Source organism: Callospermophilus lateralis, chromosome 11 (genome assembly GCF_048772815.1).
Source record: "Callospermophilus lateralis isolate mCalLat2 chromosome 11, mCalLat2.hap1, whole genome shotgun sequence".
Taxonomy (NCBI): domain Eukaryota; kingdom Metazoa; phylum Chordata; class Mammalia; order Rodentia; family Sciuridae; genus Callospermophilus; species Callospermophilus lateralis.
In genome coordinates this window covers 92,170,025-92,242,113 of record NC_135315.1, presented here as the reverse complement: position 1 = coordinate 92,242,113, position 72,089 = coordinate 92,170,025, and the positions used below count along the sequence as shown (strand labels likewise).

Here is a 72,089-nt window from a genome sequence, read left to right as displayed (position 1 = left end):
AAATACTCACAAGTGTTAGCTATTTCTTATTTACATAGCAATTCCATGTGGAAGAACATTTCTTCTGATCTTTGCTCTAGATCTGAGAGCAGATGATCTAGCTGGAATAGCACAGTTTACACTGGATTGTGTGTAGTGATTTCTTTCTTATCCTTGTTAGTCTTCAGATTTTATGAATGTACTTGATGTGTTCTCATATTACACTATGAAATTGGATATGTTAATTATTCACTTAGAAATCTTTCTTTTAATGCAATTGCTCAATTTACAACTATCATGGTTTTATCTTTGATTCAAAAACATGCACCCTTTTTCATCTAACCTGGGAGCTATAGATGATATGGTATTATTTTAGTATTCGATCTTCTTTTATGTTTATTATTTCTTCACTCATTGATATAGATTCTCTAGCCATTTGTTTACTAGAGAATGATAACCTCTAGAACTGGAAATTCAGTCATTAATTCAATAAAATATTTCTTCAACAAAGATCTGTTTATTCCTTGTGCATACTACAAAATGAACCGTTCCCACACCTTTCAGGATGCTTATTGTGTAGTCAGCAAGACAGAGCCAAAAGCACATGATTATGATTAGAGATGTGCACCAATGTCATAGGTTGGAAAAAAGAAGGGCTGAGGGAGTTCAATAAATCTAGCCAGATTTAGGACTCACTGAGTATGTAGAAGTTGACCATGCAGAGAGAGAGAACATCATAGATCATTCTGAAACACCTTAAATAGGCACCTTTCTATGTAATCTATGATCTTAATTACAGTCAGCTTCCTTCATCATAGAGCACAATGTTTGACATTCTACCTTGAATTAAACAAGAAATTCAGACTTGCAATCACTGCCTCCATATTAAATTATTCGAAGCATAATGATTACATTAAACCTTACTGTGTAGTCTCAGGCAAAAAGATTTTTGGTAAGGAATGTAGCATCAGCCCTACCATTTCAACTGAAAGATCTAGATGATGACAGGTTATAAAACTGACTCACCCCAAAGTAACAACAAGTTTAATATCAACTTGGAAAAAAATAATCTTAACATCAAAAAGACTTTGAAAGTTGTAAAGCAATCGTCTTTTGACTGTCAAAAAAAGGGTAGTAAAGAGGTAAGAGATAAAAGAGGTAACATTCTTGGGGGTTTTGGGGGGTGGGGTAGGTTGGGTTCTTTTTTTGTCTTTTTTGGAACTAGGCGTCGAATCCAGGATTTTGCAAATGCAAGGCAGACACTTTGCCACTGAGCTACATCCCAACCCAACATTCTTAATATATAAAGAAAAATTTTAATTGTAATAACCAAAGCAGAATACATGAGAGGAACAGACAACATGAGCGAGTGTGCGTGTGCGCGCGCGCACACACACACACACACACACACACACATACACACACACACACACACTCACACACACATTTAAAAATACCCGTTAAACATATAAAAAGATACTCAACTTTATTTTTAATGAAAAACATAAATTAAAGCTACTGTTGGTGAGTCTTAGGGGAAATAGGTACTTATTAATCACTGGTGGGAATAGGGGAATAGAAAAATGGTACAGTTCCTTTGGACGGAAATTGAGCATTCTCTAACAATATATAAGTACATATTTTTTCCTTAGCAATCCCATTCCTGAGAATTTACTCTGAAGATGCACCCGCAAAATACAGGAAAAAGAGGGGGAAACACTTGCATATATACCAGATTCTCTGTTGAGGTGTTTTTTATAATGATAAAAAGTTAGAAATAATGTAACTGCTATATGAAGATTGACTGAATAAACTATGATACATAGGATGCTGTAGAAAATAATTCAGAAAATCTCCATGAACTAATGAGTGATTTTTCAAAATATATTATTAGCAGAATTTATCAAGGTAGTTCACATTAGCAGATTAAGGGGAAAGATTTCATAATGTTGTCAACAATGCAGAAAAAGTGCTCAGTTAAGTTTGAAATACAGTTTGATTTTAAACAATTCTTGGCAAAGAACAGAAAAACATCCTGAACTTGATAAAACATGGCTACATGACATTTACACCCCAAAATCATTTAATGATAAATTTGAACAAAACAAGAGTGTCTATTACTTTTTTTCATCAGAATTGTTTTGGAAGCCCTAGCTACTGCACTAGGATAAGAAAAATGAAATATAAAAGGGGGTATGCTCTTTATTTGCATATTTATGAATATATAGAGAATATGCAAAAAAACCTATTCCTAACTCATTAATAAGATAATGCGGTTTCTGGATATAAAATTTGTACAGACAAATCAATTCTATCTCAAACAAGTAATAGTTGCTTAGAAAATGAACTATTATAATATTTATAGTAGTATTAAATAATATCAAGGACCTTATTATAAATTCAACAAAAGAAATATAAGAATTTTATGTAGAAAAGAAACCTTTGTTGAAAGAAAGAAAAGAATATAAAAAGGAAAAGGAAACTGGAGTAATCTTGAAATTAGGGAAAAAGATGGAAGAGTGCCTTAATAATTGTTATGGTTGGTGAGATGTTGAATTGTACGTTCTCTTTTACTTTTTTCATTTCTCTTGATTGAATTGTTTATGAGAATGCATTTTATAAAAACAGTGAAGTTATTATTCTTTTTTTCATTTGTTCGTAATAGTTATTCTTGACATTAGATTCATTTGGACTAATTATAAATGCATGGAATATAATTTGCTCCAATTCAGTCCCTTCACCTTCCCCATCCTCCCTCCCACTGTTCCCTTTGATCCACTTTACTGATCTATTTATTTACATTTTTTAAAATTAGCATCTTATAGATATTCAAAATGATGAGTTTCAATATAGTATATTCACATATGTGCATTGGAAAGTTAGTTTGGGTTCATTCCACAGTTTTTCCCTACCCACTCCCCATTCCCTTCTTTTTCTTTTATTGATTTTATTTTTTTAAATACATGACAATGGAGTGTATTACAATTCTTATTACACATATAGAGCACAATTTTTTATATCTTTGTATAAAGCATATTCACGCCAATTCACGTTATACATATACTTGTTTTTTTTTTGCATTACAATTCTTATTACACATATATACCACAATTTTTCATATCTCTGTTTCTATATAAAGTAGGTTGACAGCCAATTTGTGTCTTCAGACATGTACTTTGGATAATGATGTCCATCACATTCATTCCACATTCATTAGGAGGCTAATCCCCTGCCTCCTCCCTTTCCCTCACTCCCCTCTTCCCTATCTAGAATCCATCTATTCATCCCATGTTCCTCCTCCCTACCCTATTATGAGTCAGCCTTCTTATATCAGAGAAAACATTTGGCATTTGTTTTTTGGGGATTGGCTAACTTCACTTAGCATTATCTTCTCCAATGCCATCCATTTACCTGCAAATGCCATGATTTTATTCTCTTTTTAAAAAGTTCATTGTGTATATATGCCACATTTTAAAAAATCCATTCATCCACTGAAGTAGGTTGGCTCCACAGTTTAGCTATTGTGAATTGTGCTGCTATAAACATTGATGTGGCTGTGTCCCTGTAGTATGTTGTTTTTAAGTTCTTTGAGTATAGTCCAAGGAGAGCAATAGCTCAGTCAAATGGTGGTTCCATTCCCAGATTTCCATAGAATCTCCATACTGCTTTCCAGATTGGCTACACCAATTTGCAGTCCCACCAGCAATGTATGAGTATGCCTTTTTCCCCTCATCCTTGCCAACACTTATTGTTGTTTGTCTTCATAATAGCTGCCATTCTGATTAGAGTTGTATCTTAGTTTTGATTTGCATTTATCTGATTGCTAGAGATGTTGAAAATTTTTTCATATGTGTGTTGATTGATTGTATATCCTCTTCTGAGAAGTGTTTGTTCAAGTCCTTGGCCCATTTTTGATTGGGTTACTTGTTTTTTCAGTGCTTAGCTTTCTGAGTTCTTTATATACCCTAGAGATTAGTGCTCTATCTGATGGGTGAGGGGTAAAGATTTTCTCCCAGGATGTAGGCTCTCTGTTCACCTCACAGATTGTTTCTTTTGCTGAGAAAAAACTTTTTAGTTTGAATCCATCCCATTTATTGATTCCTGGTTTTAATTCTTGTGCCATAGGAGTATTATTAAGGAAGTTGGGGCCTAACCCATATGATGAAGATTAGGGCCTACCTTTTTCTTCTGTTAGACAAAGAGTCTCTGGCTTAATTCCTAGGTCCTTGATCCATTTTAAGTTAAGTTTTGTGCATGGTGAGAGTTATGAGTTTAATTTCATTTTGTTGCATATGGATTTCTAGTTTTCCCAGCACCATTTGTTGAAAACGCTATCTTTTCTCCAGTGCATGTTTTTGGCACCTTTGTCTAAAATAAGATGATTGTAATTTTGTGGGTTAGTCTCTGTGTCCTCTATTCTGTACCATTGGTCTACCAGTCTGTTTTAGTGCCAATACCATGCTGTTTTTGTTACTATTTCTATGTAGTATAGTTTAAGGTCTCATATAGCGATACTCCCTGCTTCACTCTTCTTGCTAAGGATTTCTATAGCTATTCTTGGTCTCTTATTTTTTTAGATGAATTTCATGGTTGCTTTTTCTATTTTTATGAGGAATGCCATTGAGATTTTGATTGGAATTGCATTAAATCTATATAGTGCTTTTGGTAGTATGGTCATTTTGATAATATTAATTCTGCCTATCCCAAGAGCAAGGTAGATCTTTCCAGAAAGAGTAAATGAATTCAGCAAAGAAGCAGGATATAAATCAACACCCATAAATGAAAGGCATTTCTGTATATCAGTGACAAAGCCTCTGAGAAGGAAATGAGGAAAACTGCCCCATTTACAGTAACCTAAAAAAAAATAAGATACTTGAGAATCAACGAAAGAAATCAAAGATCTATACAATGAAAACTACAGAACTCTAAACAGAGAAATCAAAGAAGATCTTAGAAGATGGAAAGATCTACACATTCCCTTTTTAAAAGGAGAAAGGGAGGAGGAGGGAGGGAGAGGGGGAAGGTGGGCAGGGTCAGATCAGAATATGATAGCCCAAAGGGTGGGGTTTTGGCCTGCTGAGAACTTCTAACTGAAGGAGATTGGAATCCTGAAAGCAACCTCAGCAGCAAAGCCTCTGCCCTCCTCCTGCCCTCCTGTCCTTCACCCTTCTCTCCCAAAGCCTTCTCTCATAAAACCTAGAAAGCTCTCTCTCTCTCTCTCTCTCTCTCTCTCTCTCTCTCTCTCTCTCTCTCTCTCTCTCCCTCTCTCTCCCCTACCCTCCCTGCTATTCCCTTCCTGTCCCCTTACCCTCCCTTCCCACCTCCCTTAAAAACCCTCATTCCAGACAGGACCTGCCTTAGGTCCAGAAGGAAAGAAGGCTATACAAAGAGGCCAAGAAGAATCTGACCAGACAGGGCTTGCTAGGACCCTGGCAGCCTTTTACCATTAGCTCACACCCCCTTTCTAGTCATTTCTACATGGCCATTCATTCTTCATGGAACATAAACATAGAAACAGGAGTTTTCCCTGAATCTGTAGGTCTTTATTTCTGAAGGCTTTTAGGTCAAATAAAGTTCTATTAAATAAATGTTATGATTTTTAAAATGTAAAGATATATACTAGTTCATAAATTAGAAGAAGCAATTTATAAAGATAGACTCTTTCTGAAACTCATCTGAATTTTTATTGCAGTTCCTGGACCTTTTATACAGCTATAGAATTAAGATACTGTATTAGTGATAAGAGGATAAACAGTCCGGTAAGACAGAAAACTCAGATAGTGATTGCCACATGATTTATGATTGAGGTGGGACTGCAGATCAGTGGTGGAAAATGTCAGTCTTTTTAATGAGTAGTGCTGAGACAATTGAGTATTTATGTGAAATTGAATGAAATTAAAGCTCCTACTCTGCACCATAGACAATAATTCTGTGTGACATATAGAATTAAGTGTGAATGGCAAAACAATAAAATGCTTTCAAGATAATACCTTTATGATTTTGGAGTGGGGTAAGTTTTCTTAAATATAACATAGAAAGCACTGATTGTGAAGGAAGATATTAAGAAATTTGATATTACTAGTCATAAGTACTTATCATAATCAGAAGACACCATGGCAGACAAAAGTCATTCTTAACATTCAAAACTAATACTTGGTGTTAGAAGTTAGCAACGGTTGCTATCTTTTTAAAGAGTGAATTGAATAGGGTGTGGGGAAGGACACTCCCAGGAGGCTGATCATATCTTTCCTAGATCTGATGCTAGTTATACAGGTGTATTCACTTTGTGAAAGTTCAGCAAACTGTGCTAACAATTTGTACATTTTAAAATGTATATGCTCTACTTCAACAAAAAGTCTTTATAAAAGAAAACTACTAAGAAGCGATTTGTAAAACATTTGTCCAGCAAAATAATAGAGACCTCCTACAGCTCAATAAGATAGACATCTCAATAAAAAATCGAGCAAAATATTTTAACACACTTCAGAAAAGAGGAAATCATTTATTTGATTTATTCGAAAAGGTGCTCAACCTTATTAATCTTCAGAGGAATGCTAATTAAAATGATTGATCTCTTGATACCAAAATTGGCTAACATGAAGAATCTGAGAAAACAGTACCTAGTGAGTATGTGGAGCAATGGGAACACTACTGCACTTGGGCTAGGAATAAAAATTGGCACAACCACCTTGGGAAATGGATTGTCGTTACATAGTAGGTATGGAGGTAACATGCCAGGTGACTTAGTGATTTCTCTGTTTCAGAAATGGGTGCTTATGGGCACCAGAAAATGTTCAGAAGAGTATTTATAATAGCCTTGTTAACTATATCCAAACACTTGAATTAATTCAAATATCTATCAACACAAGAATTTGTACATAAACTGTAAAATATTTATACAGCCATGTACTACATAATAGAATGAACTTTTCTGCAGAAAAATTCATATATGATATACATACATGTGAATATGTATGTATATAAATATAAATGTATACATATTCACATTTTTTCATAAAATTTCAGAGGTGTTTCTTAGCTCTCTGAAGTTCATCCCAGATATCCAGGTACAAGCCCCTCTTCTAAAAGTACCCTCATTTGTCAATCAAAGAAGATGCATAAAAGGTATTATGTATATATTTAATGATATCAGCCTGAGCCCATTTAGGTTTGTTAATGCAACAGTGGATTGCAGCCTCCAGGCCTTCCCATTCTTGCATTTGTCTGTATTGTCTTCATATTTGTTTAAATTAGAAAGTAATACATTTTTAACAGCATTGTTGAGGTATAATTTGTATATCATAACATTTCCCTCTGTAAGAATAAAATTCATTGATTTTTAGCACCTCTATAGAGTTTTGCATCTGTCATCACTATACAAGTTCAGAACATTCCCATCACCTCCCAAAATTTCCTCAATCCACATTTGCCATCAATCAAATGTGTATTTTCAAATATAGTGTGTTAATTGCTTCATGTATTTCAAATAACTCATCATTAAAAGTAGCATAACACATTGATGAATAGAAACTTGAAAAACATCAACCAAAATCTTTTGTTAAATGTATTTTGAGGTTCTGTATACATACTTGATTAAAATCAGCTTATTTGCATCTGTTCTCTATTGGTAGTTTCAAAAAAAGGGAACATACTGAACAGTTGATTTCTTCCTTCATATGTGCTTGGTGGGTGAATGTTGTCATGTTGTTCTGGGTGGGTTTTTAGTTTTAAAAATTTTAGTTAGTTTTGGGGAAAATGTTCAGTTATACAAATGGCCCTTTTATATGGCAGTCTGTATAGTACTAATTTCTGAGAATAAATCATACAAAATAGAATGAAGAATAGAAGTTAGACTATAAAGTTAAATTAAAACATAAATATCAAATTGTAAACTATTCTTTATTAGGAGTAACTAAAGGAAAGAATGTATTGATCAACTCTGATATTAAATGTCTCAGACTTTAGAACAGAATAACAAGTATTTTAAAAGCTTTTCTTGTCTTTGTTCTACCACTTCATATTAAGATGCTGAGAATAATATAGAAGTACATATGGAATATAAATATTATGTGAGCATATTATACTATTATGTATAATTGGGCTTCCTCAAGTGATGTTTTTAACAAGCTTTTATTATACATACTATACACTATTATTATAGAAATTATTATTTCTGCTTAAAGGTGATTGTATGGTTGGGAAATGCAGATATATTATGTGTAAAATTAAATATTTTTCTAAAAAAGTATAAATCAGATGTTCATGAATTTTGGAAATAAAAATACATAATGCCTAGCTAGTTCTTAAGAGGTAGGCTATATCTTCTGTTTGTCAAAGTATTTACTCTGAATTATTGGTGGAGCTAACTTTTATTGAGGTTTCTCTGTTGCTAGGTACTTTATTACCAAGGTTTCCATCAGAACCGGGAATGACATTACTCAGTATCAGGATTGAGAAAATTGGTCTGAAAGACGCTGGACAGTGCATCGATCCCTATATTACAGTTAGTGTAAAGGGTAAATAACTGGAAAATTGCATTATGTTTTTTCTCATATGGGACAAAGTTTTTGACAGGGGATGGTCTTGTATATGTGACAACTTACTTTAATGCATTCTATAATGAGGCAAAATCCTAGAAGAGATCATAACAGAACATAGTTCTGAAAGACTTACAAAATATATTTCCTACTTGCTTTTGAGTTTGTATAGATTTTTGCTCTTCAGATTCCAGCTAATGTGCGGACTAAACATACACATTGTCCTTAACAGCAGCTACAGCCTTCAGGATGTAGATTAACCATAGCACTCCTCACCTTCCATGGGTGTGTAGTTTTCTACACAAAGCCCCATTTCCTGTTTTCCCATCTCTCCTGCTTCAGCCCCTCTACTTCCTGTGCTACTGAGGTATCTACATAGGTGAGTCCTACAGAGGCAGATGAAAATCAGGGGACAGGGAAGTAGGGTGCATCCATAACATCCATGCCCTGAAAGCAATCCCGTGGGATGATGACGTGATTAAGGAATAAATTATACCATTTTACAGAAATAACTATAGTTAGTACAAATGGCTTATTTTAATCTGTAGTTTTGCACCAAAGGAACAGATTGGTGCTGAAATTAAATGGAGGAACTTTTATCAATTGCAGAAATAAAGTCAGATCCATGGGTTCATTAGTGCTAATTAAAAGAAAAATATGACCACAAAGAAAAAGATTTATTTAAAGAACATAATCCACAGCACTAATACTGGTACAATTTTAAATTCTGATGTTACCAGTTATCAAATATATAGTGTACTGGAAAATATTTACATTGTTTGATAGACCATTTGTAAAACTGCATACTCATTCAGAAAGTATACTTAAAACACAAAAATATTTAATGATGTTGTAAATGTTAAGTTACCTTTGCATATGTTAAACTGAAATATTTTTATGTAAATATTTTTTAATTATTAAATGTACTAAATTGTTTTTGAGCATTTTGAGACACATAAATGAATAACACATAAACACTGAGGAGTTATTAAATGAGTCCATGTTGAATTTGATTAAACTGAGATTTTAAAACCCAGAAAATTAAAACTATATATAACGTACCATCTGGTTGTTGTAAATTCAGGGTATGTTGTAAACAGTATAACCAGAATTTAGATAATATATATGAAAAATTATTCATTAACAAAAGGGTTTTTGTTGGCTGTTCTCATCCATTTTGGGTTCTTAACAGGGAAATTATGATAAGGTTAGGTTTAAAGACTTTTCTAAATAAGCCATATACTTGATCAAAGTTAGAAATTGGTGGCAGAGCTCCATTGTGGCAAATTATATACTCCAGATTTTTTTTTTTTTTGCATAGAAAAATATAGTGGGCTATTCCCTAAGGAAAACATGTTTGTTCTTTTTACCACTTCACTATGAAGATCAAGTTTTGTCCACTTGGCCATGTAAAGGCTTCCTTGTCTCCTTCATGAGGTCTCCTATCCAGTCTATATTCATTTCTCTTCACATACCCCATGAACTTCAACAACTCTCACATACTTGGTCACACCAAATAATCTCTTAGCCTGAGAATCTCCTCTCAGCTCTTTCCATGCCTCTTTAGGAACTGTAACCTTTGCAGTTTCTAGATTTTCTGTCTGTATATGTGAATGCTCATAAGCAGAAACTTATTTGTTTCTCCAGATCTGAATGGCATAGATTTAACTCCTGTGCCAGATACTCCTGTGGCTTCAAGAAAAGAAGATACATATGTTTATTTTAATGTGGACATTGAGCTCCAGAAGCATATTGAAAAATTAACCAAAGGTTTGTAATTATCAGTTACTGACTTCTTAAGGACTTCTTAAGGACAGTACTTATCTGGGTTTGTGTTGATAGTGTACTTAACACAAGATCTTATGTCACATAGTTATGAATATTGACTTAAAGAAAGTCAAATCAACAATTTTTTAAAAAATATGAGAATTAGCAGTTGCATTATCTAGTTGTGTAATAATGTGGTTAAATATTATTTGACAGGGAAGTTTTTCTCATAATACAGAGTTAAGGAAGCAGGTTCTCTAATAATTACCTTAAGTCCTTTTAGGAACCTAATGATTACTTTCTAACAGTTAAAGAATTATTTTTTCTTTCAATAAGATGCATTGGGTAAAAAGGTACTATAACTGGCAGTTAGTTTGTAAGAATATGGAAAGGACAATCTGAGCATGGTGGTTTCAGGAGGGAGAGAAATAAAATATCAAAGGAACTCTTTTAAATTTCTATTCTATCTAATATAGGTGCTTATTGAAACCATTTCTATAGGTACTGCTGATACTTAAGTAACTTCTGTTTTTCTTGTGGTATTTAATATTTTATATTCTTTGGTAGTTTATGATTCTACCTGTGTACATAACTTACATTCTTGCTATACAATTTTGTTGTACTTTGTAGAATTAAATGATATGGAGAAATGTCACTCAGACCTTGGAGTGACAGCCACAGTGAGTTATCAACAGTTGTGTCATCAGACTGTTTGACACATGTTACTTTGTAAAATCATAGGCTTCTGGTGACACATAAGAAATATGTGGTCTCTGGCTTATGTGGTTTGTTTTAATTCCTTAGGTGCAGCTATCTTCTTTGAATTCAAACACTACAAGCCTAAAAAAAGGTTTACCAGCACCAAGTGTTTTGCTTTCATGGAGATGGATGAGATTAAACCTGGGACAATTGTAATAGAACTGTAAGTGATATACATATAGGATTCATACTGTTCTAATGGTTACTGGTTCATGTTTCTTCTTAGTCCCTCTTATCGAGAATGTAACATTGGAGTAAATCAATCATCAAAGTATTTTAAACAATCATCTTTCTATTGTGGTTACAGATACAAGAAACCCACTGACTTTAAAAGAAAGAAATTGCAGTTATTGACCAAGAAACCACTTTATCTTCATCTACATCAAACTTTGCACAAGGAATGATTCTGACATGAGTAGTGTGGAATTTCTGTGAATTTTACCACTCAGTAGAAACCATCATAGCTCTGGGTAGCATATTCATCCTTCAGGAGGCAGGAAGTGAGCCGTACCTATAGGCCAGTGAGTCCCTTGCAAAGCTGTACCACAGAACTAAAGTCCAGCACCTCATTGTTATGACTCCTTTGGATACAAGGTTTATTGTAGATTTTGAAACATGTTTTTACTTTTCCATTAATTGTGCAATTAATAGTCTTTTCCTAATTTACCACTGTTCCTACCCTGCTTCCTGGAACAATACTGCTGTGGTAGGTATGCTCATCTTCAAACTTTAAAATACAGCAATAAGAATGTGCTAGAGTTTACACATTTGCTCACTTTTGCTCCAATATGGTCTTTTGATTTGAATTAACTTCAAACTTTTGAATTGAAGTGGGTAGGATAGTACCAGATTGCTTTGAAAGGAAATTGGATCAGTTATGGTCTGTCTTATAGGCTGTTCCTTAGAGCTGGCCTAAATTCACCCTCATCTGATAGTTCTACTTAGAAATAGTGTGCCTTGACCAGATCAATATCTTATATGGGAGTGCCCCCAGATTGTAGCTGTGATTTTTTTCCAGATGACCAGATTGTTTTTCTGAAAGTGAGCATATTTTTAGTCATGTTGATTAGTTGTTCTACATCACATTGCTATTGTTTCTAGGGTTAACATTAATGATTCTAGGGTTAACATTAAAACCATCTCTCTCAGAATAATTACAAATTTTTGGGTGGGTTTAAATCATGTCATCTAAAAATAATTGAGTCAGATGCTAATGAGATCCTGCAGGAACAACTGCTGTTTTTCTGACAACTGATTGTGAAACCTTAAAACCTGCATACCTTGTCTTTATAAAGTGATGAGTATGCAAAATCTGAAAGATATTCTATTTTTTTTTTAATATAGGTAGATACAACTGCCATTTATTTCCTATTTAGATATATTGACATTCATATGAAAATATGCAGGTCATTAGCCTATTATAATTTCACCATTTACATTACTTTTAACTTAATGATGAGACATAAATAAAACTTTCATAGTACACAAGGTGGATATTTGATACACAGAACATAAAGATTTGTGAGGAGTTTTTTGTGGGTTACATGTAGCACCCATGTATTTTAATATTCACTATTTTAAATGAACAATGCATGAAGGGAATGCAGTACTTGGCCTATTTTTAAACTAGTGTAAACCCTAATCATACCATCTGTTTGCTTTTTAAAACAAATAACAGTAATTTTAGCCCTTGCACTTCAAGAGATCTAGTCTTTAATTTTTCAGTTGTCTGTTAGGTCAATTTTGTTTACTAGATGAATGTTAATAAAACTATATGAGCCTGAAAGAATTCTCAACCAAATTTAGTCTTTTCTTTCATCTGGATTGGGTTAATTTCACAAGTGCAAAAATAGTTCAGTCTACAGTAGTTCTAGGAAATGAAGAATTTGCCTTAATAAAATGTTCACTCAACTGAAACTCTGAGTAGTCAAAATTTCCAGACTGTAAACTTCTCAAGAGAAGGGCCTCATCTTCTCCATGTCATGTAAACTTTCCAAGGTGCTTGGCAGCACTCTGTACCCTGTGGAGTACTCAGTACCTTTTGTTTGATGTTACTGATGTTGAAGTTACTCCCTTAAAATCTACGATTAAAATGTAGCAAAACTGATACCTTGTTCTTTCTGTTTTTTCATTGACTATAAAACATGTATATCAAAGTGATAATTTTAAAAAAAACAAACCTTTTTTTTTTTGGTTGTAGATGGACATAGTACCTTTATATTTATATGTGGTGCTGAGGATCAAACCCAGTGCCTCACACGCAACCCCAGCCCCTCAAAGTGATAATTTATATGAAGAAACTTTTAGCATCCTTCACATAAGAATGCTTTTTTTAACCTCTATTTATTTATGCGATGCTGAGGATTAAACCCAGGGCCTTGCCTGCGCTAGGCAAGTACTCTACCTCTGAGCCACAACCCCAGCTGCCACCAAAGAATGGGGTTATGTGAAAAAAAAGAGGATGCTTTGTATGAATGTCTTTCATCAGCATTAAACAAACTTAAATTGAACATTGTCATCAGCTTAGCTTTAATTCAGACCTGAATGACCAAACCTCCCTCGCCAAAAAAGGTGGTTTTATCTTGAAGCAATTAACACAAAACAATCTGTATCTCACAAATTAGTTGTTTAAATTTACTTTCTAGTGTGGGAAGGGATGAGTCACTCGACAATAATTACAACTATAGCAGTAGTACTTTCAGGTTGAAACACTACTGCTTCACAAATGAAATTATTTTAGTAACTAAACTCAAACACAATTTGCTGGAGAGGACTTCTAAAACTTTTGAGATACAAAAGTATAATTGAATCAAGGGACAGTATTCTCTCACAACCGGTATATGGGCAGCTACCTTGGGCTTTGCTACAGAAGTGGTACAATCAGATGGATGTAAGGAGAGGCAACTATGGGTGGGTTCAAAACTGCTCAGATAAACTACGTAGAACACATTATAGCTTACTAATAGAATAAATACAAAAAAGGCTTTAGAGGGAAATCTACTGTTGCTTTGAATAAAAAAATAAATCTGCCTTCCCTTGAAAATCTATCTTCCTAGCTGACATCACCTTTATTTAAATGCTATTTTAAAATTAGAAGTTATAGTAACTTCAGCATTGCCTTGTGTCCTGTAGAGGTTGAAAGATACATTCAAAATTGGTGTTTGTGACTTAAATTTTATTTTACATGGTTAAAAATGGCATAAGCTATTATATGGTTTTCCTCTTACACACAGCTTCTGCTTCTGATATTAAATGGAGGCTATGTAGATTGAATTCTTCCTAACGGACTCAAATTCCTTTTGATTCTGAGTCATCTTCAGTAGTTTAGAGATTTTGTTTCACAGAGATTTTGTTTCACACTGAAGCTTTTGCCCCTATTTTGAGAATACTTAGGGGACACAAAAAGAACAATGATATGTTCTAGGTTTCAACAATCCTATTACTTTCTAGAATTTTAAAGAATGGAAGAATATGGTCTAGCAGTAAACAAAAGTACCAGGCTTTTATAATTTTATTTAAATCTTAAACCTCTTAAAATGTACTGTTAAAATTGCTGTAATTAAAATTACAGCTCTGGAGAGCTAGTTCTTAGAAACATTGTTTTAAAGACAGTAGTTACAGATTCAGGACTTGCTTTAATTGATTTTTAAATAAAATATATTTGAGTATCTGTAAAAAAAAGAATTTAATTCAGCCCATAGTTGCTGATTAAAGACATTATAAGCCTTAGAGTTTCATTCATTCTTTCTCAGAGGATTATACTTTTCTAATTTTTTTAATCATATCTCTTGAAAATCAGTGGCAAGGTATGGGAAAGAGAAGAGTGTGTGTGTACATTTTTTAAAAGAAATTTCCTTATTTTTTATAGACACAACATACCACCGTATATTTTACTGTTATAATGCAATAATGGCAAAAGCAGTAGAACTTCAGGTCAAACAACTCTTGCTACTAATGTAAACTCATTCTCAGAAAACCATTCTCACATGGACAGTGGTTAGAAAAAAGTACATGAATGTGCTACAAAAATAGAGCCACAAGACTTCTCACAAGTAAAAAAAATTCCTCTGTATAAGTCCACAGTTGAGCAGGGTCCAGCCTCCTTAACAGTGAGCAACAGGAAATATGCTGCCAAGTCACCATCTTCAGTTCTGAGAGTGAGTTTACATGCTTCCCCAATGGCACAAAGTCTCATGACGATCCAATGAATCAACAGACACTGGGGAATTTTAATGAACAATTTTTTATGAACTATTACAACAAAGAACTTCAGCAAGAAGGAAAATGAAGTTTATGATTTTTGAGTAAACATTTTTAGCGTAACAGTCTCTGCGACCAGATATTTAAAGAGAAAACTCAAGCTTATAAAACACCATTTCTCTGTTATCAACTGGAATACACTAAAAATAGGATACTGGAAATACATGTTCTTAAAGCATTTCCACAGGAAATGTCCATAATTATGACATCCTAAATCATTTAACAATTGTATATGCTACATTAACTAAAACAAAGGTATTCCTTATTGCACATTTTAAAGTTGGAAGGATACTCAAGTTTAAGTGGGGGATATTTAGGGGGAAAATATTTTGGCTCCAAATATATACTGCACCAAGGCAGCTTCATTCTAAAAACATAAACCATTTAAAATAAACTTTTATATTTTGAAGCCAATAATCCTTCAACACAATGAATAGTTCATAGTCCACTTTCTGACTAAGTGTCAGAGGTTAATTTTATGGGCCCTGTTTTAAGGCCTGTGAACAGCCCTCACTACTCTGAGAATCGGGTGTAGGTGGAGGTTCATCTTTAAAGCCTGAAGACATTAAGTCTTTTGCAGCAGGTGGTGGCCCATAGTCTTGGGGACCATGAGTTGGAGGTGGTAATGGGGCACCAGGAATGAAGTACTCTCTTAGATCAAATGAGCCTAAAGGTCTAAATGGTGCAGGTCCTGGAAAAAAACCACGAGGGTCAAAAGGAAAATCCCATTGTCCAGGTGGAACACCTGGTGCATATTCTCTGAAGCCTATTGGTGGATGCATACCAGGACCTGGAAAATAAAAAGGAAGTTATGTAAATACCCAGAAATTTCTGAACTTGGGTGATTTCAAGTATGTTAATATAGTCTTTAATTTCTCCCAAGCCTAGAACATCAACTGGTGAACATCCTGACTTGCCAGATGAGGCAAACTGAAATGGAAGAAGTTTAGGTTATAGCCTGGCCAACCAGCCATGAAGCAACATATTAAGGATTTAAACATGGCTCTACCTAGCTCCAGGCTTATCTCTTTTCTTTCCCTACTATATAATTGCAGAATTATTTCTATCTCACAAGAGCTCCATTTATATTTGGAAGTACTATATTACCATGACAAGATGATAGATTATGAAATAAGAACTTTACTACATCAAAGAAATTTTGATAAAAGGAAATCCCACTATTTATTACTGTATCCATTAAAAATTCATGAAATATTTCAGCATGGACTTTACACATGCCATCAGAATCAAGGTGCATGCCCTCCTGGAAAAGGCCTTCCACAGCCACCTAATTAAATCAGCAACATTTATTAGGTCACTGTTAAATCCTCCTCTTTAACACTTCCCTCTGACTTTTCTCAAGGTAAGGAGGGTTTGACTTTTCCTTTTCTATATTCTATAACCTACTGCTTATGCTTCCATTATGGGTGATTACAAACTTTATGCTATAGGATTTTCATATCTGTGACAAAATTTTAAGTTATGCATGTGTCTCATCCACCTTTCCATCTATTGAAATGCATATCATATCAACATATTTTCAACAAACATCTGCAGAAGTAATATTTCTGGCTTTTCTCTATATAGCCCCTAATCCTTCTCTATGAGATAGCTATTGCCTATCTCAGTATAAGATTATGTAGTGTCCCATATGTCCCAGAAAACTGGAGGAAAAGTTAAAATGTACTCAGCTGTATCCTTTCATTGTTAAGACCTGAGATAGCAACAAACTGTTTTAGCAAGCAATAGAAATGAAAGATGAATGTGATTTATAAGTCAATCACTACTGTTCAGATCATCATACCAAATTGTGGAGGAATTGGCCGAGGCCCAAAAGGCCCACCGAGCTGAAATGGCGGTCCATACCAAAAGGGAGGTGGTGGAGGCCGTCCCATCGGGGGTCCCATAGGGGGGCCCATGAAGGGTGCCCCTGAGAAAGGAGGGGGCCCTTTCATAGCCATATTAACCTGCAATTTAAGATTTGAAAGCAGTTAAAAGTTTTGGAATTCCTATGTATTAAGACAAAGTACCAACACCGATAAAAGCTAAAACCCAAAACAGGCACCTGTCCAGAGAACACCATCACTGCAACAAAACTCCACCCACCCCTCCTGTGTATTCCCACTGACAGCTTACAGAAGTTAGAAGGATTCCACAAGAGGGAGCAGTTTGTTACTGATTATATCTGCACAGGAAAGGGAAAGGCAAGAGGACTGGCAGAGGTTATTAACAGAGGTGATTTCTGACCAGTATGTCATGCTGTATTCACTACAACCTATTTCAAAGGGAGTCCCCCCCTCCCCATCACTTCCCTTTCATCACAATAGCTCATTACTTCCATATTAAGAATGAACAGAATAAAATGAAAAATCCATTCTCTACCCATGTAATAATAGCTACTATTCAGAGTATCTTCAGTAAGTCTTTCATATATTATTCAACCTCTGAGATCTTTAAGTAGACTGTCTTGTTTTAAATAAGAGGGAATAAAAGCAAATGGATTATCATCATTTGTTGAAGGCCACACTGCATATTAAAGGATCTCAATCCCAGGTTTGCCTCCAAGCCATGCTTTTTCCACCTCTACTCCTCTCTAACAACAGATCTTTGCTCTCTTTTAAATCTTCTACTACAAAGGGGTTTGGGGGTTTTATCTAAGCTGCCCTTAGATTGCTCCAGAGATGTATATTCCTGGAATATGTATGCACTGGAACTTGAGAAGTATTTTCCAACACAATGCTATATACACAAATTAGGAAGACAAGGCTTTAATATTTACTTTCATTTACTGTACACCATTTGAGATATTGATTTATCATTTCCTATGAGTAGTGGGTTTGAAACTAAACAATTAAAAATTTATTTTATTATAGAGCTGCAGAAGACCTACCAGATATAATAGCAACACAGTTACAAGAGAATGCACTTATGTGAACAAATGAGACCATTGCTTGGGACTGGCTCAAGAGGTCATTTCAGATTATCATTGTTGCACTGAAACAGTATTTCACTTTCATAAAATCTGATACCAATCTAATTCAAATAACTCAAAATAGGGTTTGCTCAAATGGAGGAATTCTTAAATAGCATTCTTCCAAACAAAAATAAAAATGATGAATTATATAATTTATAATGAATTTACTTTGCCTTAGAACATTCAACACAAAACACCATATAAAGTTAGAGTGATAACTTTTCACATTCTGTAGTTCATTATAGTTGCACACACTTAAGCCACATTTCCAAGTTAAGGAGAAAAGTAAGCTCAATATTGCATGCAGTTTAAAGCAAACAAGATCAGTGTCATGCTCTGAATATCCTTCCCAGAAATGCACAGAATAAAACCCAATTCAGTTCTCAACCTCTAAGTACTTACTCCAACTGGATGCTCAGTCAAAGAAGTAATGGTAGAAACTGAGGGGGTCTCAGGTTCTTGGGGAACAGTTTGCTTTTTAAAAAACAAATGGGATAGTACAAATAGAACACAAAGAAGGATAAAGCAAAGAGCAAATACTGTAGGAAAGTTACATGTTCCTGCACGACCACGTGATTCACAGTAACTACAGAACTTACCTTGCCCTCATCCGTCACCTTAGCTGGAGAAGAACTTCTGGAGCTGCTCTTCATGTGAGCTGGAACACATCCTGGGTCTGTTAGAGATCAAAGAATGGATTCAGACTTATTCTAACATGAAAAGAATAAAAATCCTGCATCCACAATTACAGATTCTTTGAAATTACTTGGTCTCTTTACCAGAGGCAATGGGTTTCCCAGATGCCTCAGAAGACCATTGAGTACGAGGTAAAGGCCCATCCATTGACCCTTGGGAAAGAAAGATCAGAGCCCTTGTATGTATTTTTCAGAAGAAATAAACCACTGGTGGACAGGTCAGGGTTCAACAATAACTAGAAAGCAACATTAAAAATGGGTTGCCCAGGGGTTGGGGTCGTAGCTCAGTTGTAGAGTGTTTGCCTAGTATGTGTGAGGCACTGGGTTTGATTCTCAGCACCACACCAACTACAATTAAAAATATTTTTAAAAAAAATGGGTTGCCCAATACGAAAATCACAATTTAAGAAGAGACTTAAGTAAAATAAAGAACTGCCTTGGGTTGATAGAACAGCAAATTAATATGTACTGGTCCTAAACTTTAAGCTATAGACTTGAAGTATGTGTAGGTTGGCTTTTCTTTAGTCTGTATAACCTGACTTCCAATCTTACCAAGACTACAGTCCTATTTAGAATTGGAAATAAGACTCAGTATTTCGTATTGGAAATATGTATGCTACATAAAGTTTAAGGCTACTTTTATAATATTTGGGAAATGAACACCATAGAGATTTAATTTAAAGATAAAGGTTTACACTTCACAGTGTAAAATTTAAAAGGAAAAAACAATACAGGGACCTCCAGGAAAAAAAAATGTTTTCTATTCTAGAACAGATTTTACAGAAAACATTCACTAAGATAAAGTAAGAAATTATCTTCTATATATTTTACAGGCCCAAATTCTATGTTTTCATTAGAATATTCAAAAGGGAAAAAAAAAACCAAAACCTTGAAGCAGTTTACTATAAAGCAACATGTGAATGCTCACCAAATCCATTTCTAGGCATATCTCTTTGATTAAGAGTAGCAGAAGGAGGTCTCCCAGCTGGCTCTGCTGACAGTGGAGGGGAACATTCTCCACCACTCGCGGGGGATGAACCAAAAGAGCCATTATGGTTCAGTGGACCTAAAGACAACAATGCCGTGTTACTACTTTAAGGCAGCCTTCTCCCTGATACCAACCCCCACACCTCCCGCTTTAGCAAATCATTCAGATTATTTCATAACCATTACACACAGAAATAAAAAGTAATTTACATACATTCTGCACCAAGAAATAAAATAGCTCCTTTTACAAAGTGCCCCCTACCTCTCCGAGGAGGATTTTGTAAATTTGGTCTCCCCGGCATTGGTTTTACAATCACAGGTTCATCTTGCCGCATTGCCATCTTTTGCGTCATTTCCAGTAGCCTTGAATATTGAGAAAGAATGGGCTGAATTATGAAACAGCAATCATAGATAATATCTAGCATAACCTTAAAAAACTATAAAACATACAGTAAGACACAAAAATCACATACTTCTGTCTCAAATTAGCAGATTCCCTTTTCTCTTCAGCTATAGCTCTTTCTGCAGAACAAGCTTTGAGCTATTAAAGAGAAAATATTCAAATTCAGTTGCGGTAGGCTATGCAAAAAATAAAGAAAAGGGGGAAAAAAATCTTACCCAATTATCATGAGCATTCTTCTCATGCATAGCAATCTGAAAAAGACAACACATTAAAAAAATGTTTTTAGGGACTCATTATAATAGCCTATAATTGTCTGTATTAGATATCAAAGAATCCTGCAACTACAGGACAGTATTAATTACTACCTGGTTTTTAAATGAGCGCTCAGTTTTCTGTAATTCTTCTTCCATCTCTTCAATTCTCCGCCTAAGAATTACAACAATTGAATAACATTTGAAACATTCTGATCATTTTCCCTTTATTCCATCACCTATACTTTTAAAGACTTTTATCATACATAAGAAAAGCATTTCTATAGTTATATGAATCCAGTGTGATCAAAACTAATACTACAGGCCAGGTGCAATGCCACATGCCAATAGTCCCAATGATTGAAAAGCTGAGGCAGGAGGATCTCAAGTTCGAGGTCAGTCTCAGCAATTAAGTGGGAACCTATGCAACTGAGACCCTGTCTCAAAGTAAAAAAAAGGTCTAAGGATGTAGCTTAGTAGTAAAGCACCAAAAATAAATAAATAAAATAAAAACCTAATACTAATAACTTCTTTATCATTTAATTGCTAGAGATTCTGAATTGATAAATTATAATTTCCTTAACTGTTCATCAGTGTGTTCTCAAGTAATTCTGCTAGAAATATCTTCCTCCTTAAAACTTTTTTTCTTTTTTTCAAATTATATCCATAGAAGATTTCCAAGGTCTATCAAATGCCACACTTTTGTGGGTCTTGATATAACACACAGCAAACTGATTTCTTAAAGAATTACTACAACATACAAAACCCCCAGAACTGTTTGCATTGACCAAGTTCCCTATGGTCTTGCCCATTGGGTACAAGTAAATTTTTGTTAACATTTTTCATTTGTTAAGTTGAAATTTATTTTTTCTCCTGTGTGAATTGAATGTGTTCATATCCTCTCGTTATTTATACTTCCATGCTATTTTCTTCTATCTACATAATGTAAAAAAAGATTAAAAAGAAAGCTAACACTAGTTCATTAGACATTGACACCCTCCTTTAGAAACTGAACTCACTTGTAATTTTTAACTTCCTGTAGAGCGGAAACCACCTTTTCATCTGCAGCTGACAGCTGCTGCTCTTTTTCTAGTCTCTCACATTCTTCTTGACTCAGTTTCCTAAAATAAAGCCAGTTATCAAATCAAAAGTTTCTCTTTGTGAATATCACTTCCCACAATTCTATAAAATGCTTAGGCACATAAAATAGGAATTCAAACCTGCAATTTCATAAATCAAACTCTGGCAAATCACTTACATTTTCTAACTTCTCCTCTTAATTCTCTACTTACCAGTAAATAAAATAAATGTGAAAACAACATGTGCCCCAAGGGCAAGTCTCCTGTGTGTAAGATAATAAAAACTCACTTTACTTCAATGTGGAAGATCAGAACTGATCAGCCTAACATAATTAAACATATTAGGATAAAGCAGGGGATAATTCTTTTCTCGTTTCTGCCATGGGTAGGACACTAAGTATATCTTTGTCATGGAGGAACTCTTTTCTCAATCCAAGACTGGTACCATAATAAAGATATAGTCAGTCAAAGAAAAAATCTTCTAGAATATGTCTTTTAGCTATGCAATTAACCACAGAACATTTTTCACACTTTAGATATCTATTTCAAAAGAATTGTAAATTAAGCAAAAAGACAAATCTGAGTTTTGATAATGTCTATCAACCAGAAAAAGAAGCCAAACTGACCCACTATCAGAGTATTATCTACTGACAAGTTTTAACTCTGATCATGAAACTCAAGATGTTCATCTACTGACACAAAGTAGTCAAATAATGATTTTTAAATCATTATTTTTTAATGATTTAAAAAATACTATTTTCTGCTATCCTTGTACTACTTTAGCCATAGTTCAATTCAAAAGATAATTAACTTGAAACTTAATTTTCCATAAATCAGAAGAACTACAGTAAAAAAGGATTCCTGATACCAAATAGAAAAAGGGGATTATATATTCTTATATAGCTTCTCATTTAATTCTTCAGCAAGTATCTTATGAGTGGCTATAATATACTAGTTACCTTGTAAGATGCTAAAGAATAAAAGAGCTCACTGTTTCAGGTATAAATGATGCCTAAAGGAATATAATAATTTTCCCCACTGGCTTAAGAAGGAATATGGAGAAAACTGAATCTTGAAGAAAAGAGAGAATTTTGTTTCCAATTATTAAAGAGTTAGTCTGAGAGCACTAAGAACAATCAAAACATCTTTATAAAAATATAAAATTGTGTTTGAAGGGATCCAAGCTAAAAATTAGTGAAGATATATGTATGTGGCCAAGATCCATTAGAAAAAGGAATCTCAGAATTACAAGTAAGGCTGGCACTTTAAGGTACTTTTCTCCTATTGAAGATAACACAAAGATATGAGTCTGAACCAAGCCTTCATTAAATTCCTGGGCTTAGAGGAAAAAAGAGGCTACCAATAAAGGGACCCTTAATAAAAGCCCTAGCCTTTGAGTTTAGATTAGAAAGTACTGCACACTTAAGTGATGAACAGGCAAAAAATCCAAAAGGAACAATACTGAAACATTGAAAAGACAACTCATTTTTGAATTATCTTAATTGCTGACTAAGTTTAAAGTGACAATCTTACTCAAGTAACGTCAACACTTTTCTATAAGAAGATAACTTCGTCTTAGTCCTCAAACTTCATCTATAATTATCACAACAATGTTGGCCGATCAAAACTGACCAGGCACTCCATAAGACAAAATTCTGTGAGAAAAAATCCCACAGAAAAGGAAACCACCTAATGGGGTTAACTGCACATGTTTTAAAATCACTGTGCTTTATATAGTCAAAAAAGTAAAGTCAAGATTATGAATTTCAGGGCTGGGAATATAGTTTAGTTGGTAGAGTGCTGCCTTGCATGCACAAGGCTCTGGGTTCAAACACCAGCACCACAAAAGAAGAAAAAAAAATTACGAATTTTGTCAAAGGATTAGAAACTATAAAACCAAGAAATAGTTGGGTGTGGTGACCTACCTACAGTCGAAGATACTCAGGAGGCAGAGGCAGAATTATGAGATTAAAGATAGCTTGGAAAGCAGTAAGACCCTAGTCCCTTTATGAGAAAGAGCAAGGAGTCTGGGGAGGTAGCTCAATAGTGGAGCACATGGCTCAAGGTCCTGGGTTTGAGCTGTAGTACTGAAATAGGACTGGAGTTGTGGCTCAGTGGTGAAGCATGGGCCCCACATGTGTGGGGCACTGGGATCAGTCCTCAACACCACATAAAATAAATAAAATATTGTGTCGGGCTGGGGATGTGGCTCAAGTGGTAGGGTGCTCGCCTGGCATACGTGCGGCCCGGGTTCAATCCTCAGCACCCCATGCAAAAAGATGTTGTGTCTGCCAAAAACTAAAAAATAAATATTAAAATTCTCTTTCTCTCTCTCTTAAAAAAATCCTATAAAAAATAAAATATTGTGTCCATCTACAACTAAAATAACATTTTAAACCCTGAATTTTTTAAAATCCTAAACTCAATGAATGATTTTAGCAGCAGATTTGGGAAGTAAAATAAATCCTAGCGCTTTTAATACAGGTCAGAAGAAAATATCCAGAAGAAGTAAATCCAGAATGTAGGAGGCAGGGGAAATCAAATTCTAATATGCATTATTATAATCAGAAGAGAGAATGAGGTAAAATCAACATTTAGAAAAAGACTCAAAAATTCAAGAAGTGTTTAATGGTCCCAAGCAACATAACTGCAAGAGGAAAAGTGGGTGGGGAAAACTACACCTAGGCACTTCCCAATACAACTGTTAAAAAAACAGAGAAAGGACTACAGAAACTAGGGGAGGGATAAGACCAAACAACAATGATAATGGACTCCTTAAAGAAAAAATTTAAAACAGATGGTAATTAATTGGATATTTTAAAATTGCTAAAACTAAGTAACAGTCAAAATTCAGTAGCCAAAAGAAAGATCCTTTAAAAATGGAAACTTTTTTAACTCTAATCATGAAGTTCATGTCAACCTAATACAGATTATAAAGGTAGCAATATTTAGTGGATAAAATACTATTCTCTGTTTATCCTTGTACTACCTTTGATACACTAATCAAATCTATCATTAAAGGACAATGTTCAAATAGAATGAAAATAATTTCAAATAAGAAACCAACAGTGTAGAATGCAGAACTACAGAAACTTTAAATATGTGTATAAATTGAATGAATGTCTTGTGGAGTTCACAGTATATGAAGTACTAACATACAATGCCACAACAGTTATCTGATTCAGGAGCTACTTAAAGCCCATAAAAAAAATAATAAACCTATTAAACTATGTCAGGTTTTTATTAAATCCAGAATATATACCATGGCCTTTAAATTATGAGAAGATGAATAAAATTATTATTATATCATTATAATTCCATTATAATTTATGATTACATCAAGCTTATACAGGGGATGAGGAAAATAATTAAAAATATTTAAACTATTAAAAAGATACAAGGAAGAAAAAAAGAACAGGTCATCAAATAGAAAGCAAATTCTTCATAAACCACAGGCACATATTCACATGGACAGACTTATATTTTAGAAAGTCCACTCAAGTGGCTATAGAGAAAACTACTAAGAATTTGAAATAAGTTATATACAAATATAAAAAATGGAGAATGAAGACAGATGATCTAGGTTAGAAACAGAAAAGATGACAGAGGCATGAACTAACATAGTACCTGGGGATGAGTAAAAAGAGTACAAACCACAGATGATGACTGAATAAATTTTGGAGGAGTTGAGAAAAATAGTGCTACAATTTAAATGCATTACAAAGAAAATTAATTGCCATTTAGGTCATTCAGATTACTAATAGGAACAGAGAAAACAAGTGTTCTTTTAAAAAAAAAGTGATAAAATAAGAAATGTTTCTTTGAAACAGGCCAGGAATTTAGAACTGGCCTGAACAAAAATTTGAGATTCTAAAAAGGTCGCTTGGAGATCACAGAATTTTAGAAAAGTTAATGGAAAGGTTTCAATATTTAATGCATTAATTAGGCAACAGAAGTCAAAATACCTAAAAATAGTTAGGTCTGTAAAAAGGACTGTCTTTGCTTTACAAGATATATATACCGAAGAGTAAAATCAGGTGCAAACAAATAAAATCTGACACAACCTATTTTTAGAGAATTCAAGTATTTTTGTGGATTAAAAACTTCAAATGAACTTTCAAAAAATAACTAGCTCCACACTAAGAAGATTAATACATAAATATATACACCAAACAAGTACTTCTGTAATCATAACTCCTAAGGTCCTTGCCACAGTTCCATTTTGTGTGAACATCTGAGATATTCAAGTCCAAAACTTGTACCATCAATAAGTAAATATTATTCCTTTTTGAAGTTTTTATTCTACTAAAACATGTCATTCCAAATCACTCAGTATTTTTAAAGGTCCAGAGTTAGAGATACAAGTTCAAAACATTAGAATTACATAACTGATCACAATGAAAGGTAATTAAAATAAATAGAGGGATCATAGAAAGGGTCTAGAACTTTGAGAGGTATTTCCACATCAGTGACTGTTAATACCATTTTACCACTTCCTGCCTTCATATGAATTTGACAATTGATTACGATGTCCTCACAGCCTTAGTTTATGGTTCCAACTACCTCAGGACTCTTACGACTGACGATGGAAAGAAAAATGCAACTTATAGGAAACAAAACACAAAGGAAAAAAGACAAATCTCTACTTATTACAACTAGAAGAAATTGTAAATAATCTTAAGAAAAGATAAAATTATCTATTAGTTCACACAGTGATAATAATAACAAACAATGAAAATCTTACTTTTGTAGTGCCATCTCATTTTTCTGGTAGAGTTCATTTAAAATCTCCACTTTCTGCCTTAGAGTTTTGCATTCCTCTTCCAGTCCAACTTTAGAAGACTGTAGTGAATTGCAGTCACCTTCTAATTTCTTTATTTGGTCTGTAAAGGATAAAACAGCTTATCTCTATATGTGTACAAGGACTTAAGAACTTGTTTGAGGGAGTAGTGCCAAGAAAAGTAAGAAGCATGAAAGCAAGAAGCCATTCTTTATCTTTCCAATAAAATTTTAAGTCTTTCCAACATGGCAATTTCTTCTCAAGAAGAACCCACCTTCTAGATTACATTTTGTGGACATCGAGGCTCTTAGCTTAAGTTGTAAGAGTTTTAGATCCTCTTCAACTACTGATATTGTAGTTTGTGTCTAAAAATTGCAGAAAAGAGAGGTATTCTTAAAAGTGAGGCACAGGAAGAATTGACAGGCACTATGGGACTCTCTTACAAAGAACTATACCCGAGAGATATCCATCATCTGCTTAATTTGATCTTTGATCTTCTCATTCCGATCACCTAAAAAACAAAAGACTTTAGCTTTTTCTTTCCTTACTTTTAACTCTATATTCTCCTAACTTCCCCCAAACTAAATAATGATTGTGTTCAAACACCAGAAGAAAAAAAATCAATTAAATAACTAAACTGATTGGACTAATGACTTTTAAGAGAATTGCAAGCTTAGATTTAAAAAAAAAAAGAGAGAGGTGAATTTCAGGCTGGGATTGTGGCTCAATGGTAGAGTGCTCACCTAGCATGTGTGAGGCACTGAGTTTGATCCTCAGCATAAAAATAAATAAAAGTACTGTGTCTGTCTTAAAAACAAAACAAAAAAAGGTGAATTTCTAGTTTGCACAACTAAAATGTTATCTATGCTATTCTTGTAAGATAAAAGCTTTTCTTCTCTCTCAGATCTATCTTCACTTGGGCAAGTAAGTGTCTTATTTAGAAAGATTCAATCCTCTATTTTCTCCCTGAATCTACTACCAGGTGTGGTTTGAAATACTTGCTATGTAAGCAATATCCAACTTGGGAAAAAACATCTGGAAATATTTTCCTCATCAGTAAACACTGTTACACTCCATCTCTCTAGCTTTCTGATAGTCTCTAGCCTCTGTTCTCACAGCCTTAGTTTATGGTTCCAACTACCTCTGTACAATGTTCAATACTCTAAGTATTGTATAGGATGTGACTATTGTAGCTGCAGTGTACTTACTAGTTTTCAATGGGATAGAAAAAGTCAGTGTTCTTCACACGCCTATTGCTACATTATACCCCAGCAACCCACCTCTGCCAATGCAATAGACATATCTATAGATCCAGTGATATGTGTCTACAACCCTGAAGCTTAAGAAGAAAATCAGCCAGCTGAAATGTGGCATCTGTATAAATACTTAATTAAAGACAGGAAAGCAAAAAAAAGGATTCAACCTCCCTGAGACTGATCTTACCTGCTACCTCTCCGTTGGTTAATTCAACTGACTCATCTTCTCTATTTTGATCCTCAGATTCAGATTCACACTGTAACCGATTCAACTGTGTGATATAATTAGTCAAAGCCTAGAAAAGAAGCAAAAGGTTGGAAGACTCTCGATTTTAATTCAGAAGATTTCAGGAGAATTCATGAGATGAAACATGTATTTGGAGTATAAACTTACATTAATAGTATCATCTTTGTGATTAAGAGCTACAAGTAAATCTTTCTGGAACTTCTCAAATGATTTGATTTGTTCACTGAGCTCAGCGTGTGATGCACTCGAGTCTTTGACTTCCTGCTGCAACTGAAAAGTCAAAACACATGAATTCCTATGGGTAAGGGAGGGGTTTCTGCACTGGATACATCAGGACTACAAGACTTAGACAAATAAATAGAGAACCATACTCCTCCGTGGCCTGCCTCAATCGAGGGGGTTGAGACCTTGGTTAAGGAAGAGGGCAGAGTGGCCCCAACTCTCACAGCTGCAGTAAGAACATCAGAGCTCTCAGGAAGTTGACCCTGTTTATTGCATTCCCCAGAAAATTGCTGCCAATTCAAATAATTTACCTCCAGCAGGAATGGCTGGGCACATATGACTCTCTCCTAAATTTAGACTCCTTATCATGTAATCTGCCCTTGGCCGGTGAATCAGTAACTACTCAAAAGAGGATCATAAAATACTTAATTTTCTGGTTTAAAAAGTTTCTTTGAGGCTATGCAAGTTAATAACTGATTGACATTTTAAGAAAATACACATGTACAAGATAAAAATCATGATGAATAAAGTTTACTACATTTGAACAACCATTTTAATTGACTTTGCACTGAAAAAATACACATTTTGTATACCTTTCACTGGACAGACTATCAGGAGGTACATCTTCAGGTTTTCTGTCCATTTCCTTTTCTTTCAATGTCTGTTCCTCAATTTCCCTTTGGTTTTCATTTTCATTCTGTTTAAGTTTGTGCAACGGCAGAGAGGACAAGACAGAAAGAAAACCTGTCATCTTAAAAACAGCATATCATTCTTCTGTACTGGTATGATGTGAACCAGAAAGTGCTTGAAATAATATTTAACTACAATTTATCAAGAGATCTGCAGTATCAAGAAAAGAATAAAACATTCAAGTGTAGAGATCAAAAATGTTTTAATGGCTTCAAACTAATATACTCTATATAGTGTAGCAATAAGGGTTGTCAATAAAGGTTGCTCCTTGGTAGAACAACAGTTTCTCCTACAGCAATACCAGATTAAAATTATCTTAAACAGAAAGCAAGACATTTTGACTCCACCTACCTTACATCTAAGTGATCACCAATATGTTAAGCTCAGTAACTATAAAAATACGTCACCTACCAACAATAAAGACAAACAAATCCTACTGCATTGTTGATCTACTGTTCCTAAATGCACCAAAGTCAATACTACCTGTGTTTGTGTACTGCTGCTGCGCATCTCACAACACAGCTTCTCTCTTCCAGCTAAAGACAGCTTCTTTAGTGCTTCCAACTCCTCTAAAAGCACCCTTTCTCTTTCTGAAACCAGGTTTTCGTTATTTAATGAGGATCTCTAAATAAAAAAAGAAGTCATGGAAGAATATTGATTGCGATAGAGGTAAAAAGCAGAAACATCAAGCAGATTTCTTTTAACCCCTTGGGACCAAGAGACCTTGGTTCTACCTTATGATTCATATTTCATTATTAGGGATTAAAAGGCACATATGAAGTTCAATGCAAAATTTGCAACTTTAGAAAAAAAGTTATTTAAACTTAAATATTCAGGAATTTGTATAGTTCGAGTAATATTTTCTCTGTCAATTTTTGCATTGAAATTTTAGAAGAATAAATTCACAAAATGCAATGAAGAAAAGCAAAACTGATTTTTCAAATGATATATTTTATTCTCAAATATCAATTTCCCTATTATTTTATATTTAAAAAATACACGTTTTAGTTTTCAAAATTAAATTCAATAAATTTGTTTTCATAAGAATTTTCATGTAAATATTTCTTGCTTTTCTGCAATAATTTTGTGAGTATATTTTATATAGCAGTTGATAAGAATATAGCTCCCAAATACCATGAGATATTTAAATTTAGAAAAGAATGTAATATAAATTTGAATTTCTCTAATCAACAAGAGATGTGTCCTTGGAGAGAGTTCTAGAAACAGATTACTTCAGAAGATTTCCATTCATGATTAAAAAGATGGATTAAAGATAGATAAAGATAAACCTTGGAGATGGTAATTGGTAGACTCACAGAACTATAAATGAACATTGAAAAAGTGAATGACAGCAACTGTATATTCAAGTACCTCAGTATAATATTTCCAAAACTCTCAAAGTGCTTTAGCTTTGTATGGTCAATAGAATTTTTAAATTTATATTGTAGTCACATTTCCAGTGCCTGAAAGGCAGTTAAATAAAATGAAAATGCACATTATATCAGTTGAGTTAGGTGTGCCTAACAAGGTCTAAAGTTGATCCCAGGAACTTCCTGATGTTAAGTATTTGTAATTTATTTGTATCTAGGAAAAATAATTTTGACTTAAAAAAAAAGCCACATAAAAAATACCATTATTTCAATTGAGGAGAAAAGAGACTCTAAAGTTCCATACCTGGGCTAACTGTCTATTAAGTCTCTTAATCTCTTCTTGTAGCTGCTCCATGTGTCTCATGTGTGCCTGCCTCAACAGTTCTGTGGCCTGTTGATGTTCTTCATACTGTTGTACAAGTTCTTGCCTCATATCTTCTAACTGTTCTTCGTTTGACATCATTTGTCTGGAAGCATCCATGCTTGATGTCAACATCTTACCATGAATCTTTGATAGGAAAAAACACAAGCAAAAAACTCAATCATAACATATTTTGTGGCAATTAGTCAGCATTGATACTTTAACTGAATATGAAAACAATTCTATTAACAACATAAAGCATCTGAGTTTTAGTTTTATTATTAAACAAAAGCATAAATCACTTTTTTAAAAAATTATTTTTTAGTTGTAGATGAACATAATACCTTTTTTCATTTATTTTATGTGGTGCTGAGGATCGAACCTAGTGCCTCACCCATGCAAGGCAAGCACTCTACCACTGAGCCACAACCCCAGCCCATAAATCACTTTTTTTAAAAAAGTATTTTTCTTATTTATAATTCCAAAACAACATGAAGTTAATTTATTACCACCATATATGTTATTTTCCAAAAGGAAACAGCTACTTACAAGATAGTTTAGCTAAAATCTAATTCTAACAGAGAAAAACAAAATACTCAAGATTCTTTATCCACCCCCTCTAACCCCCACCCCATCCACTTTTTTTTCCGCCCATACTAGAGATTTATCCCAGGGCCTCACACATGCTGGGCAAGTGCTCTACCACCAAGCTACATCTCCAGCCCCTTCTCTTAATGAAGTTATAACTCCTTTATATCTCTTGATATTTTATAATGGGGAAATAATATAAACAACAACAACAAATATACACACACACATGCAAAGTTTATAGGGCCAGGGTTGTGCCTCAGTAGTAGAGCGCTTGCCTAGCATGCATGAGGCACTGGTTCAATCCTGGGAACCACATAAAAATAAACAAATAAAATAAAGGTATTATGTCCATATACAACTAGAAAAATATTTTTAAAAATTAAGTTCACAAAATATAAGGAATTTTGTCTATTTAATTTTTATTCATTGGTCATCACCGTATTATAGAAAACTGCTTATTCAAAGAAAAATTATAATAAATTTTATTTGGAAATAAATGCTTTACATTTATGAGTTTCTCACACTCATGACAAGTCAATAGGTTCTATGAATACTTCAATCCCTTGCATTACATAAAAAGCTGACAGTTTTATTTGAATACACCTCTGAACAAGATACATCTATTGTGAACACATAAAATAAATTTGAAATTCAGATAATTTTAAAAGAAGTAGAATTTATTGTTTTCTGATAAAGGCTGCAATTCGTTGGGGTAACAGATCCTCAACTAACAAGAAAAAAGAATTAGTATATAGATAATAAGATACTTTGAATTGTCTTCTTGAATTCGTAGCAATTTCCTTTTATGTTCTTACATTTTAATTGAGCAAATCATTTGGCCACAGGTATTACCTAGTTATAATATAATTAATCTTCAATTAGTTTAAATAAAATTAACACAGGTATAATTTACAATGAGAACTTAACATGTATTATGTCCATAAGACAACCAAGAATACTATGACCTGACTTATTTTATACTTCACACCAATATTGTTTCACTTAATCAAATACCTTATAATTAATAAAATACATTAAAGTCAAGACTGGACTTCATACTTTCATTCTCTATTAATCAGCATTATTGCTACTGTTTTAAACTGAAGATATTATTATAAGTTTTTCTTTTTTATATTCAAAGAAGCATACTTACAGATTCGCTAACTATAAATGTTTTGTCTTTGGAGAACATTTCTTCTGAAATAGTTAGTTGGTGGACCTCTGATTCTATTATATCATCAAGATGATCACTGTTTGGTAATAGAACTTCTCCATCTTCTCCTAACTTTTTACTAAGTGGCTTAAATTCTTCTTTAAATTTCATGTCCAATGCATCAGAGGACTGAAGATCAATTTGATCCTGAGATAATTTCATTTCATTAAAATAATGTTTTTCATTTTGCTGGCAGAAAGTAAGTGCTTGTTTTGATGACATAGTATTTTCTTTTCCCTTTGATAGTCTAGATAGTTCAGTTTGTTGAGCAAATGCAACGCTCATTGACACAATGACCTAAAGAAATCAATCAAACAAACAAAAAAGGATTAGATTTATAAATACCAGCTGGATTTAAAAAGTGGGTAATTACTCAAAATTATATGAATTAGAAAAAAGCCTGGCCTCATAGTTTTAAAAACAAAAATAAATCCTCTGATAAAGTGATACAGAGATAGGCTATTTTTCAATAAATTTAACATCAAAGTGTTTTACTGCCTGCCTTTTAAAATAAAACAAGCAAAACTTTTCTAACTATAACATCAATAAATGCTCAGTACAAAAATAAAAAAAAATAAAAGTCTTTATATTTCTTCCTTCCAAGAAAATTCACTTGGCCATGAGTGATAATGTTCTGTGACAATCCTCCATCAGTATCTATAGTTATTATCTAACATTACAATAATTTATTAGGGTAATACAACTACTTTTTCTCTTCATAACTTTTGCCTCATTTTTAGAATGCCAAACTCCTTCACAAGGTAACTATTTACAATGTAACACATATATAAAAACTTGTGGCATTCTGTAAAATTGTAAGTACTATTCTATATCAAGAAAAAATGTTCTTTTCAATGAAAAGCACCGCAAAACATTCTATGAAGCAGCAATTATAGTTGATGCTGTTACACAACTGTTTGATGGACTATATATGAAACTTACAAATAAAAACAAAGTACATACCATCAATAAAATCCATGCTTTTTTTGACAGTTCAAAGATCAAGAAAATCTATAAACCAAGAAAACCTTGCAGATAAACTATAAACTTAGCTTAGCTATTTCTTCTTCTAATCTTTTTTGGTATTGTTTTTCCAAAAATTTAACCATATTTGTTTCTTGTTTCATTCCACATTCCTTAGAAAACTAAATTGAAGGGTGAAATATGACAATTTACACTGATTTTATACCATTAATTTTAAGGATGTAGTCAATATTCCAAAAATATCACTATTTTTGGACACTTTCAAATAAAAATAAATTTCAGTTATCTTTTAACTAAAAACATTTAATCTAATAATCCTACGAAATAATTACACTTACTATAAACTTAAAGATGCAAAGAGAGAAATATATTTACATATCTGTAATTATTAGCATAAATTCTAGGGTGGGTTAAGGATACTTAAATATAATTAATAAGACTTATGTATAAATGTATATTTATTTTAAGTAACATGTTAACAAGTGGCTATGTTTGATAATGAAATCATGAGCAAATTTTCTTCTTGGTATTTATTAAAAGAACACAATTTTCCACATACAATTTTTTTTTATCAATTAAAAAAATAAATCTTCTTTTAGAAATGTAGATATACTGTCAACATGAAAGTATTTGTTTATTTACCAATTATTTGAATTTCATCCAACAGACATTTAATAAGGGATGAGTGTGGCTCATATCTCTTCTTAATATCCAGAATGAGAATGGGCAATAGTCAGTGATTTTAATTTTTACTAGAATTTAGAATTATTTAGTGAAGATGAAGATGCAGTTGGGGGTTTGAAAAAAGTTTTGAATAATACAATGTTGAGGACAAGCAGAGAGTGGTTCAGTGGCAAGCACAGTAAAAAAAGTGTTTTTCTATCATTACTTCTGTTGGAAGATGGCCTGATCCATTACTCCAGCCCTAGCACCTTGGATTTTAGGGAATCCTATACACCATTCTGAAGATACCCTCTGCATCCATAAGGGGAAGAAAAGACTATGTTGGCCATGGTACTGAAGCTGATTTGTTACACAGTTCATAAAGAAATGTTACAAAGAAAAAATTTAAACTGTAACAGGGGAGGAAAATTCTCAAATTTAACTTTCTCTGTGTTTTTCCTATGCTATGAAAAATATTTCTATAGACATTCTGGATCTTTTACATAAGGTATTATCCTCATGATTTATGCTTAATCTTAGCCAAATATTTACTGCATAATTACAAACCTCAAGACGTAAAATTGATAGTAAGAAAAAGTATCAGTGTACATAACTGTTTAAAAATGAAGATTAAAAATAACATACCTCTATTGCATGATCAATATTCTTTTTTAGACAACTTCCAGGATGTACTACTGATTTCTGTACATCAGATTCTTTAATTACCACTGAATCAACAGAGAAGCTAAATATAAATAAAAAAGTATAAAAAAATTAGTGTTGTGTGTTTTATCAAAAGTTTTTACCATGCATAATGTGTACTGAGGCAGTGGGGAGACAAAAATGATAGTTCCCCAAGGTTACAAGTATTGTAACTTAAAATATTTTTAACTAAGTTTTCCATTTAAAAGTAACAATGAATATTATGTCATTTAATGAATTTCAGTATAAATGTATGATAAAAAGTTTATTATGTAAAAAACCATTTTTAATAAGTTTTTTAAAAATAACATCTTAGATATGCTTATATAGCAACAGTGTACATAATATAACATACTATATACACTGATACTACACACTACTTATATACCTAAGATATATAATACATATTATTCATATTACATGGATATCTAAATTACACAGACACAAAACATATAATAATATAGAATAGATTATATTGGATTAAATATATTAAAAGAGCCAGGTACAGTGGTGTGTGCTTGCAACTCCAGAAATTTGGGAGGTTGAGGCAGGAGGATCAAAAATTCAGGATGAGCCTTAGCAATTTATGAGACTCTCTTTCAAAAAAAAGGGGGGTTGGAAATGCAGGAAGATGGCTGAATAAAGTATTTGCGTCCCTGACAGATCTGTGGAGTGAACCAAGAAAAGCAAAACGGTCACTTTTTTCAACAAGATGGGTGAATGGTCCAGAACTAGGAAGGACTTAACTGGAATTTAATACTGGATACTCAAAACAGATCATGGACTCAAGAGATCTTGTATAATAAAATAAGGGGGAAAGATCCCCAGCTCCAGAGCTGTAAAATAGCTGGAAGTACAAACCAGAATAATCCCTATGTGAATGTAGTAAAGCAATAAAGGATCCCCCATTCCTAGGAAAACAGAGGTGTTTTGCGGTATGGAGAGCTTAAGAGCTCAGAGATACTGCTCAAAAAACAACAAACAAACAACAACAACAACAAAAAAAAAAAAACAGTAAGCTGTGCTGCACAGCATCTGTGTACAGGAGGGAAGCCACCAGCTTTCTTGGCGGCATGCATGGAGGAAAGCAGAAAGAACCCTTGTGAAGCAGTGGCTGGGGGGCCTGCAGCTAGGTGAGTCAATTATTGGCAGATCGAAGTCTGGCCCCAAAAATGTGCAAGGCAAACCCATGCTGTGTGATAGAGAGTGTTCCAAAGTGACCAGGAGAAAATCAAGCATGGAGGGACATTTACACAGGAGAATACTGATCAAGGAAACCCACCTGGCTTTAGCCTCCCCATCCAATCAGCTGCTTGCAGTACTGGCTGGAAGAGAAGTGCCTGACTGTGAATTTGAAAGGACAGGCAAAGGAAGAGATCAAGTTTGGAGACCAAATGACGACCAGGGTTCATGGGGTCTGCAGGCAAAGTAGTGGGCTAAGAACAGATTCCTACATCACATGTGTAGAACCTAAAGGAGATTCCCGAGGTATGGTCTTCCAAAGTGGACAGACAATTGCTGAGCCTTGGAGGTGTGATGACTTAAAATCTTCAGACCAATAGGCACGCAGTGAAGAGATTGGAACGTAGCTAAGCCTACACCTTGGCTCTAGTAGTTCCGCTTCCAGGACTAACACTCTCACCCTAGCAACCCTAACTACCCTGAGGGTAGAGCTAGCATCAAATTCCAGACAACATACCTAACTGCTCAGAAGAGAAGCTGAGAAACTTGAACTGCAATGGAAAAAAGTGTTCAATTTTTCATCCAGATTCCTTTTTTTTTCTTCTCTTACATGTCTACCATTTTTAAAAACAAGTATTTTTCATGAATCATTTTATTGAGGACTGGGATATCGGAATAGTACATTACAGTTTTGTTGTTTACTATTTTCTTTGAAAAAATTATATATATTTCCTATATATATTTCCTGTTTCCTTGTATTCTCTTTCTCACTTTTCTCTTGCTAACACCCAACCTCTATTAAGTCCTCCCTTCATTCTTCCTATAATTTTTTAACTTCTATCTTTTCTGATCCTTCCTCATAAACATCACACCCTACATGACTTTTGTTCTCTCTTTGTCCACAAATGGAAACTGTAAACTTTTTTGCAAACTTACTGTTTATATTGTAGACAATAATTGAACACATCATTTCAGTTTAATGGAACAAAACTGTGGATGCCTTAATAGGAGCTATTTGGTTTAAGGCTGTATATTGTTTGTATTTGGTGCAGTTATTATTTGTGTCTTCCTTAAAGGCGAGGTACTAGAAATCTTCAGGGACACTATGAATCTACAGGGTAGACACTGTACTGCTTGAAATCCACACTGCTAGAAAGACAGACATAAGAACAACATGAGAAAACAATGGAACAAAGTGGCCCAAACAAACCAAGATGATCCAATAATTAAACCCATAGACAACACAGTAAAAGAAATGTAGAAAAGGAATTTAGAAAGTACATATTAGACTGACCTGGTACATAAAGAATGATATAGGGAATAAAATCAGAGATAAATTTGAGGAGGTGAAAGATCATTGCAGAGGCAGAGATTCTCAGAAAATGACAACAACAACAACAACCACCCCAGAAATCCTCAAAATGAAACAATCAATAAACCAATTAAAAATTCAATGGAAATTATTATCAATAGACTAGACCATTTGGAAGATAGAACCTCAGGCAATGAAGACAAAATATATAATTTTGAAAATAAAGTTGACTACACAGGGAAGATTGTAAGAAACCATGAACAGAACTTCCAAGAATGATGAAATAACAAGAAAAGACCAAATTAAGATTTATTGGAATAGGTGAAGGCATAGAGATATAAACCAAAGGAATGCCCAGTTTTTCAATGAAATAATATGAAAAAATTTCCAAAATCTGAAGAATGAAATGGAAAATCAAATACAAGAGGACCTCAAATGTACAAGATCACAACAGACCCACATCAAGACACATCATAAAAAAAAGGTCAAATATAGAAAATAAGGATTGAATTTTAAAGGCTATGAGAGAAAAAATATCAGATTATATATAGAGGGAAACTAATTAGGATCTCACGTGATTTTTCAACCCAGACCCTCAAAGCTAGGAGGTCCTGGAATAATATATACCTAGTTCTGAAGAAGATGGATGCCAACCAAGAATTTTATATCTAACAAAATAAAACTTCAGATTTAAAGATGAAATAAAAACCTTCCATAATAAACAAAAGTTAAAAGAACTAGAAAATCTGTGCTATAAAACATTATCAACAAAATATTCCATGAAGATGGAAAAAAAAGTCAAAATCAACAAAGGGAGGAGCCATACAAAAGGAATAATCAATCAAAGGAGAAATTAATTCAAAGTAAAAAGTAGATATAACCTAAAATGACTGGGAACACAAATCATATCTCAAAAATAATGTTAATGGTCTAAACTAATAAACCCAAAAGACATAGATTGGCAGATTGGATTAAAAAAACAAAACCCAAAAATCTGTTGTCTCCAAGAGACTCACCTCATAAGCAAAGACATCCACAGAGTGAAAATGAAAGGACAGGAAAAAACATATCACTCACATGGACTGAGTAAACAAACAGGGGTTTCTATCCCCATGTCAGATAAAATGTACTTCAAGCCAAAAGTTAATCAGAAGGGACAAAGAAGACATTTCATACTGCTTAAGGGAATTATACATCAACAAGACATAATACGTTAAATATTTATGCCCCAAACAATGGAGCATCTACATATATCAAACATAATTCAATTTCAAGAATTAAATAGACCATAATACAATAATACTGAGTGACTTTAACAAACCTTTCGCACTACTGGATAGATCATCAAACAAAAACTAAACAAAAAAACTATAGAACTTAATAATATAATCAATAATTTATACTTAACAGACATATAAAGAGTATTATATCCATCAACGAATACATGTTCTTCTCAGCAGCACACAGACTCTTCTCTAAAATATGCCACAAAGCAACAATTATGAAATAACAAAAGAGATTATACCCTGCATTCTATCAGATCATAATGGAATGAAATTAGAAATCATTGATACAATAAAAAATAAAAACTCCAACACCTAGAGACTAAATAATATGCTATTGACTAACCAATGGATATGAGAAGAAGTCAGGGATGAAATTTTTAAAATACTTACCAGAGATAAATGAGAACTGATACAACTTGTCAAAATCTCTGGGACACTATTAAGCTATATTCATTAAAAGAATGGAAAGTCAATGAGTAAATGACCTAACATAAGATCTCAAAGCCCTAGAAAAATAAAAACAAATCAACACCAAAAGCAGTAGAAGACAGAATAATTAAAATCAGAGCTGAAATAAATGAAATTGAAATAATCGGAACAATTAAAAAATTAACAAAACAAAAAGTTGTGTCTTTGAAAAAATAAATAAAATTGATAAACTCAATCATGCTAATGAAGACAGAAAACTCAAATCACTAAAATTCATAATCACAAAAAATATTACAACAGATAGTGTTGAAATACAGTAGAGAATCAGAAGCTATTTTGAAAATTTATACTCCAATAAAAATGAAAAATTTAAAGACATCAACAAATTTCTAGAGACAAATGAGCTACCCAAATGGAATTAGGAGGACATACACAATTTAAACAGATCAATTTCAAGCAATAAAATAGAAGAAGTCATCAAAAGCCAACCATTTAAGTAACGCCCAGGACGAAACAGATTCTTACCCAGTACTACAAGACCTTTGATGAATTAATACCAATAAGCCTCAAACTATTTCATGAAACAGAAAAGGAGGGAACTCTTCCAAACTCATTCTATGAAGCTAGTATCACCTGATATCAAAATCAGACAAAGACACATCAAGGAAAGATAACTTCAGACCAATATCCCTAATGAACATAGATGCAAAACTTCTGTATACAATTCTGGCAACTCACATATAAAAACATTAAAAATATAGTTGTTATGGTTTGGTTGTGAAGTATCCCCCAAAAGTTCACATAAGACAATGCAAGAAGATTCAGAAGAGAAATGACTAACCTAATCAGTGAATTAATCCCCGATAGGAATTAAATGAAGTGGCAGGGTATGGCTGGAGGAGATGGGAATTGGGGGGATGGCTATGGAGTACACATTTTTTTATCTGGAGAGTGGAGTCTCTATATGGGGTATATATTTTGTATCTGGAGAGTGAAGTCGCTGTCTCTGTTTCCTGATCACTATGTGAACTCCTTCCCTCTGTCACACTCTTCTTCCAGATGTTCTGCCGTACCTCAAAGCCCAAGGGATGGAGCTGGCCTTCTATGGACTAAGACGTCTAAACACCATGAGCCCTCAAATAACACCATGAGTCCTTTTCCTCTCTTAAAATTGTTCTGGTCAGATCTTTTAGTAACAGAAATAAAAAAGCTGACTAAAACAATAGTGCATCATATTCAAGTGGGATTCAAGGTTGGTTCAACATACAGAAATAAATAAATGTAATTCATCACATCAATAGACTTCAAGAAGAATCATATGATCATTTCAATTGGAGCACAAAAAGCATTTGACAAAATAAAGCACCCTTTAATGTTTAAAACACTAGAAAAACTAGGGATAGTAGAAACAAATCTCAACACTGAAAAAGCTATACATGCTAAACCCAAGACCAAAATCATTCTAAATGGAGAAAAACTGAAGGCATTCCATCTACGAACTGTAGTAAGACAAGAATACCCTTTTTTTTTTTTACCACTTTTATTCGATATAATCCTGGAAACTAGTCAGGGCAAGTAGACAGAAGAAAGAAATTAAAGGTATACGAATAGAAAAAGAACTCAAATTATTACTATTTGCCGACAATATGATTCTATATTTAGAAGACCTAAAAAATCCACCAGAAAACTTCTAGAATTAATGAGTGAAATTCAGCAAAGTAGCAGGATATAAAATTAACAACGATACATCAAATGCATTCCTATATATCAGTGATAAAGCCACTGAAAAAGAAATTAAGAAAACTACCCCATTCACAACAGCGTCAAAAAATAAAATAGAATATTTGGAATCAATCTAACAAAAGAGGTGAAAGACCTCTACAGTGAAAACTACAGAAAACTAAAGAAAAAAATTGAAGACCTTAGAAGATGGAAATATCTCCCATGTTCTTGGATAGGCAGAATTAACATTGTCAAAATGGCCATACTACCAAAAGCATTATATAGATTTAATGCAATTCCTATTAAAATTCCAATGACATTCTTTGTAAAACTAGAAAAAGCAATCATGAAATTCATTTGGAAAAAAGAGACCCAGAATAGCCAAAGCAATCCTTAGGAAGAAAAGTGAAGCAAGAGGCATCATAATACCAGAAATTAAATTATACTACAGAGCCATAACAGCAACAAGAAAAAACAATGGGATGACACTGGCACCAAAACAGACACATAGACCAATGATACAGAATAGAAGACATAGAGACAAACCCATATAAATACAGTTATCTCATACTAGACAAAGGTGACAAAAATACTCACTGGAGAAAAGATAGCCTATTCAACAAATGGTGCTGGGAAAACTGAAAATCCACATGAAGCAAAATGAAATTAAACCTCTATCTCTAATCTTGCACAAAACTCAATTCAAAGTGGATCAAGGATTTAGGCACTAGAACAGAGACCATGCATTTAACAGAAGAAAAAGTAGGTCCAAACTCTACCATCTCAGCTTAGGAACTGACCTCCTTAACAAGATTTCTAGAGCACAAGAACTATAAGCAAGAATCAATAAAAAGATTCAAACTAAAATGGTTCTTCACATCAAACAATCAATAACATGAAGAGTGCCTACCGAATGGGAGAAAACGTTTACCACATATACACCTCAGAGCATTAATCCCCAGGATATATAAAAATCTCAAGAAACTTAACACCAGGGGCTGGGGTTGTGGCTCAGTGGTAGAGTGCTTGCCTGGCATGTGTGAGGGACCTAGGGTTTGATTCTCAGCACCACATATAAATAAATTTAAAAAATAAAGATTCATCAACAACTAAAAAAAAATTAAAAAACAATAAAAACACCAGAAAAACAAACCAATCAATAAATGGGCTAAGGAACTGAACAGACACTTCACAAGACATAAAATCGATCAACAAATATGTGAAAATACATTCAACATCTCTAGCAATTAGAGAAATGCAAATCAAAACTACAATGAGATTCTATCTCACTCCAGTTAGAATGGCAACTATCAAGAATACGAGCAACAGGCCTAGGGACATAGCTCACTTGGTAGACTGCTTGCCTCACATGACCAAGGCCCTAGTTCAATACTAAGCACCACAAAAAAAGAAAAAGAAAAAATATGCAACAATAAATGTTGGCAAGCATGTGGGGGTAAAGGTACACTCATACATTGCTGGTGGGACTGCAAATTGATGCAACTACTATAGAAAGCAGCATGGAGATTCCTAAGAAAACGTGGAATGGAACCACCATTTGACCCAGTTATCCCACTCCTAGGTTTATACTCAAAGGGCTTTAAATCAGCATAATACAGTGATGCAGCCACATCATGTTTATAGCAGCTAAATTCACAATAGTTAAACTACGGAACCAACCCAGGTGTCCTTCAACAGATGAATGGATAAAGAAAGTGTGATATATATCTTCCCAATGGAGTATTACTCAGCCTTAAAGAAGAATGAAATTATGGCATTTGGTGGCAAATGGATGGACCTGGAGAATATCATGCTAAGCTAAATAAGCCAATCCCAAAGAACCAAAGACTGAATATTTTGTCTGATATGCAGATACTAATTCACAATGGGTTGGGGGGGGTAGGGAAGAATAAACATATTTTGGATTAGACAAAGGGCAATGAGGGGAGGGGAGGGTTATGAGGGAAGAAAGGATAGTAGAATGAATCAGATATTATTATCCCAGGTACATATATGATTACATCACATATTCTACATCATGCACAAGAAAGAATGAGAAGTTATACTTCATTTATGTATGATATGTCAAACTGCATCCTACTGTCTTAGATAACTATTTAGAAGAAAAAAATCATTAGAACTAAAAAAAAAATTAGTTATTGAAACTATATATATATATAGAAATAATAGTTCATTAAATTTGATTTGTCTAACATTACCCAACTGGTATGTGGTAGATCTGAACATGAGTTATTTTAAATAAAAACAGTAGTTCTGAAAAAAAAGAAGAGGGGTGAGGATGTGGCTTGGTGGAAAAGAGCCCCTGAATTCAATCCCTGATACAAAAAAAAATAATATATATATATATATAAATACATGGGTGTGCATGTATGTATGTATGTATGTATATATATAAAGATATATCTAAGATGTATTACTGAGTTAAAAATGCTTGTAAATTCTCACTTGCATTAAAAGCCTGTTTTAACATATATGTCTATATAAATAGGAAAATGTCTGAAAGAATACATATCAAAAGTAACAATGATTGCTTATATTGGAAATGAAGTGTGGCAACAGGAAAGAGAAGGTTCTTAACTTACAGTTAGTTTAATTTTAACTTACAATCAGTTTAATTTTAATTTTATCTACCCACATATCTTTTGGTATGTATGTCTGAATTCTGTATCGTTATATAAGTATTCACTACTTTGTAACAATGTTTTCTTAAAATGTCTAATCTTATAACAATAAGGTAAGATTAGTATTTAGAAATCACATGGATTTAGAATACATCAGTCACTTAAATAGACAAAGATAAGCTTAAATTCCTAGGCTGGGGTTGTGGCTCAGTGGTAAAGTACTTGCCTAGTGTGTATGAGGCACTGGGTTCAATTCTTAGCACTGCATGTAAATAAATAAATAAATAAAATAACAACTAATAAAAATGTTTTTTAAAAAGGCTTAAATTCCTTAATTGAAAACAAACAAAATGAAACAATACTTCCTCTAAATTTATATATATATTTGTATACATAAATTACATACATACATTATTTATATACACATATACATGCACACACACAATGATTATAATGTGTGCGTACATATAAAACAAATAATTTTAAGAAAAAATGAAGTAGAAAAGTAAGACACAGACTCTTTGGGGACGATTTTAATTTATGTAAGAACATGACATCTAAGTAAAGATCCAAAGGAGATGAGGGTGTGGGCATACAAATACCTGGAGAATAATCATTCTAGGTAGAAGAAAAAGCCAATGAATCCCTAAAGCAGAAGCATACTGATATGTGATATATTTGAGGATCACAGTGGGGATGTATGAGGTTTTTTTTTTTAATCTTTTAAAATTGTTTTTAGTTGTCAATGGACCTTTACTTTATTTATTTATATGTGGTGCTGAGAATCAAACCCAGGACCTCACACAAGCCAGGCGAGCGCTTTACCGCTGAGCTCCAACCCCAACCCCATGGGATTATATGGTTTGAGAACAGTAAGTGATAAGAAAGTCAGTAGAAAATGAAAGTCAAAGATGTCATGGTCCTCAGGACTAGTGAGACTGTAAAGAGCAGAAGAGGATTAGAGTAACATGATGTAACTGAAATTATAAAAGCAAAGGTTCTGGCACTTGTGATGACTATATAGAGAATAGACTGTAAACAGAAGTTGAGTAATCCAGGTGAAACACAAAACAATTGCAGGGACCAGTGGAGCAGTAAGGAGTGGCACAGTTTTGATGTACTTTGAAGGTTAAAAAAAAAACCAAGATTTTTTCATAGAATGGCAGAGAGTTATGACAGAAAGGAGTCATGATGGATGAAGATGGCTACAGAAGGAGCAAATTTTAGAAGATCCTGATCCAAGAAAACATACATAGTGGTAATTGAAGATCATTTCTTCTCTCCTCATAGATCAGGGTTCTATTTGGGACATGATGAATTTGAGCATTAGACAATCAAATGGAGTATATTCAAGTCATAGTGGAATGATCATACTTAGACTATTTAAGTATTCACCACATCAACATATCAAAGCCGAGGCATAGAATAAACATGTAAATGTCTACTACCTGACCTATTTTAATTCAGAAAATAGATTAATAACATCTTTATAAAAGTATAAGTAAAATTCCTATAATAAAATGTCTTTGGTTTATACCAACATTTATTTCACACATTTCAAAGATACAGAATTATCTCCTGCTCTTATTTCTTAAAAATGTTACATCCTATCTCTTTGTTAAAGTTATATTTTATTCTTAAAATAATCATTCCAGATGATACTATCATTGTTACTAAGCTACAAATACTGCTGAATGAAGTTTTAAGTAAATAGATACCTTGGGTCCACCGTGGTCTCACTAATGGCTTGAAGCTTCTCCTGTAGAGAATAAATTTCTGCCCTATGATTTTCTTCAGTTTCTTTCAATTGTTTGCGCAAAAAGCATATGAAGTTTTCCAATTCTTGAATTTGTTCTTCAAGTTGTTTAATTTTTTTGGTATCTTTCAGAGAAGATAACAGGAAGAGAAGACAATACACATTTCAATACAAACTTCTCAGTGAAATAATCATTTTATTTCAATGTATAAAAATATTTATTCTTTGAAAAATGTTTTGAGTGAAACTCAGGTTTTAATTTGACTCATTCTGACTGATGAAAACAAGAAAACAGTGTGATTCAAGATCATTTCTCCTATCCTTATGGTATAGTATCTCTAAATTCAACAATTTTATATCTTTAAAACAATTCAGAAACATGAAACAAAAGAAGTTTTGAAAAGGGACCACAGGAGAGTAGTTAACACCTTTTACTTTCCTCTTTTATTTTTATTTCTTAAAAATGCTGATAATTAATCACTAAACTAACTTTTTTGCCAATTAAATGAGCCATTAGTTAACATGCAATTTGGGAAATAGTGGACAGACTACCTCAAGAAGATATCAATTTAAAAAAAATACAAACTTAAAATATTACTATATTCAAAGAACCCCTGAAGTGAAAAAGCATGGTATTATCTGATATGCTTGAAATTCTATTCTGTTCACCAAAGCAATTCCAATAATAAAACTCCATTCCTAAAAGCAAAAGTGAAGGCCTAGAGATACCTTGAACACAAGAAGTCTAGTTAACTGGCCAAATAATCATGAAAGAAAAACATTAACTGTGACTAATTGTTTATGGTTCATTGTATGGTCCCTTAACATTGTTACTTCCTATTATGCCATCTTGGTCTTTTAACTCACTCTCTAGTTTCCCCTGATAACTCATTCTTGTCCTTGACATTCATGCTGATTATAAATCTTTACCTCATAATTAAATTTTTCTCCCAGGTTTCAGACTTCTATTTTCAACTAACTCCTATATATTTTTTCAAAATCAATAAGTATTCTATTCTTAACTCAATATATTTAAAACTGAATTATTATTTTTTTTCACAAATTGGTTCCTTTCTATGACTAGAACCATACTCTAGTTTCTTAAGCTAGAAACTTGGGTATCATTCTTAATTTCTGCTAACATTAACGACAAACTAGAACCTAACTCTAAGTGTTGAACTTAACTTTCTATCATACTCAATTCAATCTGGCTGGTCTTCCCATCAATAATTTCATCCCTTCCAACTGATCCTAATGGTATCAACTTAAAATAAAAATCTTATTATTACTCCCACTATTTAAAATCCTGCTGTAGGTCTTATCACCAATAGCATAAAACATAAACATGTTTCATCAAGAGTACATAAAACCTTTCCTGATCAAGCTCCTTCCAATCTCTCCAGTTTTATCTAGCTAACACAACTTGAACTCCCAGTTCTCCCAAATGGATGCAATCTTAGATAGAGCTCAATGCTTAAGACTCCATAGCCTTCCCCAAATTTCCAACCCAGTTACTCCTATCCATACCCTCATCCTACTCATCTCCCCAGGAAAGACAAAACTTTTTTTTCTCCCTCCATTCTTTGCATTTCAGAAAATTTCAGTGTATTTTATATATGCTTTCCCAATGGATTATAATTTCCTATGGGAAAATGACTCGGTAATTTTAGTTTTCTCTAGCACTTGAATGAATATCCAATGATTATATGAACAAATAAGACTAGGGCTTAGATACACAAGTCACCTTCCCCTGTGAGTTCTAAGGACAGAATTATGAAATGGTGGACTCTAAGTGATGCTTCATGGTAATTATAAGTCAGAAACTATTTACCTGTTTGTGTTTTTACATTCTGTAGTTCTAACTGGTATATTTTCTGAAGTTCCTTGATCTTTTCCTCTTGAGTAGAAATAAGCTCCTCTTTAAGATTGCAAAGAGCTTTATCTTTTTCATTTTCCATATATTCACGAACCTGATCCACGTGAGCTGAATAAACCAGTGAAAGGCATATGCACTGAGCTGCCATCTGTAGCCTTAAATCATTCTGAAAGTGAATATAAATTAGAAAAATTTAAAATAATTTACTATAAAATAACTTGCTTTTTGCATATACTAAAACAAGAGGAGAAATAAATTATAGTTTAAAACTTCATAAGAGAACCAATGACATTTTTTCTTCATTCTTCATTCAATTATACTTAGCTACTTCTTTTTTCAAGGAGAGTAGTATCATTACCTCAATTTTAGAGCAAATTCTGATATTTGGTATAGCTTATGATTTGTCCATATTGGAGAGTCTTTATTCTGACTGTCCGGGAATGCTCCCTACAGGAACAAGTTGTCTCTGCAGGAAACAGCCTAGAGCCTCAACATTTTAGGATATTTAAAGGCGAAAACCACATCCAGATTGACTTGGCAACCAGCAAGCAAGCAAGCAAGAAGTAGTAGAAGCTGAATAAAGCCATTAGCGAAACAATGCAATGTCTTAATCAAATTTTCATCTCATTCATTTCTCCTGGGATTTTTTCATAATCATAATCAAAAGAGAAATGGATCAAAGTGACCCTAGTTGAATACAAATTAAAGAATGGCCACTAACATCTAATCAGTTATTCCCCAGAAAGGTACACTGCCCAAGGAAAGTGGGAACCAAAGAGAACAATTTTACATTGTGTAAGAATTGCTATTCTGTATTGCAAGTAGGCTATGCTAGGCAATTAGTAATGTGGTACAGTGATGGGACTTTCCTATGGGAGAAGCTCTTCTTACGTAATATGGAGTCTCAGGGTAAAATGAAGTCTGTTTGGTCATTGCTTATATAGCCTGGCCTATAACTTTCCCCACTGGTTTTATGGAACTAATCAAATCATTAATTAATCATCATTGGTTTACAGCTACTGTAGTGAGTATGGAGGACCATCAGTTTTACAGAATGTATTTTTTGTTTTATATATCTTATTAAATAAACAGTTAAAGATGCAGGGTCCAATTAAAAACCCTAAGAGGACTAACAGCAATGGATCGGCTACAGCTGTGTAAGAGTAGTTAGCCAAGGAGACCAGGAGAAGAAATTTTCATACCAATTTCTCTCATGTTGCCTTGGCTCTTCCTTATCTTTCTTTTTATTTTCAAATAATATTTTATTTTCATGGCACTGGGAATTGAACCCAGGGGTGCTCTCTACCTGTGAGCTACATTTCCAGCCCCTTTTTTTCAATATTTTCATTTTTATGTGGTACTGAGGATTGAACCCAGTGCTTCACATATGTGAGACAAACGCTCTGCCACTGACCCACAATCCCAACCCCAGCCCTTTTTGAGGCAAGGTCTCAACAAGTTGCCAAGGTTGGTCTTGAACTTAGAACCCTCCTCTGCCTTAGCCTCCCAAATAGCTGGAATTACAGGCATGCACCACCACGCCTGGATTTAAAATACTATTTTAAATATGGAAAAATGCAAGCAATAAACTCAAAACCCAAATTAACAAGTACTATAACATTTTCTCTATTTTTTTCATTCCCTGTACTCCCCATAAACTTCTATGTTCTCATCACTCCTTTCTCACAGGCAACCATAATCATAGTTTGGTACAAATCCAGTCCAATTCTTACATTATCACTTCTCATTACAATACATTTTGCATTCTCAATGCACTGTATATTTTGTTTTTTTATGGACTTACACAAATGATATTAATTTTACAAATTTATTTTCTCATTCAATATGTCTCTGGTATTATTCCATGTAGGTAACGGGGGGTTTAATGTCCAGTACCACAAACAAACAAAAAATAAACAGCATGTAGGCAACAGGTTAATTCATTTTAACTGTGGTATTATGACTATACCAAAATTTGTCCATTTCCTTTCAGGAGATAAATTGGTTTATTCCTAATTTTTGGATAAATGTGCTAATTTCTTTCTAACTAGTGGTTCTCAAATGTAACATGCATCAGAATCACTTGGAATGCTTATTAAAACAGGTTACTTTAGGAACCTAACCCCATCCCCACAGTTTCTGATTCAGGAGAGGTCAAAGACCTTTGAATTCTAACCCGTTACCAAGTAATGCTGTGCTTCTGGTCAGGAACCCCATTTTGAGAACTACTTAGAAATATAACTGCTAGGTCACAGATAGTGCATTTTTAACTGTGCTAGATTTGATCAAATTATTTTTATATAACAGTACTAATTTACAATGCTACCAGAAGGTTGAGTACTTATATACTCACATCCTCACCATTCTTTATATCAGACTAACTTCACCAACCTAAATGGGTATAAAATGTTATTTTATTTTTACACTTAATAGTAAGGTTGAAAGAATATTTTCATGTTTATTAGATACTTTGATTTCCTATTCAGGCACATGTCTTTCACATCTTTTGCCCATTATTATTTTGTTTTTGGACCTCTTGTTACATTAATTGTTCTTTCTATATTCTTGATAGCTTTTGTTTGCAACTTACATTCATGGCAAATATCTAGTCCCAGTCCTCAAATCTGTTTTACATTATTGTTTTTAAAAGATAGAATAAAAATTTTAAATCTTTTCCCATGCTTTGTCTTTATTAAAAGTTTTCCCTATCTTAAGATTCTATTTTCTTCTTATGTGTACATTTTAAACCAACCTGATTTTTTTCCCTAAAGCGACAATGATCTAGTTCCCTAACTTCTAACCTCTAGTATCAAAAATCAATTGTGCTCAAAAAAATTGTTTTTTATCCTCCCAAACAATTTTGAATACTCTAAGCTTCTTCTGCTATTTTGGTTTATTTTTTGATTTCCTCTGTCTCTGCTCAAATATCATCTCTCCAAAGTAGTCTTCCTTGACCTACCCTATGCAAAAAAAGCCCTACACTTAGGGAGATCTTATTCTTCTTATCATACTGTAATTTTATTCATAGCACTTAAGACCACCAGAAATATTTGTCTGTATTTTATAATGTTCATTTAAACCCTAAAAAGTAAACTTTATTCTTCCTTGACCATTTTTATTCACTGTTAAATTATGAATGACTTGAACAGTGCCTGGAATGTAGTAGAGATTCACTAAGTGATTCATTGATTTGTAGGGCCTTCTTGCTAAATTTTTACAAGATACAGATCTGTTCTGGGCTTTTCATTATATTCTACTGATCTACTTAACCATCCTGGCATTAAACCATATTGTTTATAATGATTTTGTAATAAGTTTTGATAACAAATACATACTTTTTAAGATTGTCTTGAGTATTCTTGGCTATTTACTCTTCTATATCAATTTTAGAATCAGTATTCCACATTCATTAAGAAACCTTATTGTAATTTTGACTAGAATTATTAATTAGGAGAGAACTGATATTTTCTTTGTATCTTTCCATTATGGATATGATATGTATTAGCACACAGTCAGGTCTTTGTGTCCTTCAATATTTTATAATTTTCTTAACAAAAACTCAAAACATCTTATTATCTTGGGTTTAAAGTTTTGCCTGATCTGTTCATATTTTTTTCTCATTTCCTATTCTTGTCATATTATAAGAACTGGAGAAGCATTCACTAAGAACTACAAAACCATGTTGCAATAGTAATGTTGACAATGGGTATGTATCCTAGTCCTATACTTGATTCTAATGGAAATGCTTCTAAATTTCACCATCAGAAATATAATCTGTCAACATTTTGACGAAAATCAGTATCATGACTAGAAAATTTCCCTGCTAATCCTGATTTCCTAAAGCTTTTTTTTTTAACTTATAAATGGGTTGTCAAATTTTTTATGTATTTTTTTCTGATATGCACTAAAATAATCATGGATTTTGTCTTGCTACATAAAAATGTAGAGATTACAGTCACAGATTTTTTTTTCAAATGTTTAACTATTTGTCCACTCTTGGTATAACTTGCTAATATTTTATTTGGAATTTCTGCAACTACACTTACAAGTTAGATTACTCTACAATTTTATTTTCTTTACAATTCCTATCAGGACTTCATATTAATATTGGCCTTCTAAGGTGAACTGGGTGGTTTTTCTTTCTTCAGTTTTTCTTCTTTCCTTTCTTTTTCCATTCTCTCTTTAATCCTACTTTAGTGAACAATTACACTTTTGTTCTTGGAGAGTTAATAAGAATTACTTGTAAAATGGTCTTAAGTCTAGCATTTTGGTTTGAGATGAGGCAAAAGGGAAAACTTCTGACCACTACTTCAACTCTTTAATGATTACTGACTTATTCATTTCTATTTAATGGTTATTTGAATTTATTCATTTCTATTTGCATTAGTTCTGGTAGTTTATATTCTTCCAGAACACCATCTAGAGTTTGCTTATATTTTCAAATCTATTGGCAGAGATTATTTGTAGCATTATTTATGACTTTTAAAATTTCTTGTGGTACCTGTACTTATGTCCTTATTTCATTCTTGATTTTGCTTATGTGTTTTTCCCCCCTTGGTCATATTTTTGGAGATCTAATACCTGTAAATAATCTTTTCAAATAATAAACCTCCAAAGTTCTTGAAAAATTTTCCCACTTGTTTATTACAAGTTCTCTTATTTTTGCTCTTTATTTCCTTCCTTCTACTTCCTTTGAATGTAGATATTCTTGACACTTTTCTATGCTGTTGAATACTTAACTCATTTCAATATCTCATTTATTAAATTGATAATATTTAAACCTAAAAATTATTTTTTACATATCATGTTACATACGTTCTACTTTTTTAAAAAAAATATTCATGTCTCTCCTTGTGCATTTACTCTTCCAGATGAACTATAAACCAATTAAGTCAAATTTCTGTAACTTTTTAAGTTGGATAAATCTAGAGATAACTGACATTCTATAATATAAAAAATTGCCCACTCAGAAATGAGACTTTTCCTTTATTCAAATATTTTTCATTAAAGTATTCTAATTTTATTTATATTGGTCTTACATATTTTTGGCTAATTTTGACATTTATTTTACATTAGGTTTTTTGGTTTATTTGCTTAGATTATTTTTCTCAATTTCTTAATTACACCTGTGAATTATCTACTTCTATTTATGCCATGTATCTTTTTATCTTTGGAATGGTTAGGGCTTATAGAACAATGCTAAATAGCAAGTGACAAAAGCTATTCTGATTTTCATTCTAACATGAAGGCCTATCCTGATTCACAGCTGATTCTTGATAAAGCGGCTTTGTTTATTTCCCCTATTCACCCCTCATTCATCCATTCGTAAAACATTATTAACTGCTGATCATGTGCAAAACATTATTCTAGGTACTAGGGATATAGTAGCTGTCTATATAGCCTATATAGTAGTGTCTCTTCACTCACAGAACTGATATTATGGTTTCTCTTGAGGTTTCTAAGCTCCAGTAGATGTTTCTAAGCTCAGTATCTCTTCCAATACCAATAATTACCTCCAATTTTAAACACACACACTTGAATTTATGGCTTCTCTCAGCATCAATAACTAGCCAATATCTATAATGTTCCTGCCACTCCTTATTCCTTGCACCCCAATGTTGAAAAGACTCTTTGATAATCTGGAATTATACTCCAAAACTATTCATTTCTTTCTTTTCAGTTTAAAAATTATTTTTTTCTTTTTCTTTTTTCTTTTTTGGTACTGGGGATTGAACTCAGGGCACTCGACCACTGAACCACATCTCATCCTTATTTTGTATTTTATTTAGAGAGAGGGTCTCACTGAGTTGCTTACTGCCGCACTGTTGCTGAGGATGGCTTTGAACTCACTAGCCTCCTGCCTCAGCCTCCCTCAGCTGGGATTATAGGCGTTTGCCACTGCAGCTGGCCAGTTAAAAATTCTTAACAGCCACATTTATTTTGGTTTCAGTGAGATGTATCTGCTCTAATTACTAAGTTTAATACTGAGAGTAGGAGTATTTTGTTGCCTCTGCAGTATTTCAGACAAGTAAACAGTATCACTATGTAAGTCACCGCTCAATTTCTTCTGTGAGCTTCCCTCCACCTGCATACATACCTTACTCCCCCCTCTGTATCAATGATGGGGTTTATTTTAGTAATGATAAATGGGAGCAATTTACAGACTTGCTTTTCTTCACTTTGTTTAGTTAATTTAAAGGAGAGAGTATCTAAATACCATTGCAAGTATCTTCAATACAGAAACAAAATTCCTATTAAGAAAATTTCACCAATTTGACAAATGTGCTTCAAATTCAGATCTTCTTCGAATAATGCTTTTTAATAAAATTTAAATTATGTCTGACATTTTTTAGGAGTAATTACCACCATTTATAGTTTTAAAAACAATTTGCAATATTTAACATAGCAATAGTAGTTAAGCAATTTGAATTTCTTGGGTCTATTCAAGTTATTAAAAACGTAAAGTATGACCACATTTGATAAGATCATCAACATGAACATGTCATTAGAAATAAAAACAGAAAACTTACCAATGACTTCCTATTGTACTTAGGGATAAAAATCTAAACTTACAAAGTCTATAAGGCTCCCTATGATTGAGTTTCTTCCTTCTTCAAACTCTTCTCAAACTCAACTACATAGGCCTTTAATTTGGTTCCTCAAATTTACTCATGGTACAACTGCTCTAATTTCCATAATGCAGCCTCTTCCCTCTCATTCGAATCTCAGTTCAAGTGTTAATTCCTCCAAGCTCCAGACCACCACCCACCTCCACCCAACATTCTCAATTTCTTTTGTGAGCTTCCCTGTTTTATTTTATATTTCTTCATAGACTGTTAACAATATTTCTGTCTTATTTTCTCATTTATTACCTGTCTTCCTCACTGAAATATATACTCCTTAACTTCTTCTCTCTTTCAACACTAAACTCTTATATCTGCAAAAGATATTTATTACCTAAGTTTTAGAAACACATAAGTTTATTTAGCAGGCTACAGTTGTGGCTCAGTGGTAGAGAGCTTGACTAGCATGTGTGAAGCACTGGGTTAACTCCTCAGCACCATATTATAAATAAATAAAGGTAAAATGTCCATCTACAGCTAAAAGATGTTTTTAATTATAAAAAGTTTATTTAGCATTATCATACTGAAGATACACATCAGACTTTTCTATTATTTCTAATATGAATAGCTGACATAAAAGGAAATAACCTATTATTTTATGTGTTTTATTTCTTTAGCTGTACAGAGAATTAATACTATTTTTTTCCTCCTCAGGTATAAGACTCAAAAAACTCTAGGGCTTAAGTGTTTTTCTTGCACAAAGGAAAAAGAATTTATAACTATTGAACAACTGCATAAGGTTCTAAAATATTCAAGAGTTTGTTTACAATTGTGGAACCTTGAAAAAGACCAGTATGAAATAAAAACTCTAAAAGTCTTTGAAATTGCAACAAAATACTAAGTTATAAAATCAATAACTTTTGTAAAGTTGAGATTCTAAACAATATTATTTAAACTATTGTCTTTATAAAGAAAATATTGCTTTATTTTCTGAGCAGAATATATAGATTAGCTAAAAGAAAAGCAGTTTAAGAAAAAAATAGAAAAATTAAATGATAAATGATAGATCCAAATGAGAATTACATGATTCACTTTCATTTTCTTTTATAAATTTGTTTTAAGAAGGTGAAAACTCTTTTTAGCATGAAATATACATTTTCACTGTGCTATACCATATGTAAATAAGTAAACATACCTGTTCTGATTTAAGTACATAAAGTTCCTGATGGAGTTTATCATTTTCACTTGATTGATCTGTCCCAGGTGGGGACTCATTTGTTACTGATGGTGAAAATAACTGTTCTTGCTTGCTTTCTCTTCTAATAGCCACATTTTCAAAAGAAATTTTCTCTTCCACTACTGTTTTTGATTCTTCTCCAAAATCTTCACCTACATTAGATAATGATCCTTGAGAATCCTTGTTTATAGTAGTTACTATTCCATCTTGTAAAGAACTTAAATGAACATCACACATGTCTATATTTTCTGCTCTATGATGGTTAATTAGGAGTTCTAGCTCTTGACATTTAAATAGAATTTTCTCTTTTTCTTGCTTTAAAGATTTGACTTCTTCACTGAGAAAATTAACCTCACCATGTTTCTGTTTTAATTGTTCAGAGAGATCAGACAGTTTCTCTGACAATTCTAGCTTTTCTCGCTTGGTTACCTCAAGATTTTCCATAAGTTCTGTTGTATCTTTCTCAACAACTTCACAGATTTCTAAAGGCTCTGCGACAAAACCTTTGTCAGTATCAAGCATGACACTTTTCACTTTGATTGTAGCTGGATTTATTCTTTGTAAATGAAGCTCTTCATTAAGTGCTTTAAGTTTACTTTTATACTCTAATTCTTGTTTGTTTTTACTGTCTTCTAAATCATCTTTTACCTTGAGAAGGCAAGTATACTCCTCCTGTAACTTTTGATAGTTAACTTCAAAATTTTTTTCAGCAAATGAAAATGTACTTCTTTGCTTTTCAATTTCTTCATTTAGCTGAATACACTGTTGCTTGAGGGCCTCATTCTCTTTTGTAAGCATTTCCATTTCTTTTTGCCAGCTGCAGTCTTTGGATATGGACTTGCTGGAGTCAATGAAAATCAATTTTTCTTCTTGTTCAGCAGGAACATAAATTTTCAACATGTCCTCAAAAGCTTTTTTCTCATTTTTACGAATGTTATTTTCTGCTTCAAGTTGTGAAAACTTTTCTTTAAGGTCATCCTCTTTTTCCTTTATTTGTTTCTCCAATAATTCAATTTTAAGTTGTAATTCCTGAACTTCTTGTTCAAGCGTACCTTTTTCTTTTTTTTCTTGTCTTAATATTTCGATTTCCTCTTGGAGTTCATGCATCTGAAGGGTCATTTCTTCTGATTTTGAATCCATGATGGACTTCTGTAAATCTTGTAGTTTTGAAATTTCCAAAACCAACTGATTCTGCTTAGTAATCAAATTATCTTTTTCAAATTGCATTGTTTCCATCTTTTGACTCATTAAATTTTGTAAGCCATCTATCTGCTGTTTATAGTGAATGCCTAAGCTATCTTCTAGTTTTTCAATATTTATTTGATGTTCAACTTCTAAATCATCTTTTAGTTTCGAAAGTTCTTCTTCATGACTAAATAGGAGCTGTGTTCTCAGCCTCTCTAATTCAGCTTCTTGTGATTCAGCCATTCTGTCTAATACAGCATTTTTTTCTTTTTCCAACATTTCAAGTTTTATCTTGTAATTTGTAACTTTTGCTTCATGTTTTAATTCTAGTTCTTTCCTAGATTCAGATGCCAGAACAATCTCAGCTTTTAAAGCTTCCACTGTACTAAGGGACTTACGTGCTTCATTCAGTTGACTTTCTTGTTCAGCTATTATCATTCTAGCTCTCTGAATTTGGTCCCTTAAAAAGTTCAATTCTTCAAAAAGGTCATCAAGTTGTCTCTGCAGAGTAGATTTTTCTCCTGAAACTATTCCTAGTTCTTCTTGGAGTTTTTCCTTTTGCACATTAGTATCTTGTAATTTCACATTCAGTTCATTTATTGCCACATTCATTAACTTTATTTGATCTTCATTAATTGTAATATTTAAATGTGATTTTAAAACACTCTCAATTTCTTCCTTATGTTGTGCTTTAAGTTCCTCTATCTGTGACATGTGTTGCTTTATTAACTCTTGTTTCATCTGTACTATCTGTTGCCCATACATTTCATCCATCTCTGCTCGGAGTTGTTCTAATCTTTTCTGCATTTCTTGTTCCACCATTTTCTGTACCACATCAGATTCAAACTGGCTATCTGTGTAATAATGTCTTTTCTGAAGGTCTTCAACTGTACCCATTAATTGTTTTATTTCTTCAGAATATTGTCTTTGTTTTTGCTTAGAATTAGCCAGCTCTAATTTCATACTTGCAATTTGTTCTTGTAATTCTCTCATTAATTTTTCAGTGGCTGTGACTTGATCCTTTAGCTCAAGATTCTTTTTTTCTTCTTCTATTATTCTTATATTTAATGCCTGGATGATTGCCTCCTTTTCTTGTAATTCTTTTTTATTTGACTTTTCTACTTCATCTTGTTCCTTTAGAAAGAAAAGAAAATGAAAATATAAGAATGACATTTTTAGGTTCTGGCAACTTCTTATGGGTGTCTCCTTTTTATAAAATTCTATAAAAAGCAACTGTTGGGCCTGCCCCCCGCCCCCCGTTTTTCCCAGTACAAGGAGACCTAGGACTTATCTACCTGACAGTACATATGAGCAAACAATATAACAGTTTTACCCTTCTTGAGAAGAAATTTCTCTTACATTGTGCTGTGATTAAATATTTAAATTTAAAAATGCAATCTAATTTGCCTAGCATGTGTGAGGCCTTGGGTTTGATCTCTAGCACCACCAAAAAAAGCAAAACAAAACAAAAATTCAGTCTGACTAAAATATCTATATAAACTATCTCATTTTTATTTTTCTTATTAACTGGTCAATATTCTAAATATAAGTATTTCTGATGGCTAGTTATAGTACTACATACTATCTAGACACTCTCAGAAGACACAAAAATATAAAAACCGGTCCTCCCCTGGATTCTCAGAAGAAACAAAAAATAAATAAATACCGGTCCTCCCCTGGATTCTAGTGATTTGAAGGTATTTCATGGACAAGTGCTCAAAATGAGAACAACAACAAGAACTAAAGTGGATTCCTTTAAGTCTTCCTTACTTCATTCCTGGGGTTTTAAGTGAATCAGAAATTTAGGGATATGCAATGATTAAGTGACTGAACATCAAGTGACACCTAAGACCACTACTGTATATTTACAGCATACCAACTTGGGCTTAGACCCACAGTTCAAACAGAAAGATAAAAGACCATCAGATAATTTTCCCCAGTTCCTATCTGGGGACTCAATTTTAGAACTGAAGATTAGGCTAAGACAAGACATATTAACGCATATTCATTAAACAGTTAAGAGCTGTAGTCCCAAAGCCAAGGAAATAAGTGAAATCCATATAACTGATGAAAATATAGGTAAGGAAGTAAAGTTATCTTAAGGAGACATGAGTCCTTGCCAAATAGGACTTCTAGGCGCCTTGAATGAATGTACTAAGAAAATGTAGGCATTGATCAATTGAGTATAGTTCTTGGAAGAAGACCAACGCACCGTCAACCTTTGAGAAGTCTGATCCCTCTCGAAAAACCATACTGAATGCAGAAAACAATGTTGGGAGTTACAGCAAGGAGCATTTAAGAAGTTTAGTCTACAGACATGAACATTACTACTCTGAGATGGATGTAACAGGCTATTTCAACCTCATGCCACTGAACATCTGATTCCTCCAACACCCTTTCATCTAATACTTAATAAACAACTTTTTAGATTATTACCTGGCTTTTAAAATTCATCTGTCCATAGAAAAAATATAAAATCCAATGAGCTTAAAATCTGAAGTTTGTGATAATTATTTCTCATTGTAAATTCACAGTCTTATATTTAGACTTAAACATTAACCTCTTGAACTAATGCACCTCTGATATAGCTCAAGAAAAAAAAATATGACTTCTGAGCCTAACAAATAAAGGCCAAATTTTGCACTACATAAAACAAGGTTATCTTGTGCAGCCTCTTGAGTGAGACTATGAGCTGTTGTCTAAGTGTCACATATTCCTTTTCCAATTACATCATATGTTATTACCAAGTGCTGAGCATTCTTAATTTCTACACTAGAATGCAACATTAGTAAATTAGTGTAATCTATTAATCCTGGTATTTCTATCTGTACAATAAAGATAAATTTCCTCTATCTCCTAGAATGTGTTTGAGGTTAAAATAAAATAATTAAGGTATTTTATTTTTACTGAGCTTTATACAAATATATTCATATACTAGAAAGAAATTTATAAAATCATTTGGAACCTATATAAAATGTAAAATCAGGACTGGGGCTGGGTCTCAGAGGTAGAGTGTTTGCCTCACACACATGAGGCACTGGGTTCAATTCTCAGCACCACATAAAAATAAATGAATACATAAAGATATCATGTCCATCTACAACTAAAAAAATTTTTTAAAAAGTAAAATCAGTTCATGATGGTCAATTTTAGCTAAACTGTTAAATAATAACTAGTTTTGAAAAATGTTAACATTGATATAAAAATCTGTTATAATTTTATTTCCTGATTTTCTATAAGATGAAAGGAACACTCCTCATAAAAGAAAATAACTTAATTCAACACTGTCCAACACCTAATATGATAACCATAATTCTTCATTCAACTATTAAACACCACAAATTCACAGTTTTCTTTGTTTAGCTTTTTTCAAATTATATGGTATTAAATCACTTGTTCTATCTTACAAAACTGAGAGCCCTTCAGTCAAGGAAACCTCTATTTTTAGAACTACACCTGAAAGAGTGGGAAATAATATACTTCCTGTTTGTGATTACTATAACACAGGAGGTTTGGAGGATTAGGATAATGAGCCTTTGACTATCAATATAGTTACTTCAGCTGCTCTGACAGAACTACTTCTCAAAGGGATTAAATTTTTTGAAAACTGAGAAATTAAAATATAATAATAAGAACAATAAAAGTATTATTTCTAACATTCAAATCAACAGTTTATTTTCATTACTAAAATGAATTACATAAATTTTAGATAATCTGAAATTATACTGCCTAGTGACAATAAGAAATAATATAATCCTAGATCCAGACACTTTCAACTTAGGCCTCGATTGTCTTTCTACTCTTACCCTCCAGAAAGACACTTCCAAAGCCTATTGCTTTCTAAGTAAATTACTTTTTGCTCCCTATACATTTTCAACATTTCAGCCTGGGTCTTTATGCCCACTCCACACCCCACAAAGAATATCCTGCCTATCTCTATTTGTCAGGAATTCATAAACAATTCTCTTGATTACCAAGTAGGTATTGAATAGCTGTTCCATATATTATGTTCCCTATATTATACCAATTTATGGGTAAACAAAATATAAATAACACATTATTCCAATTTATAGATCTATCTCAAATATTACCTCCCTGCTGATGTCTACCCTGAATCTTTTCCTCATAAATCAGACCTCGTCAAAACATTCATAACACTTGTTACCTGCACTTACTTTTTTATTTTGTGGTAACTTGTGTACATGCTGCACCTCTCCATGGGTTCAGTGAAGAAAGGGGACATCTTAAGGTCAGTCATATATCTTTTGCAAGGGTTACTACAGAATAGGTATTCTGTAAACACTTGCATAATCATTAAATTACCTTAGTTGAAAAGCATGCCCTTCTCATAATTTTAATTTGTACATTTCCTATTTTTCAAAGAGGTGTCTCTGGAGTCAGATAGCTGAGCTTTGAAATTTGGCTCTATCAATACATCACTTCTGCACCTGGATTATTTCCTTCATCTTGCATTATCTTGGTACCATCATTTGTAAATGATAAATGTACCCTTATCTCATGGGGTTGTAGTGATGATTCAATGCATTAATATGTGTAAGAGGCTTTGAATACTGCCTGTTATAGAGTAAGTACTTAATAAGTGCTAGTTAATGCTTTTGTTATCCAAACAATATTCTTTTCTTGGTAATTTCTCAACTTCCTGTAGAATCTTCTAAGTTTATAAAATATGCTGTATTATATGTATTCTCCATCTTCATTATTCCCAGATTCTGTATTTGCCTACTTGCTCAAATTTATTTGAAACCCACAAATCCATGCCAATGGTGCTTTCATAGACATTTGTAGACACACACAGAGTGATGGCAAGAAATTTGAGTTACTGTAAAATGATATTCAGCTACATTCAAACACAGTGATCACACTGCCTTGTTTCAGCTCTCACAGAGCAAAAAAGAGGACAGAGATGGAAAGGATCAGAGTGCAGTGTAGTGCAAGGAGCTCAGAATTTCAACTCTGGCACCTGTTAATGGGGCAGCTTCAGGCAAATCACATCTAAACTTCAACTTCTCAAAAAAAACAAACAAAAAATGGAATCTGCTAGCATGAATTGCTTTTAAGATTAAAGATTACAATCCATGTGATAAATTTCCTACCAGGAGCACTTATTGACTAAATAGTTCCCCCAAACGGGAATATAACTCAAGTGAATAAAAAGAATCAACCACATTTTTTTCTAGTTTAAATTTACAAAATTTCTTTTTCAGAATTTTATAATCATGGCTAAAATAAGAAGAAATACACTTAGTTGGAAGAAAAAGGATAAAAATCCTAGTTATAAAAATAGATTCTCCTGAGACTTTAGTTTAACATAGGCAGATCACTTTTAAGGAGCAGAGTAATGAGTAGTATCATCTTTAAAACTATTACTACAAAATTCTCAATGTTTTTGAAATATATTATTTTATATACTCAAAGAGTTTGTCTCAATTATGAAATTTTGAGTGCATATGCATAAAAAAAGATAAACACCTCCAATAAAAAATTTAAAATTAATTACAAAGCTGCTACAAGTAGGTTGACTTCCTTAAGATACACATACCGTTTCATATACTTTAATTTTCTCCTGTAAGAAATTAATTTGCATTTTGAAGTCTTCTTTCTTTTTTTGATAATCTTCTAATACATGGTCTTGTTCTTCAAGCTGTTGTTGATGAGTGAGAATCTGTTGTTTGGCTTGCAGTAAATCTGCAGCTGTGTTACTGTGAGTGCTGTTTCGTAGAGTTTCACTAGCCTGTAACTTGAAAATAGAAAGAAACCTCAAAATATTAAATTTTGAAGTTACACTTTATTGTACCCTCAGCCCACAGAGGTTCTCTGGAAAGTATGCTCACTTCATAGGCTTACGATCTCAGTCAACATGTTTCCATGCTGTCAACATGCTGATAGGTCATGTGCACTTTGGGTAATGAGCCAAAGAATTTACCTTTCACATTATAAAGCTGAGAAAATAGGAGAAATAAGACAGGCAGACAGGCAGAGAAAAATGCGGACTGAAAGTTCTTCCTGGATTCTTGATGACTTTTCAAACTCTAGTTCCAATTTCTCTCAGAGTTCTGATTGTATTTCTGCCCTTAAGTTCTATAAACAAGCCTGTATTCTTACCTTAAATTCCTCCCTTTTGTTTAACGCAATTAGATTATAGTTCCAACTAAAGATAAATGGAATATATCCAGTTGTCGGTCTAGTTATAATTGAGAACCTAATTAACATAAAACCATACCAGGGTTGGAAAAAGTAGGGTGTAATTGCAAGTTGAATTTTTGCAAAAATACAACTGATAAGACTTTGTAGAATTTTTAAATAGAGACAGGGAAGAAGTACAAAGAAAACAACAGCAAATATTCAGTTAGTTCCCCTCTAATTCAGTTTAAACATATTTATAATGCCCCACAATGAGTTGGTTAGGATCTATCTCCAAGTACTTTCTGGCCATCATGTTGCCCATTGTAGAGTTGTCTTGAAGTGCCTGGACTGTTATGATCTGCTCTCAGTTCGCTGTTTAGCCCTGAGTGCTAGTCACAATCCAGCAGGTTGAAGACAGCCTACTGGAGGATTGTTACAACCTTCATAACTAAGATTCTCAACTTCTTATCTAAGATTTTTTTCATAAGTTTGCAGAAGAGTTCTCAAACTTCACCTCACTCTCCTCCATTTCATTCTTCTCATCCTCATCTTTAGTTAGTTGCAGGCCTTCCTACCAAATTCCCCAAGCTACAGCATACAATACTCATCAATATACAAACTGAAAGCCCTGTTTCTCCACTCCACAAAAGCAGAGTTGCTATCTGATCTTTGCTCTCATCAGTGATGAGACCTGAGTCTCCTTCAGGCAACAGACATTTTTGACAGAAAAGTGATCTCACCTCCAGACTGGGAGGTATGATAGTCAAACAGCTCAGAAAGGCATCAGTAGTTATTGGGAGTCCTCAGAGCTTCTAGGTTTTAGAGAGTTTAAGAGAATGCCTCTGACATTTTTTTCCCTGTAGTTTTCTTTATTTTGTGCCAGCTCAGAAAAAAAGCTCAAGGCAAATTTTAACAATGTGCTTGTAAGATTTTTCTCTACTGGAGCATTTTCTTGGGAGATGTTCAGAGGCAGGTCCTCAGAGAACCACACCATGGATAAAGTTGAGATAATTCTGGTTTGCAAGTACAAGGCTAGCCTGAGCAACTTAGCAAGTAAGTTTCAAATAAAAACAGCTGGGAATGTAGCTCAGTGGTAGAGCGCCCCTGGGTTCAATCCCCAGTAACAAACACACACCCACACTCAAACAACAAAAACAAAAACTAATATGTTAATTTAAGAACATAGTTTTTCGAGCTGGGATTGTGGCTCAGCGGTAGAGTGCTTGCCTAGCATGGGCAGGACCTGGGTTCGATTCTCAGCACCACATTAAAAAATAATAATAAAATAAAGGCATCGTGTTGTGTCCATCTACAAAAAAGATTCATATTCATTCTCTCTCTCTCTCTCTCTCTCTTAAAAAAAAGGACATAGTTTTTCTATTAGAAGCCTACAATAAATTCAGACTTATGAAATATACTAAGTTGCTTAAACATTCAGAGTAAAGAATAATTTTCCATGTACTTTAAACTTGGGAGCAAAGAAATGACAATCATATCTAAAAAGAATAAGATAACAAAGTGATACTTATTGCAAACATATAAAGAGGCAGGTATTTCTTAAGAGACCAATGCCTATTGTATAGTTTATCACCTAAAATAAAAATCATCATCGTCAGGCATGGTGATGCACACCGTTAATCCCATCTTCTCAGGAAGCTGAGACAGGAGGATCACAAGTTCAAAGATAGCCTGGGCAACTTAGTGAGAATCTATCTTAAAATAAAACTGAAAAAGGGGTGGGAATGTAGCTTGGTGACAAAGTGCTTTCCTAGCATGTACAAGGCCCTGAGTTCAATGCCCAGTAACACACATGCACATGCACAACACCACAGCAACATTAATTCCAATAAACATTTATATATATAAATGTGTGTATGTGTGTATATATATATATATATATATATATATATATATATATATACACATACATACACATATATACACACACTAGTATTCAAACATTTGTAAAAAGCATTACTATAAAAATCATACTAATTATAAAATTTTTACTGTGCTAAATGGGTATCTTAAAATGGTCATGGATGCTAGAAATGCAGACTCACATTCCTAAAAAACAAAATAGGGCTGCTATATAATTAAGGATTAAGCAATTCAAACAGTTAAGACTTTAGCTAACCACTGGAAAAAGATACAGCAGTAAAATATAATTTTCAGTTTTTCAATCCATTTATATTATATTATGTTACCTTAAATTATATTAAATATATACAGAAGCATATAAATTTATAAGAAATAAAGTACAAAAAATCAATAATTTCAAAAAAATATCAATTTTATCTATGACATTTTTAATTGGGATATGTTAGTCTTACCTCCAAAGTGTAAACATCTGCTGTGGTTGAAATCTCACTTTCCGGCTACAACAAAAGTAAAACATGATTACAATTATGACAGTTTTCCCCTGCTAAATATCATACTTTACCAAAAAAAAAAAAAAATCCTGCTTTACTAAGACGTTGCTGTTAGTAACAATGATAGAAAATTCACAAAAATACTATTAAAAAACTAGTAAAAATTATCCAAATCTTTAAAAATTTCATTTCATTATGAATTATAATGACTTTTAATAATGCATATAAAATTTATCACAAGGCATTGTTATAAATACAAAAGTACCAAGAACTTTTACATATATAGTAGATGTCATCTGTAAGCCAAAAGCATCAAAGACACCATTCCTCTAATTCATGTAACTCTTTTAAATAAAAGTAAATCCTTAACATGCCATCAGAAAAGTTCAAGTTCTTCAAAAGAATCATCAGTTCTTGATGCTAAAAAGTCAATGACTTTGTCAAGCTTCCCTCAGTGGATGTTAATGACTTTTCACTGCCACTACTTTCTAGTTAGAGGTAGAATATTTTAAAATCTGGATGAATACTTACATCAACAAAAAAGACCTGCTCATGCTTAAGCATTTCTTCATTGTTTAGAGTTCTCATTATTGTGGATTCAGGCATCATGGCTGATCCAACACCCTGAGAACTATTTGTGAACATCTCCTCACTCTTTGATTGATCAATATTCAAGCCATGAACATCATTTTTACTGCTTGAGGTTTTCTTCTTTTTTGGCTTCTTATGAGGGTTTTGTCCATCCAATCGAGCTCTTCTTTGTCGAAACTGGGCAAGCTACAGGAAAAAAGTATCATTAATATCAATGATAATTTTTCTTTGGGATCAATTTCTTTAAAAGATCAAACTATCACCAAATGAAAATGATGATAATAATATAGATGACTTCACAGTTTCAGAATAACTATTGGATTGAATATTCGGGTTGTAAAGGTTGTAAAACTAGGTACTTGTAAATGAACTAATTAAATATTGAGGGGTAAGAAATGAACATGTCAAGTCTAAAGAAGAGGAAATTAGCTGAGTTAGGGAAAAAACTATTCTATAACTAGAATAGGGGAATAGAGGGACTCTCATTCACAGTATAATCTCTGGATTTAAGATTATATGAAAATACACACAAAAACAAGGAGCTCCAAACACACTTGTTCTGGTCTACTACTTTATACAAAAGATATTGTCTATAATTATCTTTTATACAAAAAAGATAATTAGCCTATTAGCTATACAAATGCTCACTGCAACCATATTTATAGTGGGAAAAACTTTACAAGTAACTTAAAATTTTAAACAGCAGTGTTTTCTACCCTTTATCATTTGTCTGTCATCATCAGAATTTGTACCAAATCCTAGTCATCGATACGTTATCATTTACTTAACATATTTTAAACAGTGTATTTTCTTTAAATTTATTTTAAAAGGAGATGTAATCTCTGGCATAAATTGAAAGTTAATATCACTTGTTATTTCTTTTAAGAGATAAGTTGAAAATAAAAGAAATGATAAATCTTTTATTGAAATTTTAGTAAGAGGTTGCTGAAGGCAATGAAAAAAATGGACAAAATAAAAGACTGTTAAAGAGAGACAAGCATCAAACAGATTTTCGTTATCATAAGCAGAAAGAAAACTGAAAAAGATAAAAACTTTCTTACTATACTATCCAAAGTTTTTAAGACCTAAAATATTTTCTTACCACCTAAAATCAGAAGTACACATTATATACCAAGTAACACTAGAACTAATTATGGTGAACTTATATTAAAAATGCCAATGCAAGCAATTGCTATTAAAGACTTTGTGATCTAATAGCAGGTATAAAGTAGTAATGTCGCATATCTATTTATTTTCATGAAAGGAAAATTACACTTCATTTTTTAAAAGATAAGGCAAGTCTTAGGCTCATAGCTTTCAATGATTATATCCAGTATGAATTTAAACATCATTATATTCATAGGCATAGGTAAATTCTGGAAAACTACAACCTTAACAACTTTTGTTTACATTTGGAGTTCAGATTACAGGTATTTTTCCTATTGCTCACTTACATTTTATTTATTTATTCTTAAGAATTTTTTTTGATGGACACAATACCTTTATTTTATTTATTTTTATGTAGTACTGAGGATCAAACCCACAGCCTTGTATGTGCTAGGAAAAGGATATATTGCTGAGCTATTACTGTATTTTTTTAAATACAGTAAGTTTTCTGATTTTTATATAAAGCAACTACTGACAAAGACTTAAATTTAATTTAAGCTCCTGAACACTCTTAAAAGGAGAAAAAAGAAGACCTCATGTAAGTTCCTTTCTGTCTTAAAAAGAGGAAATATGTGCCTAGAATTACCATATCTCTTAACCAGACCAATTACAAAGACAGCAAATAAATTTCTTATTATCTAAAGTATTAAAGCAATCTTGCTAATGTTACTATCAAAATATGTGGCAAATACATTATTTATAAATAACATTTTATACTTAAATTACCTGCTTTAAATGAAGAAAAGCATATAAACAAGTTCTATTCCCTTAATAAAGACATTTAATTCATAAGTCAGAAATAGCTCATGATTATACTTACAGAGTATAAAAATATATGACATTTAACATTTTTCCCAGTTATTTAGTAACTACCCAGTGTGTCGAGGAACAGGTGCAAGACCAGTTGTCTCTATTTTCACATTATTAAGGTGCTGGAATGTACTTGAACTACTTGGAGCATAGCAGATCATTCTTAAAAATAAACTAACTAGAATATTGGCAAATACTTTATCTATAAATAGAATCAGAAACCCAGGAGCATTATTTAAAAACATCCCTTAGAGAGAATGCAATGCCAAAAAATAAATACTAATAATAACATTTATAATATTTATACTGAATTTCAGAAACTTCTTGAAATATCACGCTTCTGCATCAGAATATATTTAGTCAGCAAAATTTATCAAGGCAAAGATAAAGATTTTGCTTAAAATTCCAAGTGTTAGATTATATCAATAATTTATATCTAATATTTATTCAAATATCAAATATATAACAAAGAAAGAATGACTTAGATCTGGGGATGTGGCTCAGTGGTAGAGTGCTTGCCTAGCAAGCACAGAGGGCCCAGGTTCAACCATCAGCACAAAATGAAAGATAGATAAATAAAGAATGGAAAGTTTGATTTAAACAACAACAAAAACAACAACAAAATAACAACAACAACAAAAAAAACCCTCCAAAATAGTAATATCTGTTACTAAATGCAAAAAGAAGCACACAGATATGGAATAAAAAGTAGAAATAGTTCCATTATAGTATTTAGAATGAATCACTTCTACAAACATAATTAAAGATACTGTTCTAGGCCTATATTACTCATTATATGAGTCATATTATTTTTTCAGAAAAATTAACCAGAAGGTAAACCCCATGAGGGCAAGGACTTTTTTCCCCCCTACTTCTATGTATTAAAAGCCTAGAGCAATATTAAATAAATATATGTTGAATTTTTTATCTATTTTTTTTAAAAAGATGTTAGAGTCTGTAAACAAGTCTGGATGGGCACCTGGCATTTTGCCAGAGGGAGTGGTTTGTGAAATAATGCCAGTGAGTCCTTAAGTGTGGAGATTCCTGATTGGTTGACTGCTGTATCTAGTTTATGTTAACTAGATAAGCTGTGTGGAATGTATAAATACTGCTCCTGTCCTACAATAAATGGCTCTCATTCCTGCTGTGTCAACGTACACAAGTTGTTCGTCATCCCCCGGCTAGTTTGCTGCAGCCGGACTGCGGCAAAAAGAGAGAGAGAGAGAGAATTCTAATATTTATTTTTTAGTTATCAGCAGACACAACATCTTTGTTTGTATGTGGTGTTGAGGATTGAACCCGGGCCGCATGCATGCCAGGCGAGCGCGCTACCACTTGAGCCACATCCCCAGCCCCTATGTTGAATTTTTTAAAAGGATAATTTATCTTTTATTGAAAAGTCACCACACTAAGCAAGATCACATAAAAGGCATACCTAATTCTATTTTATTAAAATGTTCCATGGTTTCAAAATTAAAATGAACAATTTTCAAATTACTTGAATCACTCTTAAGAGGTGAAAGATAAAAGAATGAGACTAAGTGAATTTCTTTGTTCCTTAAAAAGAGGAAATATATGATTGGAATTACTGTAACTATTAAATAGACCAACTACAAAAATGGCTAATAAATGAATAAGAACATAAAAAGAATCCTTCTCACTATAACCTCCCTCCTCCACCAAGAAAACCAAAAGAGAACAAAGAGTTTCTCATAAAAAATAATATCCATAATAGCTTTCTGGTAAGACTACTGTTTTATAAAAATGTGAAAGGAATAAGATTGTATCATGTATTCAATTATTTATAACTATTTAGTTTTATTTTAAATTTGAAAAATGGCAAGCTAGCAGATAAGCAAAAAAATCTGAATCAATTAGATAACCATCTGATACTGAAATGATGCACTTTAAATTACTGAGAAAACATTTATTCTAAAACATGCTGAAAATTCAGACCACAGCCATCTGTGTTTGTCATTTGGAAGCCAATTATAAAAGTGTTAACATATGTAGTCACAGAAATAGTTGCAAGATTTACTGGAAAGATATTATGTTCACATATTTATCTTTCAAAAGTAGACCAGATCACAAGTAAATGTCTTATCTTGACCAGAACATGAATAAACAACTGAATATAAAATATTGAGTTCCTTAAACTCAATATTTATAATTTTATAAATGATCATTCTCAATAAAACAATACATTTTCAAAATGTTATGTATAAAAACATGCCAAGTTTTTATAATGTTCCTTCAAAAATAAATGACTAATTGAAGTCTGTTTAGGTTTTTGTGTGTACATTGACTATTTACTACATGCCAGGCACTGTGCTAGACATCATTGAAACACATGGCCCCAAAAGTAGAACTTCAGAGTATAATGCCAAACTCTATTATTAAATGGAGTGGGAAATAAGGGTTAGAGCACAATTTCTTAAGCCTGGCAATCGTTCATATATACATATATGGACAGCGAGAAGAGAGAGAAGAGGTGTATCGTGTTATAGGAAACTGTATTGTCCTGATTTTCTTTAAAAAGGACTTCCGAAAGAGATGTGTCATAGTTTTATGCCTGAAAAGCATAAAAATTGGATTTATGTCAGGTTGTAAGTATATAGTTAAGTTATTTAACAAATACTTATTGACTGCCTATCATGAGCTATGACAGGGCATGTAGTGATAAATAACACATATGAACTCTCATGAATTGTAATCCAGTAAGAAAGATAATATTAAAGAAATAAAGAAATATGCACATTCAAGTTATAAAAAGTGCTTTGAAGAGAAAGTATATGCATTAAAGACAGCATACAATGGAAATTCAATTTGTGGGACTGTAGGGGGAGGTCAGAAAATATCTTACTGAGACAAAAATGTAGAAGCTGATATATAAAAATCAATTTGTTAGGGGCTGGGGTTGTGGTTCAGCGGTAGAGCACTCACCTAGCACATGCGAGGCCCTCAGCACCACATAAAAGTAAATAAACAAAATAAATGTATTATGTAGAAATAAAAAATATTTAAAAAAAATCAATGTTACCTGATCAATATTATAATCAGTGGCAAAACAAAACAGAACTAGAGTATCTGACTCCAAATCCAACCTTTCATTATACTAATTTGCTTTCTATGTATTCTTAGGTCATTTTTCATTGTATTTCACAATCCTAGAACATTAATTTTAAAGCATGAACAAATGAAATTGCCAAACTGACAAGTGTTTTTTGATGACAGGAAAAACAAACGTGAAAATGCACATACCTCAAAGAGAATGTTACAAAAATATGTAATCTGGTAGTCTCTATAGTATTTAAAAATAACTATAAAAAGTGATTTTTATGTTTTTCCTGTAGAAAATGGAAGAAATCCCAAATAATTCTAATTATGGTGACTATTTGTTCTTTGCAGGGCTGTCATTAAGCCTTTTTAATATTTCTTTATGGATGATAAACAAGAAGCTATATAAACTATCACAGAAAAACTTTGGTGGCCTAACCATGGAAACAAAAGATTATAATGACTAACCTAAAAACCAGCTGAAGAAGGGGAAATGAGAGCAAAGATAAAAGCAACATTTTAGGATGCTCTGAATCATATTTTCCAAAATAACAAAAAGGTACAAACCAGGCCTAGTAGAATGCCTGTAGTCCCAGCTATTTGAGAGGATGAGGCAGAAGGACCTCCTGAATGTAGGAGTTTGGGGTCAGCCTCAGAATCAGCAAGACACACCCCCCGTTCAAAAAAAAAAAAAAAAACCTGTAAGAAAAAAATAGTGCTAAATAAAACTAAGGAAATCAAGAATGGAAAAGACCATAAGAGTTTAAATCATTGAGCAACCAAACCTATTTATAGCCTATAATCTCACTCAATTCGATCACCTTCATGTTTAAATAGAAAACAGATTCTGTAGCTTAAGGAATCATCTTAATTTTGTGTACTTCATGGCCTGGGTATACAGACAACCCAAATATTTCTTGAATTTCAAAACAATATGGACTACATATAATATAGTGCTGAGCTGTCATATAGTACTAGCTATGTGACAGTGGACAAGCCACTTTACATCAGGAGAATTCAGTTTCTTCAACTGTATAATGAAGAGATACATTAGAAGGATCATTTAAAATTTCCTCCAGGTCTTGGGGTTTTTTGAGAAAATTTTTCAATTATTTCCTTTCCTTTATCCTTTCTTTACCTGCAATTCTAAGGAAACCAGCATTTTACTTATGAAAATTTGTAAACTGTTGCTTGAAAATACAAGTCAACAAAAAGTATATAGCTATTACTAAATAATCCCAACTGAAAAATGGTATAGGATACAGAAAAAGTGGAATGATTCAGTGTTCAGAACGAATCACATCTAAGTACATAAAATTACCAAAACATTATTTTATTCTCATGTTATTAAGTATCATTCAGAACAAATTACTAGAAAGTTCCATAAAGGAGGGGATTTTTAATAAAAATCAATCATTATACACTCCAAGTCTAGAACAGTGACTGCATATTAGCTCTGAATAATTGCTGAATTTTTAAAAACTGATTTTTTGTGAAAGAGGCACCTCTAGGCATTAATAATAGGCATTATTTCTCAGAACTTCAGAACTCCTACATAGTTTCTTTAACCAAAAACAAACAAGCAAGCAAACAAAAAACCCTAAGATGATACATTCAGGTCCATGGCTACACATGGCTATAATTACTTAATGCAATGCAATGCTATGCAGCTGTCAAAAAATATTTTCAAAAAATTCTAATGTGGGAAAATATTCTCAGTATAAAGCTGGGTAAAATAAGAGCACAAAACTGCATAAAATGAATCAAGTGGAGTTTTTAAATATATTTGTGCATATAAACAAACTATTAAAAATTAAAACAAATTATTAAAAATAATTACTTGTAGATTATGACACTACAGGTAATTTTTTTCTTCTTTGAAAGATCTTTGCTGCCTTCTACCGCTACATATCTTTAAGGAATATTCACTGATAATACTATCATGGCTCCATGTGTTACTATAACTATTTTTTATGGTGCCCATGTTT

The 72,089-nt window shown here is 32.9% G+C and overlaps 2 protein-coding genes across 3 annotated transcripts; both read right to left on the bottom strand.

Annotated features, from left to right (window-relative positions):
* Window positions 1-15,384: 15,384 nt before the first annotated feature.
* LOC143385864 (transport and Golgi organization protein 1 homolog) lies at window positions 15,385-26,512 on the bottom strand. 2 transcript variants are annotated; one of them, XM_077110537.1, is made up of 9 exons: window positions 21,632-21,760; window positions 20,727-20,787; window positions 20,577-20,612; window positions 20,432-20,499; window positions 20,221-20,321; window positions 19,900-20,037; window positions 18,876-18,952; window positions 17,107-17,269; window positions 15,385-16,092 (listed from the first exon to the last, which is right to left on the bottom strand). In XM_077110537.1, the coding sequence occupies exons 2-9, from the start codon at window positions 20,769-20,771 to the stop codon at window positions 15,779-15,781; spliced, it is 942 nt and encodes a 313-aa protein (XP_076966652.1). In that variant the 5' UTR covers window positions 20,772-20,787; window positions 21,632-21,760; the 3' UTR covers window positions 15,385-15,778. The 2 variants fall into 2 exon arrangements, with proteins under 2 accessions (XP_076966652.1, XP_076966653.1); XM_077110538.1 differs by lacking the exons at window positions 20,577-20,612; window positions 20,727-20,787; window positions 21,632-21,760 and adding an exon at window positions 26,436-26,512.
* A 1,408-nt stretch (window positions 26,513-27,920) lies between these two features.
* Window positions 27,921-65,089, bottom strand: LOC143409991 (A-kinase anchor protein 9-like). The gene is given in 13 exon segments (XM_076870659.2): window positions 27,921-28,023; window positions 28,790-28,893; window positions 29,370-29,510; window positions 30,561-30,764; window positions 32,362-32,718; window positions 33,450-33,566; window positions 34,714-34,813; window positions 45,062-45,224; window positions 46,931-47,141; window positions 54,734-57,094; window positions 61,521-61,718; window positions 64,438-64,482; window positions 65,008-65,089. Coding segments are annotated over 13 exon segments (4,086 nt in total). The 5' UTR covers window positions 65,086-65,089; the 3' UTR covers window positions 27,921-28,016.
* Window positions 65,090-72,089: the final 7,000 nt, after the last annotated feature.

What these genes read in the sequence shown, in the direction of transcription:
- LOC143385864 (XM_077110537.1), bottom strand. Translation starts at nt 20,771, where the DNA reads ATGGAAGAAGAATTACAGAAAACTGAGCGCTCATTTAAAAACCAG. An exon ending in AGGTGACGGATGAGGGCAAG is followed by an intron (nt 17,270 to 18,875) that starts GTAAGTTCTGTA and finishes CTTAAATTGCAG; the next exon opens with GTTAATATGGCTATGAAAGG. An exon ending in GCCAATTCCTCCACAATTTG is followed by an intron (nt 16,093 to 17,106) that starts GTATGATGATCT and finishes TTTATTTTCCAG; the next exon opens with GTCCTGGTATGCATCCACCA.